Source organism: Lycium barbarum, chromosome 11 (assembly GCF_019175385.1).
Source record: "Lycium barbarum isolate Lr01 chromosome 11, ASM1917538v2, whole genome shotgun sequence".
NCBI lineage: Eukaryota > Viridiplantae > Streptophyta > Magnoliopsida > Solanales > Solanaceae > Lycium > Lycium barbarum.
The window spans coordinates 116,164,879-116,236,967 of record NC_083347.1 but is presented as its reverse complement, the minus strand read 5'-3'; the positions used below and the strand labels follow the sequence as shown (position 1 = coordinate 116,236,967).

Sequence of the window (72,089 nt, the reverse complement as noted above, 5' to 3'; positions counted from 1 at the left end):
TATCTTTCTCTTGGCCCAACCTCCCTGAGCGCACTAAAACGTGCAACCGCGGATAGAGATCTGAGCTGAAGCTTAAAAAAAAAAAAAGGATTCGACCGTCCCAGAAAAACAAAGGCTAAGAACGACCTCCAAAGCAAGAAGTAACCCAAACTCAAAAAAAAAAAAAAAAAAAACTAAGTCGTTCGGGATCTCGGACAATACAACCCGTTATTTCTTTTATTTTTCACACTCAGGCATACAACTCGGAATTAGTATCAAGACCTCGGGCATACAACCCAGGTCAATTCTCTTAATCCCCACAGAGTCTCAGGCATACAATCCTAAACTCAAAAAAAAAAGGCTTTAACTTGCAAAAGAGGTCGCACAAGTACAAAAGAAAGGGACAATAAAACAAAGTAGATCAGCGTCAGAGCACACAAATACTAAGCACAGACATAGTGCAACGCTTAGGGAAGGATTAGTCACTCCTTATCCAAATAATATCCTACCCTTTTCCCAAACCTACATTACAACCCCATAACAAGCCCTACGTGATCCTATGCTAAGGTTTCTCTCATTAGTGGTTACTTACATGACGGCCAAGCTTATGGTATCACAATTGTAAGCATTGAACATCTTTCTCAGTTTGAGTGTACTTCTCTAGACGTCCCAATGTTCGAAAATACTAAATACGTGTGAAAAGGGACTTTCTTTCTGGTGAGGGCACTTGAAACATTGAGGATAGGTATAGTTCAAAGTCTTTGTTTGAAACAAAATGAACCGATCTTGTCGATCCTTAGGTATGTCTGAGGTACCACTTGAAGCTGTAGGAATTATCAATAAGTCGATCTTGGTTTGTTGGACGATAAATAATGGTTAATTCTTATGCACAATACTAATTGTTGGTACCAACTGAAGTCGAGGCATGTTATATCAATCATTGTTATTATTATTATTGTTATAGTTTTAAAAAAAAAATTGCTGGATTTTGCTTTCGTGATTTTGTTATTTTTCTTAGTTTTTTATTTTTTATTGTTGCACAGTAAATATAGTTTAATGTTGTTGTATTGTTACTAACTCTATGAGGTATCCACATCTGGTCTTACCATGAAAGATCCTCATATTTCTCCGCTGAAGCATGAAATTGGGAGAACATTTTTGAGTAGCTTAAAAAAAAAAATTTAAAAAAAAACCCGCAAGTGCACATCGCATTTCGCGGGAAGTATGCAAATTTTTGTTTGTTTTCTAAACTGGGACAAAATTTTTGAGGGGGCCCTCAAAAATTCCACCAATGGCGCATTTCGAGAGAAAAGGCACGGGCTCGACCAGCCCCACAGTAGGACACTGCATTGGCTCGTCCAGCCCCACAGTAGGACACTGCATTGGCTCGTCCAGCCCCACAACAGGACACCGAGGGCGTCATAGTCTAAAGGCATCATTCTCATCGCCTAAAGGCACCATTTCATGGCCCAAGGACCTTACCTTCTGCACTGCATTCGCGCCGAAGCAAAGGCGTTATCTTCCACACCTGCTTTACATTATCACTCTCAAATGCCATGCAGAGGCAACATCATTGTTCGCAAAAGTACCGCATTTTAGGCTTGTCCGCCTTTAATTGGACATTTTAGGCTAGTCCGCCTTTAATTGGACATTTAGGCTCATCCGCCTTTAATTGGACATTTAGGCTTGTCCGTCTTTCATATGTTACATGGGCCATGCACCGCCCTTTGTAATTTCTGCATAAGGCTGAGCACCGCCTTTCATGTTGCATGGGCTGCGCACCGCCCATTTAAATTTCTGCATAAGGTTTCTCACTGCCTTTCATATGTTACACGGGCCATGCACCGCCCTTTGTAATTTCTGCATAAGGCTGAGCACCGCCTTTCATATGATGCATGGGATGCGCACCGCCCTTTGCATCGCTTTCATATGTTACATGGGCCATGCACCGCCCTTTGTAATTTCTGCATAAGGCTGAGCACCGCCTTTCATGTTGCATGGGCTGCGCACCGCCCATTTAAATTTCTGCATAAGGTTGCTCACCGCCTTTCATATGTTACATGGGCCATGCACTGCCCTTTGTAATTTCTGCATAAGGCTGAGCACCGCCTTTCATATGATGCATGGGCTGCGCACCGCCCTTTGCATCGCTTTCATATGTTACATGGGCCATGCACCGCCCTTTGTAATTTCTGCATAAGGCTGAGCACCGCCTTTCATATGATGCATGGGCTGCGCACCGCCCTTTGCATCGCTTTCATATGTTACATGGGCCATGCACCGCCCTTTGTAATTTCTGCATAAGGCTGAGCACCGCCTTTCATGTTGCATGGGCTGCGCACCGCCCATTTAAATTTCTGCATAAGGTTGCTCACCGCCTTTCATGTGTTACATGGGCCATGCACCGCCCTTTGTAATTTCTGCATAAGGCTGAGCACCGCCTTTCATACGATGCACGGGCTGCGCACCGCCCTTCGCATCGCTTTCATATGTTACATGGGCCATGCACCGCCCTTTGTAATTTCTGCATAAGGCTGAGCACCGCCTTTCATATGATGCACGGGCTGCGCACCGCCCTTCGCATCGCTTTCATATGTTACATGGGCCATGCACCGCCCTTTGTAATTTCTACATAAGGCTGAGCACCGCCTTTCATATGATGCACATACTGCGTACCGCCCTTCGCATCGTTTTCATATGTTACATGGGCCATGCACCGCCCTTTGTAATTTCTGCATAAGGCTGAGCACCGCCTTTCATATGATGCACGGGCTGCGCACCGCCCTTCGCATCGCTTTCATATGTTACATGGGTCATGCACCGCCCTTTGTAATTTCTGCATAAGGCTGAGCACCGCCTTTCATATGATGCACGGGCTGCGCACCGCCCTTCGCATCGCTTTCATATGTTACATGGGTCATGCACCGCCCTTTGTAATTTCTGCATAAGGCTGAGCACCGCATTTCATATGATGCATGGGCTGCGCACCGCCCTTTGCATCCCTTTCATATGTTACATGGGCCATGCACCGTCCTTTGTAATTTGCACCGCCTTTCATATATTACATGGGCCATGCACCGCCCTTTGTAATTTCTGCATAAGGCTGAGCACCGCCTTTCATGTTGCATGGGCTATGCACCGCCCTTTTAAGTTTCTGCATAAGGATGAGCACCGCCTTTCAGATATTACATGGGCCATGCACCGCCCTTTGTAATCTCTGTATAAAGCTGAGACCGCTTTCATATGCTGCCTGGGCTGCGCATCGCCCTTTTAATTTTCTGCATAAGTCTGAGCACCGCCTTTCATATGTTGCATGGGCTGTGCACCGCCCTTTTGTAATTTTTGCATGGGTTGCGCACCGCCCTTTCGTAATTTCAGCATAAGGCTGAGCACCACCTTTCATATGTTGCACGGGCCGCGCACCGCCTTTTGAAAATTTCTGCATAAGACATCGCGCCGCATCTGCCTTGTTTTATTATTGTTTTCTTAATGCCCCTGCGTATGCTCGCAACCGCATTGCACCGCACCTGTATTTCTTTATTGTTTTCAAATGCCCCTGAATATGCTCGCAGCCGCATTGTACTGCACCTGCATTGTTTTATTGTTTTCAAATGCCTCTGCGTATGCTCGCAGACGCATTGCACCGTACCTGCATTTGTTTGTTTTAACTGCCTTGCGTATGCTCGGAGATGCACTGCACATACATTGCATCATTGCTTTGCGAATGATCACAAACACTGCACATGCATTGCATTATCACTTTCAGATACCCTTCAAACGCATTGCATCATGTCGGCTTTTTAAAAAAAAAAAAAAAAAAAAAAGGGCGTTACATAACACGACCGTTCTTCATCCTACACTTGCTAGGACCATTCTAACAACACTGGGGCAAAATTTTGATTGGACGATCAAATTTTGCCACAACATCCATTAGTTATCACCTTTCGAACTACATTGACCTGATTCTCGTGATTGACGAGATATGTAGGAAGCTCTATGCAGAGTTCGGTCACATCAGGGCGAGAATCATTCTTTCCCCAGCAAGTACACAATCTTGCACCTTCCCAGTATCTCGTAGCTCGATACTGGGGAAATTTTGGAAGAGACGACGTGGGTATGCGAACATTTTTTTTCCGGCCCTGAACAATCCTTCCCGTTTTATCATTTTTCTTTTCATTGCAACCCTACCTACAGACTGAGAGTATTGTCAAAGCTCTACCAACGTCTGGCCTCTTTCTCCGTACATATCCTTTTAAGAATTCTTTGTCGAGCCAAAATAGGCTACATGTCAACGTCTTCGTCCGAAAACTCTTTCATCGTCTCCAGTCGAAGAGGGACAAGTTGTTGACACCTAATTTTGGCTCGACGTGCTTAAAATTAACGTTTTGGGGGGCCCTGATTCGTTAAACAGCATGAAATACATTTTTTTTTTACACATTTTTACATTTTTTCAACAATTTATTGATGATTATCCTTATTTTAGGAATTTTCTCAATTTACTGTCATTTTTTCAAGAATCATTATTTTTGCACATGTACAGCATAATACTACCATTTTTTGTGCAATTAATAATTGTTTCTTAATTTTATAGCAATACATTTTTCATATCTTGCACATTAATATTTATATTTTTATACTTACGTTATTATTTATATATGTATTAATTAATTATATTTTTAGTGCAGCATGACAGTGCAGAGAAAATTGGAGCAATTAATTTTTAAACGCAGAACAAAATTCAATCAAATCAAGGTCTCGTCATTTTTTGTTAAAAGTGAACATTTTGAGGTAATGGGTTAGGTTTTGATTAGTTAAAATAAATAAGGGGACAAGGGGGTATGGCTCCACATTTGTTTTGGACTTTATGTTATAAAATAAGGGGAGGGATTTAATTTTATTGGGATTCCACATGTTTTCTCCTTTTTAACTTTTCTCCTATTTTTTTTTCCCTCTCATTTTTTTTTTCTCCAGATTTTATTCCTTTCCTTTTTTCTCTGCAGGCCCTACATGTCTCCTACCCTTTTTGACTATTTCTCCCCATCTTTCCCCTCAAATTCTCTCCCCTCATTATTACACAGGCACACACTTACAGATTTCATCTTTTTTTTTTTCTTTAAACCCAAACACTTTTTCTCCCCTCACTCCTCCACAAAACCGCTGCCGCCCACCACCACGCCGGAGCTCCGAGCTCCGGCGAACCCCAACTTCACCTCCAACCATAGCCATAAACCACCAGCAGCCCGTTCCTCCCTTTCCCATTTCCCGTCATTGCTCCGACGAGCTAAGACCAACCACAGCGTCACCCTCCTCCTCTTTTTTTTTTTTTCTTTCTCCTTCACACCGGAGCAGCCAACGAGCAACCACGCCTCCCTTCACCATTTTTCTACTTTTCTCCTACGTTTTCTAACCACCACACGTCGCCGGCGAGCAACCATTACCAGCGAACCAGCAACCAGTCCACAACGCCACTGCTCACACCATCTCCCTTTTCCCGCTAGCGTTTACTATTTCTTGTGTTCTCAGATTTCTCCGACGAACAGCCAGCAACCAAACACCACCATTTTATCTCCTTCTCTTCTTCCTATTCTTCCTCTTCTTCCTAACATCATTCTCCCCACAACTTACAAACTCTTTGGCCACCGTCCCCAGTGCCACGCACAAAACACTGTTCCCCCTTTACTAAACCACTTTTAGTTTATTTTTATTCTACACCTATTCCATGTGTTTGCTTAATTAAACTTCTAATTACTGGTAAGATTTGGTTAGTTGTTATCACTTTGGTTTTGGGATATTCGAAAGTTGTGGTCCCATGGAATTTGGAGTTATTTTGTAGGTGACTAAGTAGGTGACAAACTAATTAGTGGATATAAGACTTTTGCATACTAATTTACTGCAAATTGGTTCTTTGCTCTGTTAGGTTATTGAAATCATCTCGAGCAACATGAACTTGTGTTTATATTGTTGTACATTTGTACTTTTTCACTGATATATATTTTTGGCCGATGAAGAAATTTCCGTCGATTTCCAAGGCCTTCCATGTACAAAGACGGGTTTTTATTTTAAGTTTATTCATTATTTCTTTAATTCATTCGATAGTTATTTATTTTCTTACTAACATTTTTATTAAGTCTCATGCAGGTATCCGGAGTTACTTTTTGAAGATGACACTCAAAAGAAGTTCAAATAGCTTTCTTAAATTCTCTGTTTATATTTTTTTTTTTACATTTTTAAATTATACAAGCATAAAATATAGTGAAACTCTACTTTTTAGGGTGCAGGTTGGTGGTATTTATTCATGATCTGCTTATATGATTTAAATTTTATGTGTTTTAGACAAATTAACATTAGATAGTTCTTATTTTTCGTAGCTAATATTCTTATAGTTATCACGTTTCGCTAGAGTTTTAATTCAATAGCTTAGCACACTTAAGTAAATAAATAGGGTGATTTGCCTCAATATTTAGGCTTTAGAATATACTCTCATAATTAATTAATTAGGCGTACATACTTAACTAGTTAAATTAGTTAACTCACTTCGAGTGTAAAATAATTACATGCCCATTTTTTTATACCTTTGTCACATACCCAAGCTGCTAAGTTGCACATAATTTTTTTTTTAATAATTATTATATCACATATGTATGAAATACGTATTGCATGATTATTTATGTGAATATTCATATTATTCTTTAGTCTAAATTCTATCAATTTTTGTAAATAATAAACCCCTTTTACACATCCCTCGTATAGTTAAATTGGTCCAGTCGGGAACCACGTTTGTGGATTCTGAAGGATGCCTAACCCCTTCCCTTCGGAATAATTTGAACCCTTACCTAGAATCTCACTTATTTTCGTAGATCATGTTAAGCTGCATATATTAATAATTTATAGGTACCCTAGTATACCTTAAATGTTAGGTGGCGACTCTTTACATAATTAACTATTTCAGAGCTCCATAAGTTGTGTTTTGTTTAGCCTTTGGTAAAAATGAGATGCAACAGTCACTTTATTCAATTGTCGATAATCAATGCACATTCTCAAGGAGCCATCCTTCTTCCGGACGAACAATACGGGTGCTCCCCACGGGGATGAACTAGGCCTAATGAAGCCTTTATCAAGCAAGTCCCTCAATTGCTCCTTCAATTCTTTCAATTCCGCGGGTGCCATTCTATATGGGGGAATAGATATGAGTTTAGTGTCTGGCAACACGTCAATAGCAAAATCAATCTCCCGCTCGGGAGGAAGGCCTGGAAGCTCTTCCGGGAACACATCCGGAAATTCATTCACTACCGGAACTGACTGAAGAGTCGGCGACTTAGCTTCTACATCTTGAACTCGTACTAGGTGATAAATGCACCCTTTCGTGATCATGTTCCTTGCCTTTAAATAGGAAATAAACCTACCTCTTGGTGACGCCGTATTTCCTTTCCATTCTAAGACTGATTCTCCCGGAAATTGGAAGCGAACCATTTTCATTCTACAATCAACATTGGCGTAGCAAGAAGCCAACCAATCCATGCCCATAATGACATCAAAATCTACCATCTTTAGTTCATGCAAGTCAGCTATAGTACGATGGTCACATATCACGACTACACAATCTCTATACACTCGGCTAGCTATCACCGATTCGCCAATGGGCGTAGACACCTCAAAAGGCCTGATAGACTCCGGCTCAATTATAAATCGACCCGCAATATATGGAGTAACATATGATAATGTGGAGCCCGGATCAATCAAAGCATATACATCATGAGAGAATACCGATAATATACCTGTGACCACGTCAGGAGAAGACTCAAGATCTTGGCGTCCAGCCAAAGCATAAATACGGTGCTGAGAACCGCTAGTACTGGGAGCTCTCCCTCTGCCTCTACCATGGCCAGCTGGCGCATGTGAACCTGGCCCCGTAGGGCGTACAGATGCCGAAGGTCCGGCTACCGACCCTGATGGATGGGTCCTACCTATACCATGTACTGAGGGGCAATCACGCATAATATGGCCTGGACGACCACATGAATAGCAATCATCTGAACCAAATCGGCGTCGACCCCAATGCATCTTCCCACACTGGGAACACGGTGGTACGGGTAGCCTTGACTGGCCTGAATCACCTCTAAACTGGGACCCCGAATAACTCTAACTCGGCCCGGGATGAGTAGATCTATCAAGGCTCTGGCCTGAAAACCGTGGAGGTGCATTGGTCATAGAATAGCCCGAATGTCTAGGGAACTGTTGCCTGTGTCCGCCTCTGGACTTACTTATTGGGCCCGAAGATCTGGCCCTCTTGCTATGTCCCCTATCCTGTTCACGTTCACTTCTCCGCTGCTGTAGGTTTTCCTCTAAGTTTTGAGCATGTGACTGAATGCGTGCAATATCCATGCCATCCTGAAGAGACGCAGTTAAGCACTTATACATCAAGTGTGGCCCTAGGCCTTTCACAAACCGATACACCCGATCACCCATATCTGCTACCATGGCCGAAGCATACCTGGCCAAGGAGTTAAAGCGGAGACTATACTCTGTAGCACTCATGTTACCTTGCCTCAAATTCAAGAATTTATCGGCCCTAGCTCGCCGAACTTCTGGAGGCATGTAGTGACGGAGAAAAGCATCAACAAACTCTTGCCATACCGGCGGAGGTGCATTGGCTCCCCGCGAAGCCATCCAAACCGTATACCACTGGATTGAGACATCCCTCAATCTATATGACGCTAGCTCCACCGATTCGGTGTCTGAAGCATGTATCAATCGAAGCGTCCTCAACATACCGTCAATGAAGTCTTGAGGATCCTCCTCCGGTTTCGACCCAAAGAATTTTGGGGGTTTCAAAGCAATGAAGTCACGGGCCCTTGCACTAACGGTCCTATCACCATGCCCTGAACTCTGCCTCTGAGTCTGGGCCGCAACCAACTGGGTCAACAAATTAATGGCCTCTTTGACATCTTGACCCGAAGCGTTTGGTGGAGGAACTGGAGGTGCTGGAGCTGGGGCTGAGGCTCCCACGTGCTCCTCGGTAATAGGCACTGTCTGGGAGGACTGAGATTGAGCCGCACTCTGGGACTCATCGTCCTCTACTACCGGTGGCGGTGCTCTTTCAGCCCGCTTTTCTGCCACCGTCTTGCCCTTTTGGGCTGCTGTAGCCTTTTTCTTTTTAGGCATCTCTGAAATACACAACACACGATTTAGGAACAAGAATTTCTTACATCATAGCTCTATCGCACGATTCTTATGAAGAAAGAAGGTCATATATTCCTAAAATGTCCGCAGCTTCTTATTTATAAGTGTGGCGCGCAACACACCCATAACCAAGACTCTACTAGACACGGCTCGTAGACACATCCTAGGACTGAACTGCTCTGATACCACTTTTGTCACGACTCGGCTAGGGGGCCGCGACGAGCACCCGGTGCTACCCCACCCGAGCACCCCCTTATCGTACATAACATAACATCTGGGTGAACCATAAGTCAATTCGTGCTTTTTCTTTTATCGTTAATCATATTGATCCCATTAGACGACCATCATCATTTAACATATCATAGGTATCTATGCCACATCATAAGTACAAGGCCGACGAGGCCAACAAAATATATACAAAACATGGGCCGACATGGCCGAACATCTCTACCCACATACACATGACTACGAGCCTCTAAGAGTATGACATATCGTATGAGCGGGACAGGACCCCGCTATGCCCATAATTATGTACACAAAAGAATGAGTACCCAAAAGCTATGACTCCGAAGGAAATGGAGCTCTGCTATGCAATCTCTGGATAAGCAGCTATGGATCAAGTCTGTCTCCCTGTGCACCTGCGGGCATGACGCAGCGTCCACAAACAAAAGGACGTCAGTACGAAGAATGTACTGAGTATGTAAAGCATGATCAACATCGATATATAAGCATAATGAACAACATATGAAATAGCATAGGAGGGGAGACAATAATATCATCGTCATAGTACTTACCTGTCTTTCGTAGGACTTTCCATTTTTCATACGTACTAGTACACCTATGTCATCATCCGTATTCCATAATAGTACTCGTACCATACTCGTGCTCATATTCGTATACATGTTCTTATTCGTATTCTTATACATAGTCTTATCACATTCATATTCATATTATATACATAGTCATTTCATATACATAGCATTTACATAGCATACCCGACCTCATAGGATCGGTGTTTCATACATACTTGGCCAACCAAGGCTCAAGATCATACATACCTGGCCCTACCAAGGCGTCAGGGTTATCCGTACCATCTGCAGAGGTGTGCGCACGTTTCGTAATCGTATACATACTTTATACATATTCATATACATATATATATATATATCCTTACCCGGCATCATAAGCTCGGGGGTTTTATCATAGCCCTTCATAGGCACACATATACATATACAATAGCTCGTAAGCATCTCTAATCTCATTTTACTCTCATCATCATTACTATCCTCATCATTATCGTTACATCTACATTATAGACTTACTCGTCATACGAGGAACATAGTGTAATCATAGTACATATCAAGGGTCGTGAGCTTATGAGCTCGGAATGTCAACCATGTGAAGACAACATACTCATATAGAGGAATTAGGAATTTGGCCAAGAACCATGCCTTAGGAAAGAAGGGTTAGCCTCACATACCTTTTCGTCGGACGATTCTACACTTGCACGTTTCCTTCCAATGCTAGCGTTTATACCTTTATTAATATCATAACAATGACCATTAGTCATTCACATTATCCACATTATCTAGATTCCTCAATTTGCCTCTAATTCACCCACATTCATGGTCATACCACCCAACTTCGTTCATTCGTCTAAAGTGTCTAGTTCATGATCTTAGTACCATTTATAATACATTCATATCGTAACACAACAACATTCATAACTCAATTCAAACTATTTCTCAAAATGTCACTATTCATCATTCATGACCTAGTTGACCACATTTTCTACAATCCATGTATTTTAATTCTCCAATACCTTAAACATCTTGTAAAAATCATGAATCTTACCTTAGAAGTTGTAGGAACAAGCTTTGGTTGATAATACTCCTCTTTGAGCAAAACCCTAGTTTTTCTCCATTTGGAATTCTTGACTTGGATGATCCTTGATGATTCCCTTATCCTTGATTCACTTGTCTTAATGTTATTGATGACTTATAATCCTTGAAAACTCATATAATAAATGTAGAGAGAAGTTTTAGAGAGAAGTGGTGTAATGTGGAAATGAAATAAAACAAGTCTTGGTCCTCATATTTAATGAATTGAAAAATCTGTGCTGGGTGAACAGTGGTCGTCCATGGAGGTTTACGGTCCGTATTCCACTTTACGGACCGTCCCTCGTGGTCGTCTTTAACCATGTCAAGGACCAGAAACTTAAGGCTGCATGCATGGTGATTTACGACCATGGTTTACGGGCCGTAAATCACTTTACGGTCCGTCCTCCTGGTCGTATTTTACCATTTCTCCACTGGGCAGAAAGTCGAAGCCTTGCATGGCAGTTTATGACTGCCAGTTTAGGGATCGTATTGCACTTTACGGTCCGTATTTTGCAATATACGACCACTGGGCAGTTGCAATTCTGCAACTTCCCGTATTTCTTAGACTTCTCATTTTAATCACCCCCGTCCATGCACATGCATTGCTGACCTTGTATCTCATCTTAACTTAGCCAACTTCCTCGTCTCACATCGGATACTTTCGAAATCTCGCCTAAGGTCATCAACGACGTTTCTTGCTCATGGACATCATGCACTCATATTCATCACTAGTTCATTCTCTTGCGTACCAACGGAAAATTTTCCGAGGTGTAACAAAATGGGATTTTACTTTTTGGTTTAGTCTAAAATTCAACTAAAGAAAAGCTTTTTGAGTTAATCTGAGTATACTTAAGATAGGCATTCAATAAGACTGTGAATTGAGTTTGGTTCAAACCCCTTGCATTAGTTGATTTAATTTGCCACAATATGTCCTGTGTATTGTTTTAAGCATTGAATCTATGATAAAAACAGGACTTTATGTTGTCTTTTTCATCTGTGTTGAACCTGCACAAGCATTCACCTATTTTGTTTTTGTACAAATAATTTTCTCATGATATAGTTGTCTAGATTTCGCCTGATTTAAAGACTTGAAAATCTGTCCAGTTTATTTTGACACATAGTGTGGTGAAACCTGACTGGATTTTTAATTAAAGACAACCTAGAATTGGGGCTTCAATATTGGAGTAATTGACTTTTTATTGTGTTTGTGTCTGGTGAATGAATTTGAATCCAATTAGTATCTAGTTGTAGCATGATCCAAGCTAGTATTTGGAAAGTTTGGGGCTCACCTGTGTGTTATCTATTTTTTATTTAAACCCAATAAGGCTTTGTCTTGACCAATTTACATATGACTTGAGTAAAGGGACTGTTTTGGGTCATCTATCTTTGTTCTTTGTATCTCATAAGACATTCTGTGTTGACTGTCTAGTTTCAAATAATTTGAATGACTATAGATGATTGAGTATTGCTATTTCTGTTACTTGCATTCAATTTAGATAAAGCAAAATGCTGATATATGCACATATACCTCCATTTTGTACTCACAATACATTAGTAGGGAGGTTTAGTTAGCCATTAAGGATTAAGCTTAAGTTCTCCCCGGTGTCTGCCATGTCTGGGGTTTGTGAAATCCCTTGAATCTTGTGCAACATCGGGAATACGAGGATAAAAAAATTCCATTATCTGCTACTCCACATCCCTATAGGTGTATATGCATGTATATATGGACAGTATATGCAAGTATATCCTTATAATGTTGTCCTGTTTTAAACAAGTTAGGCCTGCCTTACAAGGTTTTGTCCACATTTCAAAATTTTGATTCAGTTATGTATGTAGTTATGTCTATGTTCTGCCCATTTTATTTATTTGCGCATTAATATACTTGCTTAAATTTTTTATATTGATTTTGTACCTTTTGTGTTGTGTGTGCAAAAAAATCCCCTTGCATCTTCTTGGGTCACCTCACCTCCAGCCAAATTCAGATTTAGTCCAGCTTGAAATCGAAAGGGAAGCAAATATTGTGTTGAAGGCCCAGCTATGGGTGAAAATAGCCTAACGGGTCTTTGGTAGCCCATTAGTAAAAGACTTCCTTTTCCCTATCTCATTTATTATTTGTTTATTTCATGTACAAAATGTAATTAAACCCCGTCATTAGTGAAACCCTTATGAATGTGGAATTAGGACAAACACTTAGGGCCTGTTTGGAAAGCCACCCAGGTAATTGGAATTGAGTGTAATTGAGTGTAATTACACAGTTTGGCATGTTTGTTTGATTAGGTAATTATACAGTTATGTGAGAATTGAGTGTAATTGAGAGGGTGTAATTACACTCTCCAATTCTCAAGGGGGGCTGAGAATCAGGGTTACTTTTTAGTTTATTTCTTTTTAATTTTATTTTAATTTCTTTTCATTTTTAATTTATTTTTTATTTCTATTATTTAGTTTTTTTAACTTTTTAAATTTCTTTTATTTTCTAATTTATTTTTTATTTCTATTATTTAATTTTTTCTTATTTTTACTTTTTAATTATTTTTATTTTAAAAAAAATATTTTTCTTTTATTGTATTTATATTTCATTTCCTTTATTCTCATTCTCAACCTTTACTTCTTGTGGTTTCATATAATTGCTCATATTTTTTTTATTTTATTCATTTAGCATAACCGTGTTAATATTCTAATTTTTTAAACTACATCTCTTAATATTAGAAAGAATGAGTCATTAACAAACTTGGCATATAGTGAATGACGTTATTAAAGTAGAATTTCGTTGGGAATGAATTTATAGACTTATATTTTCCCTTTCTTTTGAATTATAGGAGTATTTACTTATGTTACGTTGAAACTTACTTATGTAACGTTGAAATTTGACATAAGAGTATTATGTTAAAAAAATTTCGTTGGGATTTTGAATTTAGGTTATATGTTTGACTTTAAAAATATTTTCTTTAATATTATTAACTTGTTATTTCATATTGCATGTTGTTTATTTTTCTCGTACAGTTGATAGAATTATTGTTAAACATTTGGATAATGTTGTGGCATTATATTTATAAATATTCTTATTTTTTTTGTCAAACATCCAATCCCATGATGTTCTCACAAAAAAGGTATGCTTTTAAGTTTTATAATCAATTAAAAGTAAAATATTATTAATTTGAAATTGTATATCAATTTATTTTTACAATATTAGTTAAAAATATATGATTATTAATTAACATATTTTCAAGAAACAATGTATTATTAAATAACTAATTTAATATCATTTATATATGCACATATTTTTTAAATATTAATTTTAAATTTTTATGATTAAATTTATTTTTAAATTAAACTAACTATGTTATTACACATGTGCATCCAAACAGCACGCTTGTAATTACATTATGACAAACAAACAGATCGTTGTAATTACAATGCTGTGTAATTACTAGGGTAGTAATTACACCAATTCCAATTACCAGGTGGCTTTCCAAACAGGCTCTTAGCTAAATAGGGTAATTAAGCTAAATAGGCACAAATCCCTTTTAAATTATAGCTTATGATAAACTGACTTAAAATGAGTTTCTTTGGATTTAAACAAAGTAATTTTCAAGACAAAAAGTAAATTGGATTTCAAAGCTAAAGTCGTGCTAACTTGTAACACTGAGCCGTGTTAAAGTTCCTAAATTTTACGAGGCTAATTACATTTTTTGATTACATTTTTTCCCAAATGGTATAAAATTGAAAGGGTTAAGAGGATTTGGAATTAGTGTGATTTGGGCTGGAAATGACATTTTTTATGAAAAATTTGGGGCCAGAATGTAGTTGTATTACATCAATTTTGGGCCTGGAAGTCCACTTGAGAATGAGATTAAAATGTGACATTTTTTGAAATTGTACCACTTCGATTGGGACTAAGAAAATTAGATACATTTCTTGACCATAGCACTTAGACTTAAACTTAAGCTTAATATGAAAATAAGGACATCTTTTGGGATTCACTCGTTTCATATTTTGGGCCAAGTGTGTGACACTTTTTGGGCTAAAACGTCTGGATCGAAGGAATATTTGATATTGGGCCTGGATTTGAGGTATTGATGGATTTGGGATTTGGAATATAAAATGGACTCATGAGCTTCACTAACATGGACTTACAAATAAAAAATATACCTATATATATATATATATATATAGACACACACATATATATACATTATACATATATATATGTATTTATGTATAAAAACCTATTTTCATATATATAAAACCCGTAAGTACTAAAATCATTTCGTTAGGACTAGAATAATAGCGACTCTACTCGAGAGCGATCCCGAGTGTATCGTAGTCCGGCAATAAAGTGAGTTGAACATTTATGTGGATTTTTAACCAAAAAACCCTTTTTATAAAGGGATTTTTTGTTGAATGTTTCCTTGAACCCATGATATGAATGAAATGAAATGACATTTTTTTTTGCGGAAAATTAAACACTCTCAAACAAATAAGTACATTAATCATACATGAAGCTCGTAGGTCAACCGTATTCTACGGATGTTTAATACTAGGGTGCGTAAAACCTTCCCTAGGGGATCACCAGAACCCTTACCTCGAACTTTGATCCAAAAGGTTTTTACTTATTTTGGAAAAATCTATATCGGTTTTCTTAGTTTTCCATAATAAACTAGGTGGTGACTCTAAAAAAAATGCTAAAATCTAATTAGGGCACCAACAACCTCGTACTAACTTTTATGCCTCACCCGCGTAAAAGCGAACCGTAACATGCGTTTGGCTGTTAACTTAAATTATCTTTTCAACGAGGATCATACCAACGATAATTCATTACATATACCTTATTTTACACCCGCTTATCATCCCTCCCCCTAATGTTAGGAAATTTAACATTTACCTCTCAGCCTTATTTGGGGACCCATCTTTGTGTGTTGTGATGGAGTAATTAAATCATATACCGTACATTCAAATTTTCAGATGAGGGATTATTTGGTTCTTGACCTTGAACCAATTATGACAGGGGAAGTTATTTATTATAACTTGTTGGCCTGATGCATACAATCGCTGCTACATATTAAACAACACATCTCATACCAAATATCTATTTGGAAGTTTTGTTCTCATAACTAATTGTTTAGCTATAATTGGAGGCATACAATTTCTGCTAAACCAACTTGAATATAAACTAGCATTATTAACATAATTTCATATTTGGAACTGTTGACACCAAATTTTGCCCGTCCTTTATTCCAATTAATAAATCGATATCTTACTTTCACCCTTACTTTATTATAATTTCTACTACTATATTAATATTATTAAGTATTAATATGTCATACATCGCTACTTATTTATTGATCATAAGAGATAACTCAAGTAATATTTTACTCTATTGATACTTTACTTACATTTTATACACTAATGATAAGATTACTAGATTAACGCTAATTATGGAATTTTGTTGTTATTATTATTTTCATTACTACATAAGATATTTGATCTAATTTAGAAGCCCAAAATATTAAGTTAGTCCGTAATTAACCTTAAGAAACGTTTGGGCTAAAGCCTAAATCGGCCAACCCAATTCAACACAAAAGGGGCAGCCCACACCCCTTAAACAATTCCAACGGACTGGCCCATTATCCCTTCTACTCTACCCGCTCCGGCCCACACCCGCCATTACCCGACCCGGCCCAGTGCTCACTTCTCACCAGCCCTAACAAAATACACGCCTCCCTCTCTCTCTCTTCTCTCTCTTTCAACCACACAGCCGCACCCCTTTCCCCTTCTCTCTTCTTTCTCTTTCCCTCTGCTCCCTCTCTCGTCGTTTTCCCCCATTTTTAGCAAAGGACAGTTTCTCTTTCACCATCACAGATATTTGCCACCCCATTTTCGTGTAAACACCTCTTCTCTCCTCCTCAACGGGCTAGTCATCATATATGGCCAAAAAACTCTTCTGAAATTTCTGAAAAGGGGAAGCAGCTTTAAAGATTCGACTTCGATTCCAAACGGATCTTGTGTTTGGAGCCAAAAATCTGGAGTTCAAAAACGAAACCCTAATTTTTACCTATAAATATGATCTTAAGTCCACAGCCGAGAGGGGTTTTTTTTTAGCAATTCGAATTCTCTGAAAATACCAAAAACAAAACAGTCTCATTTTGTTACTTGACATCACCTTTAAGATACAATTTTTTTTTACTCTCTTTCACTTTATTACTATTTTGGAATCTGAGCATACGCAAGCTCGGAGATATTAACAATATAATAATTCGCGACCATCCGCACCCCAGTTCATTGCACCCGCGAGAGGTAAACACAATTCCCTTATTCGTTCTGGCTTTCGTTGAGATTATGGCAAAATGAATGTATAAAAAATGATATCTGAAATATGATTGCTGTTTCGTTTTAGTTTGGTTCATTTGGAATCTGGTTTCTTATTATATTTGAACTATGTTGTCGAAGTGTATATCCTTTCCCTCTGATTCAACTTCTATATTTTCAATAAACATATTTTTTTTAGTCACGGGCTGCAATTGATTTCATTTAGTCTTGGTGGGCATTTGAAGAGCTCGTTTGATATGTTTCTAACCTGTTTCCAGTGGCTGCTGCTTCGCCTAGATTTCCTTAAGTTAACTATAACATAAAACGATATGGTTATGCTATTTGTTTGAGGGACTTGTATTCACCGAGTGCTATTGTTATGTACGGAGGGTATTTTGGGAATTTCTGTTGATGAATATGTGAATCAAAGTGTGTCAAGTATATCACTAACATAAGTATAGATTTTGTAATCTATGTATGCAGTTTGGGTTAAGTCTCTTTCGGCTATTTATTGTAGGACCCCTTATGTGCTAAGCTTCGGTTATGTTTCGGCCAGTCCGAATTGGTTTTAAGTGGTTTATTTGACTTGGGCTTTCTTTGTATCATTTGAATTGGTTTAAGTCCTTCCCCTTTCTTCCCGTCTCTATTTCGTTTTCCTCTTGTATACACAATATATATAAAAACCACTTGTTTGTTTTGGATGGTGAAGTTACTTTGTTAAGTTAGCATGTCAAGGATCGTTTCTTGCTTGCTAGTTATGTGATACCTTATATTTGTTTCTGCTATTTGCTTTCTCTTTTATTTGAAGAACAAATCTTGTGAATCTTCATTCCACTAATCCTTTCCTTTTGTTTTTTTTTTTGCATGATATCGCATACGAGTCCTTCGGACTCGTCTCCTTCCGCATTTGGCGTTGGGCTAAAAGCCCAACATGACCTCCTCCCTATCAGTTCTGTCCGCAGCAACAACACAAATAGAAAACAAAAATCTGGGCCAAAGCCCAATAAACAACAGCAGCAGATCCGCAGCAGTCCAAGAAAGTGGGCTGAGCCCACTTAAATCATTTTGTTTCTTTATTATATTTTCTCTGTGCATTTAATTTGTAATTACATGACTAACACTTTACTTGTTTTATTTGCTTAGATTAGGTGAACCTTAGCGGAATTAGTGGGGTTGATTTTAGTAAAATGGGTAGGGAGAACCAATAATTAATTTCATAGTTTCATTTTCTTCTTTCATATTAAATTATTTATAGTACCTATAATACTTATCTATATTAAAGCAATTGATTTTCAAGGACGTGAAGCCATAAACACATATTTTGAATTAAGATCATGTTTTTCATTCTTACTGTATTAGAAATTTCAAAAACATCACTAATACGCAAAAATATAAATTTAAGTATATTCTATAAACATTCTCTTAAGTTTCATACAATTGTACATATTTTTTTAGCTAAATAAAAGTGATAAAAAGAGAAAGAAATTTATGTCCTTCTCATCATATTTGAAAAATAAGTCTAGGTTTTTCTACATCGCAATATTCATACAATATAATTTTTATCTAAAGTTCACGTTTGTTGAATCTCCTCTACAAGTGTTATTTTAAACAATACCATTATACTTTCGATTAAAGCCTTAACAACATTTATAAGTCGTATTTTTAAAATGGCATTAGAAGTACTCTTTTATACAAATTATTATTTTCTACAAGTTCTATTTTAAATAGTATTCTTAAACCTTCCCATAATTTATAGTCTCAATATAATTCATATTTGGCCAATGTCATTGAAACGTATTTTGAGACTTACTACAACACCAATATTATGAGCAATTTCATTCCTCTGGATAGTAACAAAGTCGCTTTTCCAGAGCTCTCAATTAATTATGTACTACCGCATATTTCATAATACCATCCATATGGTGAACATCTCCTTTTAGGGAGTAATTGTCATTATGGTCATGGTCAAAACCTTTATATGCAAGATTTATTTCTTGCTATTACCCTTCGGCAATTCATGATAAGACATACCACAATATTTGTGACCTACTAAAAGTATGTGGCCAATAACCGTTTATGCCAAAATACAAATTTTTTATTTCTCTCAAACTCCCTTAGAGATGAGTTGTGTTATTTAATCATTCATATGTTAGCATGCCCTTATGCATAATTTTTATCATATCTTGACACATTCACATTCAAGAATGGTCACTTATAATGCTTCTCATAAGTCACATTCTCTTCAATCAATGGACTAAAATCATATATGTACATGCTTCATAAATTTTATTATAAGCCCATTGTTTTGATCATATTCATATTTCATAGACCACCTCGATTTACCACCTCGACATCACTTTGAAATTGTATTCCTTTCTTTTGATGGAGGATTTATAAAATTTTATCAAATTAGGTCGCACGACAACCGCGTGCCCATTGACCTTTCATACCATATTGATGATAAAAATTACCTTCACCTTTATAAAAGGATCATTTTGAGATCCCATAATGTTCTTCCTTTTATATTACCACAATGATGATTAACATTAATTATTTTGTCATTTTCCACTCCCACGTTCGTTCGTTTAACCGCTTGTTCTCATTTAGAATTATTATGCACTGCTACCGCATTCCCCTCACGGAATGGAGCATATCAAGTGGGACAGGCTTCAAGATTTTTCATCAAAAGCTTCCTTGAGTCATCATTATATCAATAATATGGTGCATTGGGATTTGAACCCAAGTCTTACTCATATAGGTCATATTGCGATGGGATTTGAACCCAACATCTTATCATCAGAATACACCGGGACTTTAACCCGATGTCGTACCCTTTGGGTGCGATGAGATTTGCATCCACCGTATTATCCTCAACCAATGACATTATAGGCCAAAGTATCCTCGGACTCACCTCGAGCCTTTGAAAATATTACTACTATATAATCCTTCATTACGGTAATTGTAATAAAATCAGATAACCACAACTTCAAACATAACAAAATTGATGTAGTAAAATATACTGAACATAACAAAAATTATAAGTCTTCAACATTGTAGTCTTCTATAACTGCACCCAAAAAAATGACTAAAGCAGAAGAATAATTAAATCATATACAAATAGCATAAGTAGTATTTTCTTGCCTGTAGGAGAAATTGCTTCTGAATAATGCACCAAAATACATGACAACAGGGTACGGAATATGTTTCAACTCACTGTTTGTTCCATAAATAAAAGCAGGCTGGTTAATAAAGCATACGAATTGCTAAGGTTTTTGTCTTTTCGTAATTTCACCACAGGATGAGTAATCTCAAATAATTAGACACAAATATCTTATAGTTTAGTGTGATTAAGGAAAAACTGTTCACTAATCAAGTTTCAAAATACTTATCACATTTGAAAACGATAATTTTAATTTATAAACAAAAGAAAGCCTTTGATTTTCCTTTTTATCTAAATGTAAGACTCTAATTTCCTCCACAAATAACTAATCCTTTTTCCTTAAGAACAGTTTAGATTGCGGCCCTTTCTAAATTATAAAGATGTTATAAAATAGTAAAACTAAAGTTCATAGAGATAATTATTATTATATCATCTAGCAGCGTGATCATTCAAGATGAGCAACAATATTTTGCCCCAAGTCAGTAAGAGGCGGCAACAATTAAGTTGTCGCTAGGTGTCACATTTCGACATTAAATAATTTTGTAGACGTAAGGCCAATATTAACCGGTTAGAGACTCGTGCAGATAATGTGATCCAGCTAAAAGAGTAATGATATGAAACAAGAAGGTAGACAAGAAATGTAGAGAGCAAGAGAGAACTTTATTCATCCTTCCAAGTATTGTTCAAGTATATAACTATTACATACAATCCAACTATATATGAGAATACATTAAGAACACTAAAGGGTGTGTCATAAACATGGGTAGTAACTATTTGGAGGTTATAGAAATAAATTGTGGGAGTAGTGGTCATGAAATAATGGGAGTTACTTCCACAAAGAGCTACGAACATGAAGTAGTGGGAGTTATATGTAGAGGAGTAATAGACATCCACACATTAATATTTTCATAATATTTGTTTCTTTTTTTTCTCAAGCTCAGTAGGTGCACATTTAACAAAACTTAAAGCATTTAAAGTGTAAATTATAGATATATGTGTAACAGAGATTTAAAGCATTTAAAGAATCTCATACTTTTTTAGACACGATTTAACTTTAATTTTTTAATTTTATCTTAATAAAATTAATTTATTATCATATAAATGTCAAAGATTTACTTTAGACAACATGTGTATAATCTTTCTTAAACTCATGGCCAATCCAACACCGTGCACGGTCCCAATGGTGCATTCTATGCATTTTTTTTTAGTAAGTTTTTTCAACTATTACCTTGAAGCTATAAAACCCCATGGGCAATTTGCTGGATTGCCCTTAGTTGGGGGTGGTCTTTAATTTTTGTCCCTCAAATTGATGGTCTTTAACTTTTGTCCTTCGCTAAAAATTCCTTGATTTCAGGTTCGAAACCCCGTTCAATTAAAAAAATTAAAAAAAAATTGCAAGGTAGAGTTTGGATTCGTAAGACAGAGTTTTGCAAAATTCTACTTTAAGACAGAGTTTTGAAGCAAATTCCTGCCTTGCGAATCCAAACACCTGTCTTGCGATTTTTTTTATTTTTTTATTTTACTGAGCTGGGGTTGGAACCCACAACTTTGGGGTATCAGGCGAAGGGCAAAACATAAAGACCACCAATTTGAAGGACAAAAATTAAACACCACCCCAAATAAAGCGCAATCCGCCCAAAAAAAAAAAACCGTGTTGTGCATGGGCCCGATCACTGGTGAAAATATTAAAATGGATGATTAACTTTTTTTTGGATTTTAGAGATATATAAGTTTTGAATATGTGATTTTTAAAGTAAAACTTACACAAATAACTACGTTTTAACAGCTTCTAACAAGCTATAGCTATAAGTTGAAGATTTACAATTCGTAGCTGCTTTTGGTTGTATGTCAGTTGTATCTCGCGTTTTTGAAATACAGTGAAATATATCGAAATACAGTGAAATACAGCGTGGCTGTTGAATAAAAAAAAAGGCTATATTTATGGCAATAAAAATCTTTTTCAAATTATATGGTAATTTATATTAATGGTTCCATGATTCATGCAAACCTCATGAGGTTCCACTACAGCTAACGTCTCTCTTTCAAAATCACTTCATTCAAAAGTTTTTTGCTGGCTTTTGTTGTATTCGGTTGTATTTCGTGTTTTTGAAATACACCAAAATACAAAGTTTGGCAGAGTAAAAATAGGCTGTATTTATGGAACATATTCTCTTCTTTCATTTTAAATGGTAAGTCAAATTAAATCAACTATGTAACACGCAACGGCTGAAGTTCCATAACAACCCACGTTTCTCTCTCCAAATTGCTCCATTCCAAACTTTTAGAAATACTTCCAAATACAGAAAAATATACATTCGAATACAATGAAATATGGTTGATTGTTTAAGAAATATAAAATTGCAGTATGCGTATATATAATGGAATACAATGAAATGTATCAGAAACTGTGTCGTAAATTAGAAATACATTGAAATATAGCGAAATATACTGAAACAGTACACTGAAATATACTGAAAACAGTATATTTAAATATAGCAAAATATACTGAAATATACTGAAACACCACAACCACAAACTCTACCGAACCACCACAACAATTGGAAAAACCCTCCTCCTTCCTCCGTCGCCTTTCTTCCGATCCACCATCCTGCTTCACTCCAAAAACCCTACCGAACCACTACAACAACTGGAAAAAATCTCCTCCTTCCTCCACCGCCTTTCTTCGATCCACCACTGTCCTCCTCCACTCCAAAAACAATATTGAACCACCACCAAAAACCATTAATACATGAAGCATACAGAGTTCAGATCTAAAGAGCTAGAACCTTAAGGTTTTTTTCGAGTTTGGAGATGGAGATGGTAGTAATAGTGATGGTGGTAGTGGCGGCTCCGATGAAATTTATGTCCTGAGAATATAAAATACGCAAAATTAATCTGATTTGATATCCAAAATGTTCATAAACCGAACACACCTGGAGACATTTACACACTTTGTGCAATGATGAGATGCCCAATCAGCTTTTCTCAAGAGAAAATCATTCGCGGTTTAATTTATTAATATTTCTACACTTACATCTACCAAAGTTGTTTATGGCTGCATCGATTAATCGTTGGCAATCTTCAACTTTGGAAACATCAGCATGTACAGGAATAACATTTGGTGATCCAAGCCAATAGGCCATGTCTGCTACTTGCTCAAGACTCTGCCGCCTTCTTGGGTTTCATCGGAGATGGAGACGGTAGTAATAGTGGTGGCGGCTCCGATGACACAGCGGCGTGAGTGGTGTAGATAGAGAAAGGAGGGAGGGTACGTGAGGGGAAAGAGAAGAGAGGCTGGAAATAGAGAAAGGAAGGGAAAGAGGCGACAGTAAGGGGAAGGTGACAGAGGAGAGAGAATTTTTTTTAGGGTTTGAAGAAGATGATAAATCTTAAATGTGTAGTGAGGGAGAATAGAGAGGTACATGTATTTCAAAAGTTATTGGACCAGTTATGAAATGTAATTTTGAAAAAATAAAGCTACAAAAATTAAATAAAAAATAAGGTAGTTATTATTCATAAATAAGTCTTAGAGGTAGCTATGGCAAGTAAATTTTCCATTTAAATCTTTTAGCGGAAGTTTGCAAGTTATAGGTCCTCCTACATATACTAACATACTTCAAATTAATTTGGTATTCTTTGAAAAACAGATACTCGCACAAACATTTCAACATTATCAGATATATTGTTTCTAAAATCCAGATGGACTACAACACTTGATAATTAATTTTAGTATATTTCTTACAATGTTGATATTTAGAAAATAAAGCCATCTAATACCTTTCTTATGGAATGTATACGGATTTGCTCTCCAATAGATTGAAGTATTGGTTTATGGTTGCGAATAGGATAACTTAGAGAGAGAATCTCTCACTTCTCTCTAGGATCTCAACTCTTCCGATCACTAACATTCTCAGGTGACTATCTCGACATGGATCCTCAAGATCCACCTCCCTTACAATCCAAAGATCAATCTCAATTTATCACCCCAATTCGAACACCAGTGCTCTCCCAAACCCAGTTGATTCCCTTTCCCCAACTCCTAATCCCCCTCTCCCTGGGAATTCTGATTCTAATGGGAGTCCGGATCAGATTAAGAAAGAAAACATAGAGGAGAAATCAGAGGAAAATACCCAGATCAAACCGTGCACCTCTTCATTAGTTCCCCCACCTATCAAAATATCCTCCAACTTCGATAAGCTCTCAAATGCAAAACCCTCATTTCCGACCTCTGCTTACAAAGAAATCCCCAAAGCTAACACACAAAATCAGAATCCCATCAACCATCAAAAAGAAAAAATGATCTCAGGCAGCAAATCTAATTACTCCAAACCAACCTTCTCTGCTACTGTTCAAGAAAGTCTGCATAACAATCAAGTAGAGCAGCAGCCGGTTGAAATCAAACAAGGTACTCATCTGGGCAAACCTGCCGTTTATTTCAATACCGAAGATTATTTTATTAATCTTGCCAAAGAGTGCAAATTAACTCTAGTGGGTAAATTCATTAAAGGAAATCCGCCTATGGAGGATATTAGGAAAAGCTTTGTAAGTCAATTTCAACTGCGACGCACTCCGAAAATAGCTTACTTTGATCCAGAGCATGTGTATATAGACTTCTACAATGAAGTGGATTACACTCACATTCAATCCAAAACATATGTTTATATTGATTAATGCTCCATCAAAGTTCTCAAATGGTCCCCAGATTTTACCCCTAAAAAGGAAACCTCTATTGTTCTGGTATGGGTGCTTATTCATAAGCTCCCATGGCATTTGTTCAAATGGGACATTCTTGCTAGGATTATTAAGTCTGCTGGGACGGCGGTTGCTCCTGACCAGGCCACCTATTCTAAATCCAGAGGAAATGTCGCCAAAATCAAGGTCGAAATTGATTTGCTTAAACCAAGATTGGATCAAATTTGGTTAGGCTTCAATAGGTTGGAAGGTGGTGAAGATGGTGTGTGGCTTGATATTGAATATGAGGGAGTACCATCTTATTGTAACTACTGCTGTATACAAGGGCACCTGGAATCTCAATGTAGAAATAAGGCCAGCGATGACAGAATCAAGGCTCAAAAGAAAGAAGCTGAGGAGAAAGAAAAGAAAAAAAAAGGTTGCTCAAGACAGCAACACACAAGATCAAGATGGTTTCACTAAAGTTACGAGGAAAAACAAGAAGCAGTCCAAAAATAAACACAATATGGAAACCAGTAGCAGCAAACAACAGGAAACTAAAAACAAAGAGGACATATCGCAACTCAGCCAACAACTAGAAACAAACAATGACATGGAAGATTGACATGAAAAAGACAAAATGGAAAAGGAACCAGCTCAACAGAATAAACAAGAAAAAGAGGGGCAACATTCGAAGGAGCAGAAAAAAAGACAAGCTCAGAAAAACAAGAAGAAGAAGGCCAAAAAAAAGATTGAATATGATCAGAAGGTAGACCAAACCTCAAAACAAGATGAAATCCTTACAAATTCACCAGATGTAGTTGCTCGACCCCAGAAAAACCAACAGACCCACACCAACCAAAAGAACATAATTTCCAAAACCAATCCTCAACCAATACAAAAACAAACCAACAACCAAAACCAGCCTACACAAATACAAAATACTTACACCAAACAAACAATCTCCCATCCCAACCCGAACAATTCTAAGCAAACCCAATAACACAGAACAGAGAAGTATCAGTCTGATGATTCTGACCCTGATGCCTCCACCGAAGAAGAGCAGGACACTGAAGAAGAAGAGAGTAGTGAAGAAGATGATTACGAAAGTGTCCAAAGTTCAGATTCTGGGGAGGAAACATATGATAAACCAACAGTTAACTTCAACTCAGCATCAAACATAGAAGTGGAACAAGCTTTCGGAGAAATAACAGAACACATGAATCTTTCTCCAAGAGGTCCCCAATCCAACATAGGTGGCATTTACTCAAGAGGCGGTAGAGGTGGAGGCAGGAAAAGCCAACCTCAAACTACCAGAACTCAAAGATCCAAAACCCAAACATTCTCAATGATTAAGTCTATCATTTGGAATATTAGAGGCATCCGGACTATGGGTGCTTTTGACAGACTCAAACAAATCAAGATGGCTTACAAACTCGATTTTGTTGCTGTGTTTGAACCCTTTTGTAGAAATACCATGATTAAGAAGTTCAAAAGAAGATTGGGGTATCAATTCTGTTACTCTAACTGCAACAACCAAATCTGGATTTTCTGTGATCACAACTATGAATGTAGCATTTTGGAAGACAAGGAGCAACATGTTACATGTAGCATCAAATATCAAGAAGATACTATTCTTTTAACTGTGGTCTATGCTAAGTGTGATGAGCAACTCAGAGAAACTTTGTGGGATGACCTTAGACTAATTGCTAACAATTCAAACTCTCCTTGGATGGTGGTAGGTGACTTCAATTTTATTCTTGCCCCAGAAGAAAAGAAAGGAGGTACAATTCATAGAATGAGCAAAAGTATGCCTTTGCTCAATTGTATGATGGACTGTTCACTCGAAGATGCTGGATATATTGGATCTACTTATACTTGGTGTAACGGAAGAGGACCAAGGCATAGGGTCTGGGAAACACTTGATAGAGCCTTAACCAACTAACTGTGGAACCACAAATTCCCCTACACCACCGTCACTCATCTAGTCAGAACTGGCTCTGACCATGCCCCTCTAATGTTGGAAATCTCACATTCTCAGGCTAACTACAAGAAATACTTCAAGTTCTTAAACTTGTGGACAGAAGAGCCTGATTTTTTGGATATTGTAAAGGATGCATGGGCTATTGAAACTGTTGGAACTCCTATGTGGAAGTTTCACTTGAAACTTAAGAATACTTGCAAAAAGCTCTCTGAATGGTCCAGAAATACTCTAGGTAATATCTTTGAAACCACCAAAAAGATGGAAGCTAGGATTGCTCAACTGGAAGAAGTCTGCTTAAGAGATAATTCTGAGGAAAATAGGATGGCTTATAATAATAATGCTAATGCATTACTGATCCAACATGTGAAGAAGGAAGAAGCCTTTTGGAGGCAAAAAGCTGGACTTAAATGGATTACTGATGGAGATGCTAATACCAAGTTCTTTCACTCCGTCATCAACACTAAGAGAAGAAAGATGCACATGAACAAGATCAAGAAAGATAATGATACCTGGATTGAAGGGGAGGATAATATTGCCTCAGAAGCTGTCAAATTCTTTGAAGATCAATTTACCTTTCAAGATGTGGATGATGGCCCCGATGTTCTGAATTGTCTTCCATGAGTTATTAATGATGAGGATAACAATATGCTAAATGATAGACCTACACTTGAAGAGCTGAAGAACGTTGTTTTCTCTCTTAGCACAGACACTGCCCCTGGACCGGACGGTATCTCGGGAAAGTTTTACGAACACTGTTGGGATATCATAGCTCCTGATTTACTTAACATGGTTACTAGTTGTTTTGTAGGTAATCAGCTCCCCAGATCATTCACACATAGTTGTCTGATTTTGATTCCCAAAACCAACAATCCACAAAAGTTCACTGAATACAGACCAATCAGCCTGAGCAATTTCAGCTGCAAAATAATCTCCAAACTTCTCAACACCAGACTCTCTAAGGTAATGCATAAGGTAATCTCTCAAAGCCAAGCAGGTTGCCTGAAAAATAGATCAATCACTGATAATATAATGCTCACTCAGGAGCTTGTTCATAATATCAAAAAGCCTAATGTAAATTGCAATGTTATCATGAAATTGGATATGACAAAAGCTTTTGATAGAATGTCTTGGAAATTTCTTGGTACTGTCATGAGAAAATTTGGTTTTTCTGAAGAGTGGATTGGCATGATTTGGAAACTTCTTTCAAATAATTGGTACTCTATCAATATTAATGGCAATAGACATGGTTTCTTCCATTCAGGTAGAGGCATAAAACAAGGTGATCCCCTTTCCCCATCCCTTTTTATTATAGGTGCTGAACTTCTTACTCGACTAATGGATCAATTAAAAAATGAAAGCTTTATTCACTACTCTGTTGATAAGAAATGCCCGGTCATTACGCACCTCAGTTATGTAGATGATACTATTTTGTTTTCTTCTGGTGACTATCTTTCTCTGATGGCCATGATGAACAAGCTCCAAATTTATGAAAAATGTTCTGGACAACTAGTAAACAAGAGTAAATCTTGTTTTCTAGTAACTCCAAAAACCAACTACTCCACCATTCAAGACATCAAAGGTATTACTGGCTTCTCTCACTCTAACTTTCCTTTTAATTATCTCAGTAGTCCTATTTATACAGGCAGGAAAAAAGTTGTTTATTTTGGAGGTCATATCTCCAAAGTTGCTGCTAGAATTCAATCCTGGCATGGTAAGCTTCTTTCGTTTGGGGGTAGAGCAGTATTGATCAAATTAGTGCTGCACTCTCTCCCAGTACACCTGCTCTCTGTAGTGGAACCTCCCAAAACCATCATTTCTCTTATTGAGAAATACATTGCTAATTTTTTCTGGGGTGACAATGCTGGTAAGAATAAATATCACTGGAAAGCTTGGAAGGATCTTTGCTTTCCTAAAGAAGAAGGTGGGGTTGGTTTCAGATCCATTCAAGATATGTGCTTGACTACTAGTGCTAAGGTTTGGTGGAACTTCAGAACTAGACCTTCTCTTCTCAGGGATTTCATGGAAGTTAAATACTGTCCAAGGGCACATCCCGTCTCTAAGAAATGGGCCCCTGGACAGTCCCATATCTGGAAAAGAATGGTCGAAATTAGAAGATATTGTAAGCACAACATCAACTGGAAAGTGGGTAAAGGAAATCTTTCCTTTTGGTGGGACAACTGGACTGGAAAGGGCCCTTTAGCCCAGCTCATCCATCAAGGTTACAAATCCAAAAAGATCAAAGTTTCAGACTACATCATCGATGGAGAATGAAACACTGACAAGCTCCTCAATGGACATCAAGAATATTAAGATTTACAATGATGGCATTGACTTTCCTACTTGGACTCCTGATCATAACGAGATCTTCACTTGTAAATCTGTTTGGAAATCACTGAGATTGAATAGGGCTAATACTATGACTGCTTCTAACTGTTGGCATCCTAAGCTACCCTTCAAGGTTTCATTTTTTATGTCTAGGATGTTAGCAAATAAAATCCCAACCGATACTGCTCTTCACAGATTCAATATTTGTGGTCCTTCCAGATGTTATTGTTGCAACACTCACAAGATTGAGAACACTAATCATCTTTTCAGAGATAGTGAGCTAGCCAATGATATATGGAATTTTTTTGGTGCTAGCTGTGGTATTATCTCCACTGCCAGAGATATTAGGGTGACTGTTATGAACTGGTGGCTTCAGAGGTCTAAAAACAAAGTCCATGCTATGCTCCTCAAATGCCTCCCAACTATTATTTGTTAGGAAATATGGAAAGCAAGGTGTACTTACAGATATGAAGGCATCAAATACACTAGATAAGGATCATTGATCAAATTACTTACCTTGCCAGAGTGATAATTAATCTTCAGTTTACTTCACTGAATCTTGAGGGCCCCTGGCATAACTACTGCCATATAATTGAAAATCTTAAGCCTAAAATAAATATTAAATGTATAAAATGGATCAAACCCGACTCACCTTTTCTTAAATTAAATATAGATGGATGCAGCAAAGGCAACCCGGGCAGCTCAGGAGGAGGAGGAATACTTAGAGATGAGATCGGACATTTCCTGATGGCTTTCTCTGCCTACTATGGACAGTGCAGCAACAATATTGCTGAGACAAAAGCTATCTTGATGGGGCTGAAGTGGTGCATCGACAGGGGTTACCAAAACATCAACATCGAATCAGACTCTAAACTGATTATTGGCATGATCAATGGTGACATTCGCATTGCTTGGCAAGTCAAAGATCTCATTCAACAGATCGACATGATCAAAAATCAAGGCAATATTAATTTCAAACACTGCTTTCGCGAAGCTAACACAATTGCAGACTACTTAGCTAACCACGGAGAAGAGACCAAACAAGAACAATTCTTCATAGATGATTTAACCCTCCCCACAAGAGCTAAATCACTATTGAAGAATGATTTTGAAGGAAGACCCTCTTTCCGGATCAAAGCTAGAACAAATCAATATGAAATCCCTCATGATTAGTATGGAGCTTATTTTTTGTATAGCTTATATAGCTAACTTTCCTCCCCAAGATTGTAAGGATAAACCTTCTTTACACTATAATTGTAAAGAAATCCCCCCTAACCTTAACTTAGCTGGCAAATTTTTGTACAGGGATGAAATCTTCATCCTACTTGTAACACAAAAGAGGCTTGGTCACTACACCACCTCTCTGTACATGCGCTTGATGGAATGAAAGGATGGGGTCATGCCATAGCCCCCCCCCCCCCACCCCCACCAACTGATGGTGGTTTTTGGCAAGAAAAAAAAAAGAATAGGATAAAGTGAAGAAGGCTTTTGCACTGTTGTTATTATTCACATGTGTACATTTGCTGATCTCTGTTAATTTTAAATGTAATATGTTAGTCTTAAATGTTTAGGAGTCATTTGGACATGATTTCATCTCATGAGATGAAATCATGTTTGGACATGCAATTTAAATTTCTTAAGTTGCAGTTTTTTTATAAACATAAAAACCCCACAAGTTGTGAAAATCATTAAAAAAAATTCAATTCTTATACAATCTTACCAAATGAGTAAATCATAGTTCATAATAAAATTAATATGCTACTAGAAGACCTTTCTAAAAAATACAACATCAATTGATCAAACTTTAGTTCAATAAAAGGGAAAATTAACATAAATAGTAATGTAACTACTCTTTAATATATTCCTTCCACATGGTGAACATGATTGGTAAATATATTTTACCAAATTGCAGATTAATATTTAATAAAAATGGTTATAAACATGATTGGTAAATCTATCTACCAATTTATGAGTCTTTTTTTTTTTTACAAAATATAAACTTATTGGTCAAATTTTACATTTATATTTTTTGAAATCATGATTTCAAATCCCAAATCATATTTTTTTGGACGATTTGAGATTTTATTTCATGAGATAAAATTAGAGATGAAATCACATATCTAAATACTAATTTCATCTAATAATTTTATCTCATGAGATGAAATCACATGTCCAAACACCTACCGATAAAAAACGAAGCAGCAAAGAACAGTAAATACTTGCCTCAATGGCCCCATTTGAAAGCTTTCTGTGTATGAGATAATCAAAGAGAGAGAAAAAGTGTACTTAATAAATAGTAGGGGTACTTCTTATCTTCTTAGTGAAAAGCAATATGTGGAGAGAGAAAACGTAGGCGGCCCCAAAAAAAACTTCCATTTTCATGCCACGTCGCACGGAAAAAGAAGTTACGCTTTTGAATGGTGATGAATGATGATATAAGGCAAAGGACAGTTTAGTCAAAGCAGCATAAAATTTATGGAAAAGGCTTAAATATGCCATTGAATTATAAAAAATAATTTATTTATGCAATTAATTAATAATTTAACTCATTTATGTCATCAAACTATTAGAAATGATTCATTTATGCCACTCATTAATAGTTTGGCTCATTTATGTCATTGTCGTTATCACTAGCGGAGCCACATGCATGGGTGTCAACTGACACTCCTTCACCAAAAAATTACACTGTGTAAATACGTAAAAATAATTTTTTTATGTATATACTATGTGTTGAACCTCTTAATTTAGTTGTATATTTACAATACCAAATATGACACGTAGCCTCCAATTAGAGATTTACATCGCTTAATTAAATAAGCCCAATTTTAAATCTCAAATTAATAAAAAATCTGATCCATACACCCAATCCACCCACAACCATCTAGTTGGAGGTCACGTATCATATCTGATATTGTAAAACCAACGTTAATGAAAAATGACATGAATGAGTTATTTTGATAACGGCGATGACATAAATGAACCAAACTATTGATGAGTGGCATAAATGAGTTATTTCTGATAGTTCGATGGCATAAATGAGTCAAACTATTGACGAGTGACATAAATAAGCCGTTTTCGATAGTTCAATCACATATTTGAGCCTTTTTCGTAAAATTTATACTACATCAACTACCGTGAGTTTCTTCTTCAGCCAATCATGTTATTCATTGTAATCTAACTGACCAAATTACCTTCTAATCCTAAACAGGCATGTTGACCTGCTGCCTGCTTATCCTCTCTTATAAGTTGGTAGAATTCAGCCATCCTTTTGATAACCAGAGCAATCTGCAAACTAGAACACCATACATTAACTAAACACTTTAAAAAGAATTGATCAAAAGAACCATCATAAACCAAAGGCCAAATACATACGTAGCTCTTTAAACTTGTCTCTTTTTTCCATTTAAACGCTTTAACTTGAGCTAATACGTATTGAACACCTAAACTTCTCCAAAAGTGTATCAATTATACACATTTTGTTGACATGGCAAAGTGAGTGTTTTTCACACTATTTGAGCGCGTGTAGTATCTAACAAATGGTTTAATCATTTTTTTTCTTTCTCTTTCTGTTTTTCCATTTTTATCCTTTCCTCTGGTTTTGCTTGATGTCGTCAACCACGCCGGAAATTTTCATGGCAACGGCAGGTTTCTAGACTAGTTGTCGGATATGGTATACAAGAATGAATTCCGGCCACTGAAATCTAAATGGAGCTTCAAAAGAAAACCACAACTGGACGGAAAGAATGATCTAAAATGGAGAAGTTATGGAGATCAAAGGAACTATCAGTAGAGAGAGAAGCATAGAGACAGAGGAGAGATTCTTTTTTCTTTATAATTTGGAATCAAAATCCACGTGTCACTATCTTATTGATTTTTGGCCACATCAGACGTGTGTATTTTATAGTTAGTCTGTCTTAGCATAATGTGTCCAAATGATACACTTTTGGAGGAGTTTAGGACTTTAGGTGCTCAATAGGTATTAATCTAAATTTAAGGGGTCATTTGGTGCATGGTATAAGTTAGGATATCCCAACACTAATTTTTTATATCATGTTTGGTAGGAAGTATAAATTTATTCTGGGATAAATTTATACCTTATACCAAACAAAGCACAAAATGCATCCTGAGATAAAAGATGGGATATCCCATCTTATCCTACTTATACTAGGATTATTTTATCCCATCTTCTGAATGGGATAATATAATCCCAACTCTTGAGCTAAATTAGTCCCGAAATTACAATCTCATGATAATTTTAACTATCTACCAAATGATCACTAAGTGTCTAAATAAAAAATAAAAATAAAAAGACAAGTTCAAGGCCTGCATATGCATATGTATTTGGCCCTAAAACAAATAAAGGGATTTGACTTTTACTTCTAGTTGTACGGTTGATCTATGTGGAGGAAGTAATTTAAGGGGGAATATTTTTTTTCGCCATTTAAGTTGCAATATTCAAGCTGCTTGTATTGTCCAATTGATATACTTTTGAAGGAGTTTAGGTGCTCAATAAGTACTAGTTGTTTAGGCTGCTCCCATTGCGCTCGCCCCTATTATAATAATCGATTTTGTTTTCTTTTCCTCTAGCATCTATAATATTTCAATTCGCCAAATTGTCGCTTGTCTGCCTATAAATTCATTAGTGGTATGAAATTCAACAGCAGTCTAAAAGGCTACCCTATTCAGGAATCGCAAGATCTATGCTTATTTTCAACTCCCCAAATTTCACAAGTTTAGTCTGTTTTACCTAAACTTTATACATAAATCAAACATGTCACATAAATTAAAGCATAGAGGAGAACAAAATTGTAATAGTAGAACATACACTATAAACCGTCATCCTTTTGACAGCCAGAACAACTAAACGTCACACATCCACCATCTACCAACCATTTAGGTGGCACCATCGAGACCAGCTATAAGAAATTTCGTGTCACGTCAAACAAATATGAGCACAAAATACATTTAATAAACTCTTCAAAAATCAAGCAAATAAAGGGGTTTGACTTGTAATGCTAGCAGTGCTAGTTGATCTATGTGGAGGAACAGGAGGTCTACTATTATTTCCAAGAAAGCCTCCATTTCTCCTCGCATTTGTGAAACATGTTTTCTTTGAGTGGAGTCTTGAAGAACTATTGCTTCTTATAACATGGAATTGCAGTTGATCTGATTTGAAACCTTCGAAACTCCATACACTACTAAAAAATTATTATTTTTCCCGCTGAAAAATTTTCAATGGCTATTTCCTACTAAATGTCAGTGGAAAAAAAATTAAATAGTAAAAAATTTACACGGAAAAATTTAAAAGTTACTCGGTGATTCAATAAGAACTTGTTTCTCATCATATATTTTCTCAGTGAGATTGTTCAGTAGAAATAAAATGAAAAAATCATATTTTATTGCATAAATTTTTCACTAAATATCGGTGGGACAAATTTCTTTTTCTAGCCGTGATAGCTCTGGCATGATTTGAGCTTCTTGTTGTATGGGTTCTCTGGTTTGGCAATATCCTCTAAGCTCCTCACATTTGATAGAGAAGTGAATGATTTGGGACTTTCCATTGAAATTAATGCTTGATAAGCCTTTCCTATTAACCAAATGAACAATTTGTATAATTTAAGGAAAGTTTTTTCCGCCATTTGGGCGCTGCTTTTGCCTAGCAACACGACACTTGTGCATCATTCGAGCTGGCTGCTAGGCACAACACGACACTTGTATTGTTCTCCCACAATCTCCTAATTCCCTAATTCCCAAATCATATTTTTTTGGACGATTTGAGATTTTATTTCATGAGATAAAATTAGAGATGAAATCACATATCTAAATACTAATTTCATCTAATAATTTTATCTCATGAGATGAAATCACATGTCCAAACACCTACCGATAAAAAACGAAGCAGCAAAGAACAGTAAATACTTGCCTCAATGGCCCCATTTGAAAGCTTTCTGTGTATGAGATAATCAAAGAGAGAGAAAAAGTGTACTTAATAAATAGTAGGGGTACTTCTTATCTTCTTAGTGAAAAGCAATATGTGGAGAGAGAAAACGTAGGCGGCCCCAAAAAAAACTTCCATTTTCATGCCACGTCGCACGGAAAAAGAAGTTACGCTTTTGAATGGTGATGAATGATGATATAAGGCAAAGGACAGTTTAGTCAAAGCAGCATAAAATTTATGGAAAAGGCTTAAATATGCCATTGAATTATAAAAAATAATTTATTTATGCAATTAATTAATAATTTAACTCATTTATGTCATCAAACTATTAGAAATGATTCATTTATGCCACTCATTAATAGTTTGGCTCATTTATGTCATTGTCGTTATCACTAGCGGAGCCACATGCATGGGTGTCAACTGACACTCCTTCACCAAAAAATTACACTGTGTAAATACGTAAAAATAATTTTTTTATGTATATACTATGTGTTGAACCTCTTAATTTAGTTGTATATTTACAATACCAAATATGACACGTAGCCTCCAATTAGAGATTTACATCGCTTAATTAAATAAGCCCAATTTTAAATCTCAAATTAATAAAAAATCTGATCCATACACCCAATCCACCCACAACCATCTAGTTGGAGGTCACGTATCATATCTGATATTGTAAAACCAACGTTAATGAAAAATGACATGAATGAGTTATTTTGATAACGGCGATGACATAAATGAACCAAACTATTGATGAGTGGCATAAATGAGTTATTTCTGATAGTTCGATGGCATAAATGAGTCAAACTATTGACGAGTGACATAAATAAGCCGTTTTCGATAGTTCAATCACATATTTGAGCCTTTTTCGTAAAATTTATACTACATCAACTACCGTGAGTTTCTTCTTCAGCCAATCATGTTATTCATTGTAATCTAACTGACCAAATTACCTTCTAATCCTAAACAGGCATGTTGACCTGCTGCCTGCTTATCCTCTCTTATAAGTTGGTAGAATTCAGCCATCCTTTTGATAACCAGAGCAATCTGCAAACTAGAACACCATACATTAACTAAACACTTTAAAAAGAATTGATCAAAAGAACCATCATAAACCAAAGGCCAAATACATACGTAGCTCTTTAAACTTGTCTCTTTTTTCCATTTAAACGCTTTAACTTGAGCTAATACGTATTGAACACCTAAACTTCTCCAAAAGTGTATCAATTATACACATTTTGTTGACATGGCAAAGTGAGTGTTTTTCACACTATTTGAGCGCGTGTAGTATCTAACAAATGGTTTAATCATTTTTTTTCTTTCTCTTTCTGTTTTTCCATTTTTATCCTTTCCTCTGGTTTTGCTTGATGTCGTCAACCACGCCGGAAATTTTCATGGCAACGGCAGGTTTCTAGACTAGTTGTCGGATATGGTATACAAGAATGAATTCCGGCCACTGAAATCTAAATGGAGCTTCAAAAGAAAACCACAACTGGACGGAAAGAATGATCTAAAATGGAGAAGTTATGGAGATCAAAGGAACTATCAGTAGAGAGAGAAGCATAGAGACAGAGGAGAGATTCTTTTTTCTTTATAATTTGGAATCAAAATCCACGTGTCACTATCTTATTGATTTTTGGCCACATCAGACGTGTGTATTTTATAGTTAGTCTGTCTTAGCATAATGTGTCCAAATGATACACTTTTGGAGGAGTTTAGGACTTTAGGTGCTCAATAGGTATTAATCTAAATTTAAGGGGTCATTTGGTGCATGGTATAAGTTAGGATATCCCAACACTAATTTTTTATATCATGTTTGGTAGGAAGTATAAATTTATTCTGGGATAAATTTATACCTTATACCAAACAAAGCACAAAATGCATCCTGAGATAAAAGATGGGATATCCCATCTTATCCTACTTATACTAGGATTATTTTATCCCATCTTCTGAATGGGATAATATAATCCCAACTCTTGAGCTAAATTAGTCCCGAAATTACAATCTCATGATAATTTTAACTATCTACCAAATGATCACTAAGTGTCTAAATAAAAAATAAAAATAAAAAGACAAGTTCAAGGCCTGCATATGCATATGTATTTGGCCCTAAAACAAATAAAGGGATTTGACTTTTACTTCTAGTTGTACGGTTGATCTATGTGGAGGAAGTAATTTAAGGGGGAATATTTTTTTTCGCCATTTAAGTTGCAATATTCAAGCTGCTTGTATTGTCCAATTGATATACTTTTGAAGGAGTTTAGGTGCTCAATAAGTACTAGTTGTTTAGGCTGCTCCCATTGCGCTCGCCCCTATTATAATAATCGATTTTGTTTTCTTTTCCTCTAGCATCTATAATATTTCAATTCGCCAAATTGTCGCTTGTCTGCCTATAAATTCATTAGTGGTATGAAATTCAACAGCAGTCTAAAAGGCTACCCTATTCAGGAATCGCAAGATCTATGCTTATTTTCAACTCCCCAAATTTCACAAGTTTAGTCTGTTTTACCTAAACTTTATACATAAATCAAACATGTCACATAAATTAAAGCATAGAGGAGAACAAAATTGTAATAGTAGAACATACACTATAAACCGTCATCCTTTTGACAGCCAGAACAACTAAACGTCACACATCCACCATCTACCAACCATTTAGGTGGCACCATCGAGACCAGCTATAAGAAATTTCGTGTCACGTCAAACAAATATGAGCACAAAATACATTTAATAAACTCTTCAAAAATCAAGCAAATAAAGGGGTTTGACTTGTAATGCTAGCAGTGCTAGTTGATCTATGTGGAGGAACAGGAGGTCTACTATTATTTCCAAGAAAGCCTCCATTTCTCCTCGCATTTGTGAAACATGTTTTCTTTGAGTGGAGTCTTGAAGAACTATTGCTTCTTATAACATGGAATTGCAGTTGATCTGATTTGAAACCTTCGAAACTCCATACACTACTAAAAAATTATTATTTTTCCCGCTGAAAAATTTTCAATGGCTATTTCCTACTAAATGTCAGTGGAAAAAAAATTAAATAGTAAAAAATTTACACGGAAAAATTTAAAAGTTACTCGGTGATTCAATAAGAACTTGTTTCTCATCATATATTTTCTCAGTGAGATTGTTCAGTAGAAATAAAATGAAAAAATCATATTTTATTGCATAAATTTTTCACTAAATATCGGTGGGACAAATTTCTTTTTCTAGCCGTGATAGCTCTGGCATGATTTGAGCTTCTTGTTGTATGGGTTCTCTGGTTTGGCAATATCCTCTAAGCTCCTCACATTTGATAGAGAAGTGAATGATTTGGGACTTTCCATTGAAATTAATGCTTGATAAGCCTTTCCTATTAACCAAATGAACAATTTGTATAATTTAAGGAAAGTTTTTTCCGCCATTTGGGCGCTGCTTTTGCCTAGCAACACGACACTTGTGCATCATTCGAGCTGGCTGCTAGGCACAACACGACACTTGTATTGTTCTCCCACAATCTCCTAATTCCCTAATTCCCAAATCATATTTTTTTGGACGATTTGAGATTTTATTTCATGAGATAAAATTAGAGATGAAATCACATATCTAAATACTAATTTCATCTAATAATTTTATCTCATGAGATGAAATCACATGTCCAAACACCTACCGATAAAAAACGAAGCAGCAAAGAACAGTAAATACTTGCCTCAATGGCCCCATTTGAAAGCTTTCTGTGTATGAGATAATCAAAGAGAGAGAAAAAGTGTACTTAATAAATAGTAGGGGTACTTCTTATCTTCTTAGTGAAAAGCAATATGTGGAGAGAGAAAACGTAGGCGGCCCCAAAAAAAACTTCCATTTTCATGCCACGTCGCACGGAAAAAGAAGTTACGCTTTTGAATGGTGATGAATGATGATATAAGGCAAAGGACAGTTTAGTCAAAGCAGCATAAAATTTATGGAAAAGGCTTAAATATGCCATTGAATTATAAAAAATAATTTATTTATGCAATTAATTAATAATTTAACTCATTTATGTCATCAAACTATTAGAAATGATTCATTTATGCCACTCATTAATAGTTTGGCTCATTTATGTCATTGTCGTTATCACTAGCGGAGCCACATGCATGGGTGTCAACTGACACTCCTTCACCAAAAAATTACACTGTGTAAATACGTAAAAATAATTTTTTTATGTATATACTATGTGTTGAACCTCTTAATTTAGTTGTATATTTACAATACCAAATATGACACGTAGCCTCCAATTAGAGATTTACATCGCTTAATTAAATAAGCCCAATTTTAAATCTCAAATTAATAAAAAATCTGATCCATACACCCAATCCACCCACAACCATCTAGTTGGAGGTCACGTATCATATCTGATATTGTAAAACCAACGTTAATGAAAAATGACATGAATGAGTTATTTTGATAACGGCGATGACATAAATGAACCAAACTATTGATGAGTGGCATAAATGAGTTATTTCTGATAGTTCGATGGCATAAATGAGTCAAACTATTGACGAGTGACATAAATAAGCCGTTTTCGATAGTTCAATCACATATTTGAGCCTTTTTCGTAAAATTTATACTACATCAACTACCGTGAGTTTCTTCTTCAGCCAATCATGTTATTCATTGTAATCTAACTGACCAAATTACCTTCTAATCCTAAACAGGCATGTTGACCTGCTGCCTGCTTATCCTCTCTTATAAGTTGGTAGAATTCAGCCATCCTTTTGATAACCAGAGCAATCTGCAAACTAGAACACCATACATTAACTAAACACTTTAAAAAGAATTGATCAAAAGAACCATCATAAACCAAAGGCCAAATACATACGTAGCTCTTTAAACTTGTCTCTTTTTTCCATTTAAACGCTTTAACTTGAGCTAATACGTATTGAACACCTAAACTTCTCCAAAAGTGTATCAATTATACACATTTTGTTGACATGGCAAAGTGAGTGTTTTTCACACTATTTGAGCGCGTGTAGTATCTAACAAATGGTTTAATCATTTTTTTTCTTTCTCTTTCTGTTTTTCCATTTTTATCCTTTCCTCTGGTTTTGCTTGATGTCGTCAACCACGCCGGAAATTTTCATGGCAACGGCAGGTTTCTAGACTAGTTGTCGGATATGGTATACAAGAATGAATTCCGGCCACTGAAATCTAAATGGAGCTTCAAAAGAAAACCACAACTGGACGGAAAGAATGATCTAAAATGGAGAAGTTATGGAGATCAAAGGAACTATCAGTAGAGAGAGAAGCATAGAGACAGAGGAGAGATTCTTTTTTCTTTATAATTTGGAATCAAAATCCACGTGTCACTATCTTATTGATTTTTGGCCACATCAGACGTGTGTATTTTATAGTTAGTCTGTCTTAGCATAATGTGTCCAAATGATACACTTTTGGAGGAGTTTAGGACTTTAGGTGCTCAATAGGTATTAATCTAAATTTAAGGGGTCATTTGGTGCATGGTATAAGTTAGGATATCCCAACACTAATTTTTTATATCATGTTTGGTAGGAAGTATAAATTTATTCTGGGATAAATTTATACCTTATACCAAACAAAGCACAAAATGCATCCTGAGATAAAAGATGGGATATCCCATCTTATCCTACTTATACTAGGATTATTTTATCCCATCTTCTGAATGGGATAATATAATCCCAACTCTTGAGCTAAATTAGTCCCGAAATTACAATCTCATGATAATTTTAACTATCTACCAAATGATCACTAAGTGTCTAAATAAAAAATAAAAATAAAAAGACAAGTTCAAGGCCTGCATATGCATATGTATTTGGCCCTAAAACAAATAAAGGGATTTGACTTTTACTTCTAGTTGTACGGTTGATCTATGTGGAGGAAGTAATTTAAGGGGGAATATTTTTTTTCGCCATTTAAGTTGCAATATTCAAGCTGCTTGTATTGTCCAATTGATATACTTTTGAAGGAGTTTAGGTGCTCAATAAGTACTAGTTGTTTAGGCTGCTCCCATTGCGCTCGCCCCTATTATAATAATCGATTTTGTTTTCTTTTCCTCTAGCATCTATAATATTTCAATTCGCCAAATTGTCGCTTGTCTGCCTATAAATTCATTAGTGGTATGAAATTCAACAGCAGTCTAAAAGGCTACCCTATTCAGGAATCGCAAGATCTATGCTTATTTTCAACTCCCCAAATTTCACAAGTTTAGTCTGTTTTACCTAAACTTTATACATAAATCAAACATGTCACATAAATTAAAGCATAGAGGAGAACAAAATTGTAATAGTAGAACATACACTATAAACCGTCATCCTTTTGACAGCCAGAACAACTAAACGTCACACATCCACCATCTACCAACCATTTAGGTGGCACCATCGAGACCAGCTATAAGAAATTTCGTGTCACGTCAAACAAATATGAGCACAAAATACATTTAATAAACTCTTCAAAAATCAAGCAAATAAAGGGGTTTGACTTGTAATGCTAGCAGTGCTAGTTGATCTATGTGGAGGAACAGGAGGTCTACTATTATTTCCAAGAAAGCCTCCATTTCTCCTCGCATTTGTGAAACATGTTTTCTTTGAGTGGAGTCTTGAAGAACTATTGCTTCTTATAACATGGAATTGCAGTTGATCTGATTTGAAACCTTCGAAACTCCATACACTACTAAAAAATTATTATTTTTCCCGCTGAAAAATTTTCAATGGCTATTTCCTACTAAATGTCAGTGGAAAAAAAATTAAATAGTAAAAAATTTACACGGAAAAATTTAAAAGTTACTCGGTGATTCAATAAGAACTTGTTTCTCATCATATATTTTCTCAGTGAGATTGTTCAGTAGAAATAAAATGAAAAAATCATATTTTATTGCATAAATTTTTCACTAAATATCGGTGGGACAAATTTCTTTTTCTAGCCGTGATAGCTCTGGCATGATTTGAGCTTCTTGTTGTATGGGTTCTCTGGTTTGGCAATATCCTCTAAGCTCCTCACATTTGATAGAGAAGTGAATGATTTGGGACTTTCCATTGAAATTAATGCTTGATAAGCCTTTCCTATTAACCAAATGAACAATTTGTATAATTTAAGGAAAGTTTTTTCCGCCATTTGGGCGCTGCTTTTGCCTAGCAACACGACACTTGTGCATCATTCGAGCTGGCTGCTAGGCACAACACGACACTTGTATTGTTCTCCCACAATCTCCTAATTCCCTAATCCCTTTTTTAGGGTTTAAACTACTCCCATTTCGCTGCTGCTACTGCCGGAGTCACTTCTGATTTCTTTTCCTCTAACTACTAAGATATTTCAGCTCTCAAGGTTATCTTTTGCCTTCCCATGAATTCAATAATAGTTCGAAAGGTTGCCCTAATAAAATATCTCCAAATCCATACTTATTTTCAACTCCCCAAGTTTCAAAATCTTAGTCTCTTTTACTTTGAACTTTATACTCAATCAAACATGTCACATAAATTAAAACATAGAATATAACAACATTGTAGTGGTAGCATATATATAGTAGAATCATTCTATCTTTTTGATAACCAGAACAACAACAAACGTCACACATTCACCGCCTACCTACCGTTTAGGTGGCACCAGCAAGATTCAGCTGAGGTAAAGAACTCCATGTCACAAAAACAAAGAACACAAAATGCACTTAGTAAACTCTCTTTAAAAAAAATTGATCATAAGAACCATCAAGCAAATAAAGGGGTTTGACTTGTAAAGCTGGCAGTGCTAGTTGATCTATGTGGAGGAACAGGAGGTCTACTACTATTATTTCCAAGAAAGCTTCCATTTCTCCTTGCCCTTGGCGATGAACATGAGCCTCTCTTTGAGCTGAGTCTTGAAGAACTGCTGCTTCTTATAACATGGGATTGCAAGTGATCTGATTTGAAACCTTCCAAGAAAACTCCATAGCTTTTGCATGATTTGAGCTTCTTGTTGTATGGGTTCTCAGGTTTAGCCATATCCTCTAAGCTCCTCACATTTGATAGAGAGGTGAATGATTGTGACTTCCCATTGTAATGCTTTGACAAGCCTCTCCTATTAACCAAATGAACAATTAGCATCTCTATAGAATACACTTCCTACTTCATTTTATAATAAAATATGATTTTGTTTGACTAAACATAAAATTTAATGGAAGAAAACTCTTTACAGATATCAAAAGTACCATTAAGTTGTGGCATTAAAAAAGTCAAGTCGGTTTTGTTCGGTTTTGGGATGATAAGAGCATGTCAATAAATTAAAAGAAAAATTAAAAAAAAATCTAATATTAAAGAATTTCCAAATGTTCAAAAAAGTTATCATTTCACTACAAAGAAAAAACAAGAATTAGCACAACTTATGTCGCTAAATAGCCAAACATGTCGCTAATTCTATTTAACAACTGATTAACACCGAATTATCAAAAATTCCTGAATCATTGGGCGACAGATTAGCGACGAATTTCTTAACTAATTCCGATTTTTCAGTATTCCTTCGAAATTAAAATAATAATAATAATAAGCGAGACAGAGTAAGTCAGATTTAAGCTATATGTAATAATGTATCATTAAATCTTAGAGCGCCAGTGTACTTTAAGGTATTTACTTTGTTTCTTTCTATGTTACCAAATGACATTTACTATTGACAGTTTACCCATTGTTTTAGGTGATCCGCTAAATCAGCTCAAATATATATACTCTTATGATTTCCCAAAAAGCTATAATATGATCTGAGACTATATTTGCACCCAAATGTACATTTACATGATGAAATATATAGACAGTTAAAATGGTAGTGACATAAGTTAAAACTATAAAATACATGAGAAAAATTACTTAAAGAGCAAAGAAAGGACAATTAAAACCAAGTACTTACTTGAAGGGAAGTTCTTGAAGAAGAGATGACATATTTTGCAAAGCTCCAATTTTGTGCTCATTGCTTGAACTACCAGAAGAAGAATTAGGAGAAGTTGGATCAGATGATTCATCTTCTGATGAAGAGAAATTACTAAAAACTCCTCCTTCAGAAAAATCAGACAAAGAATCTTGATTTTCTTCATCCATGATCCCATGGTTGTTTTGTTGGTCCAAAGAAACTAAACCCATTTTCATACTCATAATCTAAACAAACAAAATCCACCATACAGTTCTTGAAAATATTAATTTCACCAAGTTCTCAAAAAATGGCTTCAAATGCAATATTTTTCTCTCTCTCTTTTGGTTGAGGAATTGACAAGTAAACACCTTAAAATAAAGGTTACAAAGATAGGAATGTTGTGTGGGGAAGTACGGGAAATAAAGAGGGGAGATAGAGGATAGGGAGGAAAGGACTATATAATATGTATTCCTTAAATATACTCATTTTGTCTCAATTTATTTGACATTTTTCGCAATTCGTGAGTTAAATTTTTTAATTTTGATCATACAGTTGAACATAAAAATTATAAAGTTTTCGAAATAAATTTACATAACAACTCATGTGACTCTCGAAAAACAAAAAATATCAAATAAATTGAGACGGATGGAATACAGAGTATTATCTGATAGGGAACAATGAAAAAAAGATTCGGCGTTATCCAGTTTCTATCTTTGTGCCACCTGACATAATTGATCCACTTGTCCCATAATAACAGTACTATAAATGGAAAGAAAATGGATTTGGAGAAACTAGCTTTCTTCTTCAATCACCTTCATTGTAAGAGCGTGGACACCACTTGCGTTATTTATATATTTTCATTAAGTTATTCGTTACATATTTCCATATTAAAGCAATTATTACTTCTGTCTCAAAAATATTATCTTACTTTTCTTATTAATTTTTACCAAAAAGATTGACACATATTCATATTTAGAAATAATTTAGCTTTATGAAATGATTTAAAATCACATAAATATTTAAGATTTATTTTGGACTACACATTTTAAATATTTTTCTTTATATTTTAAAGTATATGTTAAGTCAAACTAAGACAATTTTTTTAGAACAGAGGGAGTACTAAATATAAAAAGTATCTTTTCTTAATTAGTTTTAAAAGACGTAAATTGAAGTAGAAGGAGTTACTAGTGTTTTTTTGTTGTTTTTTTACCAATGATTTTTTCATATCAAGGCTTGTATACGAGATATTTGGTTAAGAGAAGAGCAGTCTCATCCACTGCACCACATTCTTTAGTGATGAAGGAGTTACCAGTTCAACACAGATGAGCATGAAACAAACTCTATCCTAATTTAAAAGTTGTATTTTATTTTTCTAATCTGTCCAAAAAAAATATATGTAAAATTTGTATTATATTTTTCTAGTCTGTCCAAAAAGAATATATGACCTTCTTATGTAGAAATAATTTAATTTTAAACTTCTTATTTTATTGCTAATGAGAAAATGTATAGCCACTCAAATTTTCGTGACTTATGTTAGATCACAAATTCTAAAAGTCAATTTTTCTTTTTAAAGCTCTAGTCCAATCAAGCACTGCCAAATAAATTGTGATGGAGGAATTATTAAAAAAAGGGCACTATAAAATAAAATTTTTGCATGTTGAAAATATATTAACTTATATGTTAATTACTTTTTAGTTGTTCAAGTTGAAACTTTGTTTTGGAATTTAAAACTAGTTTAAGTCATACTGTTCATGAAAAAAAAAAACTATGTGAGCACTCAGAAGAATTGATGAGTAAACATCTTTAAAATGAGGACTTGTAATGAAAATAAGACAAATCACCTTGAAGGAAGAACAATACAGTTAATTAGGTTGCGGGTTGTATTGACGGCAAGAAGACACTCTTACTTCGTGTAATGTTTTATGTGTAATAGAGGGAATGTGGCGATTGACCTCAATATTAATGATGGTTTTCATGATTCAACCAATGAATGAAGCTATGATTATCTAATTGGTTAATTTAAACTTAGATCTTGTTGATAGAAGTTTATTCTCATCTTGTAATTTCTTTTTCCTCCCTTTCTCCCTATGCTATAACAACAACATACCCAGTATAATCTTACAAGTGGGGTCTGGAGAGGGTAGAGTGTGGAGTCTGGAGAGGGTAGAGTGTGGAGTCTGGAGAGGGTAGAGTGTATACATACTTTACCCTACCTTGAGAGGTAAAAAGGTTATTTCCGAAAGACTCTCGCTCAAGATAAGGCATGACAAAAAGGTTAGATAAGGATTAAAGAAAGTAAAAAAGTCATAGTAAAATAGTATAGATAAGTACTATGCAGGAAATTAACAATAAATGCAGCAAACTAATACGATAATCAAAGTACCAGAGATAGCATGTAGTAAAGAGAAATCGAAGGACAAAGATAATACTACGCCTACTAGTACGAAAGGACACACGAGACTCGCTCTACTACCTTATAACCTTCTACCCTAATCTGCATCCTCCACAACCCCATAACTAACATCATGTGTCCCTTCCCCGCTACGCTACGTCTAATAAAAGAATTGAAAAATAAATTAGAAAATACCGTTAAAAATAGTGGGATAAAATTCGGGAAACTTGTTTCTTGTGTTATGCACCTTTGGTGAGGGCGAGTGGCTCTTGAACTCCTAAATAAGTAAAAAGTGTGGATAAGTCATAAGGCTCAACTTGGTTACCGCTACTTGTTTTTCTTTTCCCAAAGTCTTTTTTCTTTTTGTTTCCTACGGCGCTCATTGTATTTCATGTTTCTTTTTGCTTATTATTTTCGACCGTCGCTTTAAAAGAAATTCTAATTTCTCTGTTCTTTTGCTTTTCCAAAAGAGATATTTCTCGAAACTTTTGACGTGGATTTTCCTTTTTATCTCCCTCTCTTATGCTTTGAACATTTTCAAAGTTTTACATATTCTTGATTTCTAATAAATGCATTTGGACATTTAATATTCGAGGACATTGAAATAGTATTACAGGTCAATTTTTGTCCAATAATTCTAATTTAAAATAGACAAATTTAAAATTTTGAAATTTATTTGCATATATATTAAGTGAAATAATGATTTTATTCATAAAATTTTAATTTTTAAGTAAAAATTATGTTCATACACAACACTATTAAATACTATTTTTTTTTTCAGAATGTATTTGAAAAATATTATTTAATTATCAGTTAATATGATTTTCTTGGTTCATTTTTTAAGTTGAGTATTTCAAGTTTGAAAGTGATTCAAAATGGTCAAAATCAATTCTATAAGTGAATTTCTTCACTCACATTTTTTTTTTTTTCAAGTGTACGTTAAGATATAATTTCAACATTTAAATATCATTTTTAAGCTTTAATTGTTTTTAAAAAAATATTCACTACAATTTATGTTCAAACGCTTGCTCGAGGACTTAATTCAAGTGGATAAGGGGATGATACCTTTGCTTCAACCTCACTTATTATTTATTTGTGTGAGGTACAAAAACATTAATTATGGTGGACCGAAAATTCGTACGCACATTGGAGAGTTTTTTAATAGTGATATATCATAAGTAGTTACTACTATTAGGAATTAGCGGCAATCAGCACGAATTCCACTTCATTATTAATTAAAGTTGTACCTAAATCTATATCCTCCACCACTTCTTCTTCCAATAGTTATCCATCCACATAAGAGAGAGGAAGACGTTTATTAAGGGGAAAAAAAGTTCACACTCATCGATTTACCTTTACTTGCAACCGATGCACACATTAATGAAGTATTTTCTTCTCAATTTGATGTAGTTTTCTTATTTACTACAAATAAACTTAGTTGTATATTAAAGCATAACCGATTTGCAAGAGTCGAAGAATGGAATAGCATCAGTTACGACCTAATTAGAAAAAAAAAATGAAAAAAAAAAGACATCCAAGCAAACCTTATGCAGGGTTGGCTCAATAGCTTTTGTGATCTAAAACGAAACTTTAATAAGAGGCTTTACATTTAAAGTTTATTTTTATTACTTTTTAAGATTCAACGTAATTAACTTATTTTATTCTTATATTTTTTGAGTTTAGAATAATCATGTTATATTTTCAGTTGACATATTAAATTCATAAATAACAAAAATGATATATACATTTATGAAGAAAAAATTAAAAAGTGAAAACTTTGGATTAAAAGTAGATAAAATAAAGTTAAAAAATAGCCTAGATGAATTTCATATAAATTTTTAGAAATCATAGACAAGCTCGCATTGGATTATTGGCACTGTATGATCTTTTTTGAAATCGCAAGTTCTATCACTGTTAACCATTGTGCTAATTTCGTCTTTAAAAGTAGTGATTAATTTACGCAAAGATCTCTTATTGAGGTCACTATTTAGATTTTGTTCCTATTCTTTAAATGTTATGCAAATATATCCCCGGGTAATACCCTTTAGGACATGTTATGTTCAAATCGTATGTTTGTCCACATATACCTCAATTTTGCAAACAAAACATTAACTAAATCGTCTAATGTTTTGTAATAACTTACAAAATTTAAAATCGTAATCTAACATTTTCTCATAAATATTTTAATATGCTCAAAAGAAATCTTTAGACCGCGGTTTAAAAGACACTTAAATTGCAAGAAAAATCGAAAGAAAACCATTTACTAAACAACCTCCTAGAAAGTGACAAACCGAAAATTAATTGGATGAATTTCTTTTAGACAAATTTAACTCACCAAATCAATGGGACATAATTTAAAAAGTGGCCTAAAAAGATCAAGTGTGCAACAACCAAATGGAAATCACTTTAAAATCACAAATAATTATAATTTTCATCTATAACAACAATCATTAAAAATAAAAATAGCTATATAAATGATGTAATGTAATTCTGGGGCCTAAACTTCTCCGGGGCCTAAAGCGGCCGCTTCACTTGCTTGGCCCTGGAGCCGGCCTTGACCTTATGTAATAATGAAATAGTGAACTTGACTAAATTGTTTATTTAGTCATGATCCACTATTTAATCCATCTTAATCTAACCTATCTCAATTTAAATAACGTTTCGACAGAATTACATAATGAATAGTCTGTTGCTTCAACTCATTTTGATCGGTTCAAATTGAGCTCAAACCCGTCTATTAATAGAATAATTTTCATCCCATTTAAACAAAGTGTACCACATGTTTATTCATGACTAGCAGCATGTTTGGATTGACTTATTTTAAGGGTTTTTAAGCCAAAATAGCCTTTAAACACTTTTATAGTGTTTGGATAAGATTAAAAAAACGTGCTTTTAAATACTTGTTTTTAAGTCAAACTAACAAAAATAAGTCAAAAATCATAAGTTATAAGTCCATCCAAACAAGGTCTCTATATTCTGGCCGGCCCACGCTGCTTCTATGAACAAGTCATCTTCTTTAAATTAGCTTCTATTTCATCAAAGGTTTATATATATAAGATAAACGTTGTGGCTGATACTCTGAAAGAATTCCAAAATGAGAATTCCAAATCTATAGCAAGAAAACCACAATGTGAAGTTCGTAATAACGAAAACCGAGTTCTAAACAACAGTGAAAACATTAAAATTTAATGGGCCTTGTATCAGAGGCGGATGGGTTCAATTGAACCCCAAATTTTCGATGCGGGGTATAAATTTATATATAAAAATTTACTAAAATTATACTAAATAGTAAATATGAACTCATAATTTTAGAAATATATAGTGCTAAAAATAATCTAAGATTTTGTATCCCTAAAATTTAAATTTTAGATCCGCCTCTGTCTCGTATGGGTAGAGAATCTTTAAAACCACTAAATAAAAATTACTACGTCCAGATCAGTGGAAACAACGTGGTACTTATTAGTTCAATCTTCGACTAAAGATTAGTATATAAATAATGCTGCACATGAGTTTAGCTTTCACCAAGTGGACGTGCCGGAGTGGTTATCGGGCATGACTAGAAATCATGTGGGCTTTGCCCGCGCAGGTTCGAATCCTGCCGTCCACGTTTTGACCTTTCATTTTTCAACATCGTCCTCGTTGGTCTATTTGGGACTTTGAATCTTTGATCTTGATAGACTCAGAAAAACATCTCTGACCAACCCCACCCCCTCCAAACTTGGTGCGTTTTGTTCAAATTTCTTTTAAATTATATTTGGTCCCAATTAATTTCTGTACTTGATTTTTTATAATCGTTACTCCGTTAAATAATAGTTGGTCTTAATTATCTCTTGTACTTAACTTTTCTATAATTCAAGTGATTTTAATTGACGCTTGACGCGTAAGTGTAATAATAGCCACATCTTATCAATTTAATGAGTAAAAAAAAAAACTAAAATATCATTTCCTTTTATATCTTTCCAACAACTATTTTCTTATCTTCTTCCATATATATTTTTTATTCCTTCATTAAAATACAACGGCCAATTTTTCCTTCTTTTTCCATTTTCCTTTTGAGAGGGTAACAATTATATAAAGGGCAAGTACATGGGGGTAAATTTGACCAATTATTGTTCGAGGGGATAACAATTATCGAAAAGACAAGTACAGGGAATAATTAGGACCAAGTATGGTTTAGGAGATCTGAATAGAACGCGCGAAATTTAAAAAGAGTCTGTAGGTATTGTACCTTAAATATTTGTTTATGTCGTTGGTGCTTAAAACTTCTCATTCAATAAAGAGTCTTTTTGATCCAAATATATTAAATAACTTATTCGTGGTGATATCACAAAATAACTTACCATAATGTTAGGGATTATGAGCCTGTTTGAATTGACTTATAAGTTGCTAAAAATAGCTTATAAGCTGTTTTCAGTTTTTTTAAGTGTTTGACTGGCCAGCTTAAAGCCATTTTATGCTTAAAATAAGCCTAAAAAAATAATTGCATCCATTTGACTTAACTTATTTAAAGCAGCTTATAAACTGCTTTTTTTTTTCCAGCTTATAAGCTGCTTTTTTTAAGCCCATCCAAACGGGCTCTATATATTGTCTTAGGAACTTTTTGGAAGTCTAAAATAGAATTTAATAAATAGAATTTAATAAAGACAGTCTTTTAGTCCCATCCCATTTGCCACGTTGCAATTTTTATCTGCTTTTGTTACCATGAAAAGTATTTAGAGATTAGTAAATTTGGTTGTTCAAGTAAATTGATATATGGATTTTTTTCCCTCTAGGACTAAAGTTTAAAGAAGAAAAAATAAAAAGACTAGTGTTGCGCCTTTTATATTGGGCATTTTTCATGCTATGGGTTATATTACTGTATTCAAATAGCAAAGTAGGTTAGTCATATACTAAAGCATAAAGCTCTGAGCTTCAATCAGGTAAAAGCTAGAATATTTGAAAATTAAGTAATCTTAAGCAAGTATATATTTTCTGGCATTTGATAAGGCCACGGAAAAATACAAATTACTTCATGTTTTTAACTACAACTACAAAGGTTCCAATTATTTTTTCTAGGAATTGTGTTTTCCTCAATTGGCTACTTTATCGGACTACTTCATTCGACGGTTCTAAGGACTACTTTGACTTTAGGGAAGAAAAGTTTGGGATTCTTGCCACTACAAAAAATCACTATTTCCCAATGAAAAATGCTCATTAGTTATTCCCACTAAATATCAGTGAATTTTTTTTGAATAATAGTATTTTTACACAGAAAAATTAGAAAGTATCCCAGCATTTCAATTGTGACTTGTTTCCTGATTTACTGAAAATGTGGTGAAAAAATTATATTTTATAACATAAATTTCCCACTAAATATCAGTATGAAAAACACTTGTTTCTAGTAGTGTGCACCCCAAAAGACAAAAATATAAAGCCAACTACATTGAGGGAAAGACTGGCTTGGCATTCACCCTTTGGCGACAAATATAAAAGTGCCATTTGATATCCGATGAGGCTAACAAGGTTTTTATGAAATTTAACTCTGATGATCCAAATTACGGAGATGCCACCTTGACGCTTGAAGCAGAAAAGCGTGATGAGAGATAGCCTGTTTTAGCAATTACAACGAGCTTCATTAGTGCCCCGACTTCTTTGAGTTCCCAAATTATACTTGGTTAACACTGTTGGGCATTAATGTGTAATGACATTAATGTGTTATGAATGGAAAATGAAAATTTTGAATTGTTCCTTTATTGCTTTATGGAAGAAGCATTTCTACCACATTGGTAGTGGAAAAAAAAGTTCTTGTGCTTATATAGAGAAGTACATCTTTTAGCTCATAAAGAGTTGAAAACAGGATTTACTGTTGAGCTGTTGTCGTGGCTTGACTCCGAATTTGTGATTTGATTGATTGATAATTTTTGTGGACTAAATGTATTTAGTTTTAATTATTTAATTAATTAACAAATCCAAATTCTGACCCGATTAGTGACCCGAATCTGCGCGTCTAACCCATTTTCTTTCCCGGATTATTTTTAATTTCGTTTGTCCTCAGATTTTTTTCCTTACGAAATTTCCGAATTCGTCAATCTTCTTCTTCTTCTGCACTTCATAAAATTTTAGTTTGATTTTACAGCCTTCGAGTGGTTCGCTGTCACCAAAGTTTGCAGTACCGCTGCTACGGCGAGTAAATCATTCTATCCTGGAAGAATATATTCCATACAACCCCGGGTACATTGAGGGGAATAATTTCCTTAAGGGCACATTGTGCATTCAGTGGGCTCGATTTCATTCCTAAAAACTATATTTTCAGATACTGTCTTCTGATTTTTCCAGTTTCTGTTTTTAGATACTGGTTTTCTGTTTTTAGTTTCAGAAATTAATTTCTAAGTTACTGTTTCAAAGTACTTTTGCTATACAAATTACTAACAAACACACGTTAGCAGTCTTGTAGAGAACACTATTCCATTAATGTTTATATATCCAGGTTCAATTTGAAAATCGAACGAGAGAATTAGCCGAGATTTTGTTTAGTTTCAAATTTTAGTCACATTATTACACCTGCTTGAGTGGGGAAGATTTTTTTATTTCTGAAATTAGGGTTCTAAATTAGAGAAGAAAGCATTGATTTAAAGGGGAGGCGAGTTTTAGCCACTTGGACTGCCTAAGCGGACAACCATGTGGGCAATTTTTTTTTCCACGTCTGATTGTCCAGTCAGCATTTGTGGCAGTCCATTAACGAGAGGGGGATTTGTAGTCCCTTGGAGTGACGGTTAGGGCACTTTTGGTGCCGAAAACAAACGAGGGTATATGTGGTCTATTTGGATAGTTCAAGGGTAATTTTGGCACTACCAAAACGCAATTGTAGTAGTGTATGAGCCCGTTTGGATTGGCTTATAAGTTGCTTATAAATTGTTTTCAGCTTTTTTGAGTGTTTGGCTGGCCAGCTTAAAGTCATTTTGTGCTTAAAATAAGCTCAAAAAAATAATTTGGGATAGGCTCGATATCATACTTATACATTTCCTTATATGCTACAGTAGTTTGCATTTCTGGATTAAGTTCCAATAAGAAAACATTATTGAATTAGTAGTTCTGTTTAGAATGGAAAGAAAGGAACAGAAAGGGCAATTAGACCAAGAAATGCACTAATCTTTTGGATTCCTCCTCATTTTTTCATGCTATTTTTTATAACATCAACAAAAGAAATCACATCGTCTTGTTTTAAGAGGGATGATATTACTCTTCCTTTTCACAAAAAAAAAAAAAAAAAAAAAGGCGCGATGGGAACATAATAAAAATAGATAAAAGGAGATCCCTGTCTTATGAGTAAAGAGGACAGAAAAAAGATATTCATTCAATCCTTAAAAATTTCAGAAACAGAAGATAAAAATTCTTTGAGTTCTACTGAGGCTTATCAGAACAGATCAATGAAAAACTATCAAACATTTTCTCAATTACATTTCTGTAAACACATATAGAATGGCCTTGAAGTGTTTCAAAAATGTAATTTGTCCATATCAAGAATTCCGACCTGCTGGCAACAATCTGAAGTATTATATAAAATGACAGGAACAAACCATAAGCTAAGGATTCATTGTTTTTTGTTACATTGAAACTGATCTTGTGGATTAATTGAAGGCCAACGGTAATAAGTGTCGATCTGATTTTCTGTCATCATTTCGGCAATGAAATTGTCGAATTCTTGGTCATGGTTACAACCATTCAACCCTGTGAAGAGATCATTCGGTGGAGCTAAAGAAGGAACTGCAGGGGGTTGAGGTAAGTAGGCTTCTTGAAGTTGTTCATTGAAGTCCATAGAGAACTCGTTTGAATTCACATGAGTGCTGGTCTGATTTTCTGTCATTATTTCGTCAGTGAAGTTGTTGAGTTTTGGCTCTTGGTTCCAACCATTCAACCCTGTGAAGAGATCATTCGATGGAACTAAAGAAGGAACCGCAGGTGGTTGAGGTAAGTATGCTTCTTGAAGTGGTTCATTGAAGCTCATAGGGAAGTCGTTTGAATTCCCAACATTGAAATGATGTCCATTGTCCGCAAAGTGATTACGCATATTGAAATGATGTCCATTGTCCGGAAAATCCAACATTTGGGACACAGAACTGAAGTTCCCAATTGTACTTTCAATATTTAAATGTTGTTTTTCTCCATGACTTATTGGAACTAGAGGAGATGGAGTTTGCGATATGATTTGACATTGGTTAGCGATAGAGGAAGTGGCTGGCTGAATATGTTGAGCTTGTCGTCTTTGGAGTCTGTATTTCTACACAAGTACAAAAATGATGAAAGAAATTAGGACAATTAGACCAAACGTCGAACTATTAATGTCACATCTAGAATATGGCATCTATTCTTTTCTATGATCAGATGCTAACTAAGATCTTAGATGAGTACGATATTGATATTATGGTTTGCCCGCGGTGCACAAGAGCTCTGCTTTCTTTAATTTTCTTTAATGACACAGTTCAATGATAGTAATTAAGAAAACAACAGATAATAGTACAATGGTGATTAGTAATGACAAAATTCAAAGCAAATTCAGATACCTGCAGATGGTTTGCGACCTGTCTCCAAGTCAAATTTGGCACATTCATCAGCTGCAGAATGAGTTTGGGACGGGCTAAATCGATAAAAGATGAGGATTTGGTAGTTAAATAAATTATATTCAAAAGAAAGCTTGCTTAAATACACATGGGTTTTTGCTGTGATAGTAACTAAGTCCTTTATACACATACCTTTTTCTCCTAAGTTGCGAAGGGCCTTCTCGAATTTATTTTCAAGATCTGGTGTCCATTCCATGCGGTGCCTTTTCTTCTTTTGTCCTTCCGTAGCAATTTGTGAAACCAAAGGATGATCCTTTTCTTCTTCTGGATCAGAACTTTTACGTTTTTTCTCCTCATCAGTACTTCTCATTCTCCTAGACCCTTCTGCCTCATCTTTTTCTAGTGATGAACCAACTTTTCGATCTTGAAAAGTCTCTGAAGGATTCACTACGTTTTTGCCTTTTCTGTCTTGGATTTTCTTATTAGCAGAAGGTGTACTGTCCATTACTTCAATTGGATTATGAGCCTTGTGTTCTGATTTTTGACTTGATTCTATTTGGTTTATATATACATGTTGCCAAACATTCTTGAGTTTCTTTGTTGAAATTGGCTTCGTCAGAATGAAATGTACCCCTCGGTCCTTTGCTTCTTCCACCATTTTCCTCTTCACAGTTGATGACATTACTAAATACAAATGAAATATGAGAAACAAATTTCAAATGAGGTATCCAAAAACAAAAACAAAAAATTGGCACTATTCAAGAGTCTCATAATTGAGAATTTGAGAAATTATGGTCTTACAAACAATAGGTATGTCTTTGATGAGTCGAGTGGACTTAATGAACTCAAAGCAGTCCATTTGTGGCATGTTGACATCCGCCATGACAAGGTCGAATTGATCGATCTGTTCCCGGAGAATGGACAGAGCTATAGTTTCTAGTTCACTAGTAGTTACTGTGTAAACAAAAAATCAATCTCAGATAATGTCACAAGGATGATATATACATGGTGTAATAATTGTAGTGTGACGTGAACTCGAATCAAAACCTCTGCTTCCTCTGCTACCATGTCGTTGCACTTTTTAAGAAATTCACATCTTTAACTATAATTATAGATTTGTCTTAACATCCCCTCCCCCAACCCCCATCCCCCTCCCAATAAAAAAGAAAAATAGCTAGATACATATGAGCGGATATATAATAGATGTTGAATCGCGTTGACTTCTCCATATATTTACTTCTTTATATATTGAATGCGTAAAAATTTTGGTTTCACCATAACATACATGAGAGAACTTTAAGGATATATATATATATATATATATATATATAAATTGGTGTAGATTCTTTAAAATGCAAGTCTTGAAAGATAAAAAGAAGTACCTTTGAAAGAAAATTCTTCAAGGGATGATGCTATGCTTAACAAAGAAGTTGTATCATTATCAACCAAGAGAATTCTTAGGCCACGAAAGGGTGAAGGAACATCTTTATTACAAGTTTTCTCAATACTAATGGAACTCTCAAAATCCATCACTTATCATATGAAGAATTTGAGAAAAAAGTTCAGGTTTTTGTGTTTTTTCTACCAATTTCTACTATATATATACATGATAAAATCTGGCTAAGTTACATTAGGGAACAAAATTAATATGCATTTTCCCCCTCAATTTATATACATTTTTTCCCACTTCTTACCTTCATATTTACGCTCTTTTTCCTATTTGCGCTCCTTAATTTAATAAATTCGTTAATTAAGGTCTTATTTGCGCGCGTTTGGGGCTCACACGTAATTATTTTTCTAAAAGCGTTTGGTAATTTGAATTACGCTCGCATTATTATATGGCTAAATATGGTCTTGAAAATTACCGTTGACGTAACATATTTTAACGTTGTACCACTACACGAGACAGGGAATAGCGAAATAATCATCGCGAAATAATCAAATGACTAATCGTTGGAATATCTAACCTTTTTGCCAAACAAGAACTAGTGCAAATACAGATATCTTAGGGAGCTAATGATAATTAAGCAAGATTTTGACAATCTAACTTTGTGTTCAAATTAATTTATAACAAAATATCAAATTAATATGCATTTCCCCCCTTTATTTATATATTTTTTCCCACTTCTTACCTTCATAATTCCGCTCTTTTTCCTATTTTCACTCCTGAATTTAATAAGGCCTTATTTGTGCACGTTTGGGGCTCACACGAGATTTTTTTTCTAAAAGCGTTTGGTAATTTGAGTCACGCTTCGCGTTATTATATGGCTAAATATGGTCTTGAAACTTACCGTTGTGTAACATATTTTAACGTTGTATTACTAGACGAGACGACGAATCACGAAATTATCAAATGACTAATCATTGGAAAATCTAACCTTTTTAGCCAAACAAGAACTAGTGCAAATACATTGTATCTTAGGTTGCTAATGATAATTAAGCAAGATTTTGACAATCTAACTTTGTGTTCAAATTTATAATAAACTATCAAATTAATATTGATTCCCCCCCCCCCCCCCCCCCCTTAATTTATATAATTTTTTTCCACTTCTTACCTTCATAATTCCGCTCCTTTTCCTATTTACACTCCTTAATTTAATAAGGTCTTATTTGTGCGCGTTTGGGGCTCACACGTGATTATTTTTCTAAAAGTGTTTGGTATTTGAATCACGTTCGCATTATTTTTTTGGCTAAATATGATCTTGAAACTTACCGTTGTGTAACGTATTTTAACGTTGTACTACTAGACGAGACGAGGAATCGCGAAATTATCAAGTGAGGAATCGCGAAATTATCAAGTGACTAATCATTGGGAAAGTCTAACCCTTTTCGCCTTAACAAGAACTAGTGCAAGTACATGGTATCTTAGGGAGCTAATGATAATTAAGCAAGATTTTGACAATCTAACTTTGTGTTCAAATTAATTTATAATAAACTATCAAATTAATATCCCCCTTAATTTATATATTTTTTTTGTCACTTCTTAATTTCATAATTCCGCTTGTTTTCCTATTTGCACTCCTTAATTTAATAAGGTCTTATTTGTGTGCGTTTGGGGCTCACACGTGATTATTTTTCTAAAAGTGCTTGGTAATTTGAATCACACTCGCATTATTATATGGCTAAATAAGGTCTTGAAACTTACCGTTGACATAAAACATTTTACCATTGTACTACTACACGAGACGAGGAATCGCGAAATTATCAAATGACTAATCATTGGAAATATAACCTTTTTAGCCAAACAAGAACTAGCGCAAATGCGTAAAATATCTTAGGGAGCTAATGATGATTAAGCAAGATTTTGACAATCTACCTGTGTGTTCAAATTAATTTATAATAAAATATCAAGGCTCAAAAAAATCTCGATTAATTCTCTCGTTTGATTCCTTTTCAAAATAAAAGTTAACGGGATAATGTTCTCAACAAACTGCTAACGCGTCTTAATTCAAGATGATCGGATAAAACCAAAGTAGCTGGGGGCACTAATAAGGCCGGCTCGTTGTTAAAGCAATGCAAATATATTATGAATGAAACATCACTTATAAATTCAGAAAATCTTATGTAAAGAACAAGGCCATTGAAAAATCACTCATAAATTTACTCATCTATTAGAAAGGATGGCAAAACTTTCATCTCCCCCTGTGGTGACATTTTATCAGTAAATCCAGTAAGTCTATGTAAAAGAAAAAGGCCATTGCAATAATTTTCGCAGATAATGATCGTTGTTCTGTCTGAATAACGATGAGGCGCGACTTGTGGAATCCTCATCGTTTATTTTTCTAAATAATTGATTGTGAAGCGATATCTCTGTTCTACACATATACATTTTCAAGAAAAGGTATATGTTAATGTCAATCGCATCACATCTATCATCATAAACATATATTCGATCTAATGGTACATCAATGTAGAATAAAAACTGGTCGAAACTAAAGTTTAATAACAATGCATAATCCATAAATTGGTAGACACATATTTAGCAATGTTTACTTCAAATCAAACTAGAAAACTAAACATAACCTTGACTAATTCTCTTGTTCGATTTTCAAACTGAACCTTGATATATAAATGTTAATGGAATAATATTCTCAACAAAACTGCTAACATGTGTTAACAGAAAATGATCGGGGAACACCAAAGAAGCTGGAGCACTAATAAGGCTCTTTCGTGCTAAAATTATATCGGCTCTGTGTCACTCTTTTTTGGTTTAAGCAAGGCAACATTCTCCAAATTTGGATCATCAGAATTAAATTTCATAGAAACCTCATCATCATCCGATATCAAATAGTGCTTTTTATATGTGTCACTGATGGAGGACGGAAACAAGACATCTTTTCCCACAATGTAGTTGGCATTATATTCATCTCTTCTAGGGGTGAAAGAACCACAAACTTCTCCTCTCTGAAATCGAAGTAGTCGATATGACTATTGATTGAACGTATTTGTAGACATCGAAATCATAATTGAATTAATTCATACAAAAGTTGGATTAAATTCTAAGTTATTGACATGTTGACCACGTCAAAATTTGGTTAATAAAGTCGGAATAATTATTAAGTCAAAATTACATGACTTGAATGAAATTCAAATTACATTTGGATCAGTCCATTAAATTGGGCCTCTACAAGACGATCCCAACTCACGTCTTTTTAGCCCAAGGTCCGCTAGAATTACTTGGAGACTAAAATACCCCAAACTCTAGTTCATACATATATAAAGGTAAAATTTTCACAAATAGCTACCTTTTAGCTGCTTCTAACAAGCTATAACTACAAGTTCATTATTTACAATTCGTAGCTGGTTTTTCCTATATTTAGGTCCTGGACGCGTCGCATAAATATAGCCAAAATATAGACTAAATACACGGAACTGTTGAACAAATAATGCCTCTATTTAAGGAAAAAAAATCTTTTTCAAACTAAACAGAAATCTGTTTTTAATGTTCCATAAATCACGCAAATCTTATTCTCTTCCATATCTAATCACATATCTCATTCAACATCTAATCATTCACATAAAATTTGAATTCAAAAACTCTCTTCATATTTTCCCCCAAAATATAACTAAAAAAAAATCTCTTTTTAATGTTCCATAAATCATGCAAATCTTGATTTGTTCATCAACTGAATTACACGTTTCACCGTGTAATTGCAACTTTTTTATTTTTCTGAACTTTTTAGTTGTTTTTCATATATATATTTTGGCTATATTTTTAATTGTATTTTGATTATTATGTTCAATATTACTTATTCTGGTTTCTGTTGACTATATTTAAGAAATATTTTTCATATATTTTGACTATATTTAGAAAAATTTCAGAAAAAAAAAAAGTTGCAGTGAAAACGTTGCTACCTCAATTATGACTATATTTTGGCTATATTTTTTAATTATATTTTGATTAATATGTTCAATATTACTTATTCTGGTTTCTGTTGACTATATTTCAGATATATTTTTCATATATTTTTCAAAATTTCAGAAAAATAAAAAATAAATAAAAAAGTTGCAGTGAAAACGTTATTACCTCAATTATGAACTCAACTTGAATTAAATATTTCAATAAATGAATTCAAATATATATTCGTCGTTTAAAACGCAAAAATAATAGGGAATCTTACATATTTTAGGAAATAGAGTTGAATTTTGGGGGTAAAAGGTTGAAATTAATGAGCAGTTAATACAATGTAAAAAAAAGGAAGTGAAAGAAATCAGAAACTGATTTGAAAAGCACGAAATTAGGGGAGATGGGGAGTTAGAAACGTGTATATTTAGGAAAAGGGGGGACAGAGAAAGTGTGCAGCTAAAAATAGGGGTGTGGGGAGTGGTAAGTTAATTGATAGAAAAGTGGGTAGCTATAAGTTGTAAAAATATAATATGATAACTACTAAACTTAATTATTAAAAAGTATAGTTATGTTCCACAAATATGTAACATAGTAAGCTATGTCAAGTAAAAATTACTATATAAAGGGGTCACACATCCCCTTTTTAAGACATTTTGAAAGTGACATAGAATCTTGACTAGAGGCAGAGGAGAGCAACGACGTCTACATAAGTCTTCTCCAAAGTTCTTCAACAAGGAGAGTTCGAGAGACTTTTTTCCTCAAGAACAATCCAAAGTGCTGGTCAAAGTTTTTCGAAGATTCAACGCATTGATATAAGTCCATCCTTCATTCGAGAAAGACACTATATTGGAGCTTGAATCAAGACGAACAACACGGAGATTAGAATCAAGGGATACATCCAGAGTTGTACTCATAAAATATCAATAAAATGATTTTTTCTCATATTTGTTTTATGATTGCAGTTATTTATCTTCTGCTAGCAAAATTTGTCACGTACAGTGTCCTCCAATAAAGTAGTCCATTGAGGAAATATAATCAAAAGAATTAATAAAGACATTTTAGGGATAAAACCTAGTTCTTTCCAAGTATTGGTTCCTAGAGTTAGAATATTGACCGGTTGGTCGATTTTGTCTGCCAAAACCATGAAGCAGTTTGTATTTTTTCCGTGACCGGATCAAATCCAAGAAACAATTTATGAAATGTCCCATAGAGAATGGCAAAGCTTTGATCGTCCCTGTGGATATATTGTATAAGTAAACCCGATAACTGTTATAACCATTTGCTAAACAAATATAAAAACAAACAAGGCCATTGTAATGATTTGAGTCGATCGGGATTCCTCCCCTGTTTAAATAACAAAGAGGCCCGACTTGTAAATAAAATCGTGGGGAGAAAATTGTGTCGTGAAGGTGATAAGCGCTTAGAAAGAAGAACACGCAGTCCAAGCAAGAGGCAGGTGGCTAAGGCACGGGCATGAGAAAGAGCAAATGCGGGACCTGACAAAGTCAGGATCGTGTCGTATCAAAGTGTTCCAAACTTTACAAACACACCTGACTCGCACGAGAGGCTTGGCGGTGAGACATATCAGTATCTCTAACACTATGCCATCTCCAAGTTGACCCCTAAGACGATGCTTCTTCTTCATCCATCCATGGCGCGTTTTCTGAATGCTTTTTATTGCTAATTGCCTAATAATAGTAGGATTCTATAATAAAAAAAGGAAAATATATAGCTGCGTTCGAATTTCAACAGCCATTTTCATGAGTTTTGGAGTTTTGAAGCTCGTGCATGAGATCCGAAAAGGTGGAGTTTCAACCCCAAATTTAAGATATAGGCAATTTTCAGCAATTTTATTTAAGTCTTTAAAAGCTTAGACAAATTATCTAGCGTGAAAATATTAGAATTACACATTAGTAATCGCCAGAGCAATTAATAACTCAGGCCTTATTACATACGACGTATACGGATAATAAAGATTTTATTTATTATATATTAACAATAAAAATAACATACTCAGTATAATTTCACAAAGTGAGGTATGATGAGGGTGGGGTGTACACTCAAGAACAATCATTACATATTAACAAGGATGGATAAGTCTTTAGTTCCAGTACAAATTAATGATCCATCAGTACGGAATAATTTGCAGCCTTCATCTGCTGTGCAACAATTTTCACATACTCCACTAATTTGCTCATCTCCTAAGGAGGGACAAGTCATGTAGGCCACATTATCATCACAAAATTGGAGACATGACTTTGCATTTGCATAGTCCACCTCAATTCCCAAGAGAAATATTCCTATAAATACATCCAAATCAACACAAAGCAAGGACATAAAATTACATTTTTGGCTTAAAATGATGATGTGTGCAACAAATTAGCACCAGGAGTGTTAAAATTAACTAACAAAAACATGACCCGCTCAACCAGCATATTTATTAGCTCAGCTCATTTTGACTCTCTCAGTTTAGCATGTTTGGAAGTTGGGTTGAGTTGGGCTAAACATGTAGCCAAAATTGACTCATGAGAAATCTTGTCGCGCTACTTCTTTAATTACTAGGTGGGTGGGTTGGCCTATGATCCATCGTTTAGCCATCTTGACCCCACTCCTATCTCAGCACAACTAAGTGTTCATTTGAAAATTCAACCCATTTGACCCGATCAAATTCAGCCCTACCCGCCAATTGACCCACCCATTTATTAAGTCAACTCATTTTGACTCGTCAAATTCTGTCCATCAAAAGGTTGTGCTGATTTGAGCCAAATATATAGCACAAATTGACCCATGAGAAAATTTGCCAAAGTTTTTTTTTTTTTTTTTTGATGTTATTATATATTGCCATAAAAGAAATTATTAGATCATGCAACAAATTATTAAACAGTAAACAAAGAAATTGAAACTAGGTAAGAGTTTGACGGGTTGGTCATTAACCCATTATTTAGCTCATCGTAACCCAGCTCATCTTAACGGATACTTTGCCCCTACTTTGTGCTGGTCTTTAATTTTTGCCCCTTAAGACAAACAATTTTTTCAAGAAGCATAAGTTTATACTTCCGCATCATAATATCCCACAAGTTATGCCTGTGCCCTTAAAGAATTTATGCCCAGCTAGGTATAAGTTCGATTTTGTGGGCAAAAATAAAAAAAACCAACCTATTTGAAAGGTAAAAATTACAGACCAGCCCATTTGAAGGGAATATTGTGTAATTTATTCCATCTTAACCCAAGTAATTTTTCAGCAAGTGATTAACCCGTCCACTTATTAACTCGGTCCAGTTTGACCCTTCAAATTCAACTCAAACCGCTCATTTAAAACCCCTAAATATAAGATTACATTTTTGGCTTGAAAGCTTGTTATGGACCAAAATATATCAGAGAAGTCTTACCAGACAATAGGAGGAGAGAAAGGATACCAGCTTTGTAAAAGGCCATTATATGTTGCTTTGAATGCGCTGCTTTGAGGATGTTATATTCCTCTCTTAGTATAAGCTATTTATAGAGCAACTAAAAGATACTAAAATACAACTAGGAATTAATGGCATTTCTCATACAAAATTTGGATAACTTACACAGTTGTCAAAATGGACCAGATTGTGAATTAATCAAAGCTAACTCAATGCAGCCTTCACATTGCATTGCTTCTCTGTATTGACGTTGTTTGTATGGATATTTTTAACTATTAAATATGCTGAAAAATCGATTTCAAAGAAAACTTGAGTGTTATTGGGAAATGTAATTATAGGGGATGACTGTTATAGAAAACTTTGATTGTACTTCAATTTTAAAAATTTATATTTATCCCAAGGATTATCCCATACCTAACTGTCTGAATTTTTGGAATACCTTTCTTTTAAGTAAATTTTTATTCAAGACATGAGTCATGAGTCATGACTCATGAGGGATACATAGAAAAACATAGATGTGCACAAGTTTATCTTTAATTCAATTAAAATTAATAAAAGAGATGACAAGACAAAAAACCTGGATTCAAAAGTCAATGCCATCAGGCTCATCCTATACATTGAACAAGTTAATTTAGAATTGCACTTGTACTTAATTAATACGGAACGATTATATATACATCCATGATCCAGTAGTGCAGGACCATGACCATAGGTAGAATTGCTCTTTTGTTTTATATAAAGAGAAATTAATCTAATTATCCGTCCACCCAATCGCTAAAACTAAAAACTACTTGGCGGATACATAATATATGTATACTCATGAATAATATGTATAAAACCGTATATAATCAATGTAATAAAACTATGTATACCGACTAGGAAAAGCAAACAATAATCCGACCGATTATTTGTGTAAAATTCCCTTTCTTTTTAACTTCTCACGATATGTTTTTTTTTTTTTTTTTGCACAAATATATCTTCTTTGCAATCACTTCAGACATACGTGACTGAAGTTGCGAATATTTGTGTTTAGAAAACTTTGGACATTTTTATCTTCAGTGTGGCTTTGTCAAGGCCGAACATCGGATATTTTTGCCTGAAGTTTGGTATGGCTTGCCAAGGCCAACTTCAGACTTTTTTGACTAAAGTTTGACATGACTTGCCAAGGCTAAATGTCAGGCATTTTTGCCTGAAGTTTGGCATGGCTTGCCAAGATCAACTTCAGACATTTTTTAATTAAGTTGTGGCGTTGACAAGGCCAAACTTGAGAGAAGTTTTCAAAGGAAAGGAAAAGGCAATTGACCAAACTGATATTCAGAAACTCAAATACCTACGATGGTAATTAAGGAGATTGTAAGGTTTCATCCCCTTGCTCTACTGTTAGCTCCAAGAGAATCCAGGGAAGAGTCTGAGATTAATGACTATACATGTTATACCTAAAAGCACAGGGATTTTTTCATTTTTGGCCCATTAGCCGAAATTAATTACAGGCGCTAGTCAAAATGTACAAAACTTAGATGTTGATTATGTATGTTAGACGTATATTTTTGTATAAAATAGGTATATTATATGTAAACTTATATAAAATAGGTATATTATACGTATACATATACATCTGTCAGCTATTATTTTTTAGAGCGGGATTTTACTGGAGTTCATTTCGAATGTTTTCTATTGACTTTTTGTGGTAGTTATTGCAAACTCACTCAATTTTTCGAGAATTGGTTCCATCTTAGTGAGAAGCCTCAAGCCATGTCTCTCTCCCTTCTACCAGTAATAGATTTGATTGTGACTAGGATTGCTAATTGTTTAATAATAGTAGGATTCTATAATAAAAGAGGGAAAAAAAATTCACCGAAACAAAATATTGTCATCAGTAATTTACAACGTCATTTTAAGTTCAACTAAATATGTATCCTTTGATAAGGAAAATGAGAAAATGACTAAAATGGTGTCCTTAAGTTTCGGGTAGGTTTAAAGTAGTCTCTTGAGTATTTTCACGATACACACATGCACACACGCATGCGCGCACACACACATATATATAATATATTTGTTTGTTTATATATTATCACATTACGAGTAAAATGAAATTTTTTAGGTCTTTTAACGGTCTAAAGAAGAATGCAACATAAAATTGAAACATATGAAGTACTTTTTATTGACATCTTTAAAAGCTAGGATGAAAAACATTACAATTACACATCATACGCCAGAGTAATAACTCAGGCCTTATTATACACAAATACGAATAACAAAGATTTTAATCATTACATTTTGACAATTAAAGATGGATTATATTAATCTTTAGTTCCAGTGCAAATTAATGATCCATCTGTACGGAATAATTTACAGCCTTCATCTGCTGTGCAACAATTTTCACATACTCCACTAATTTGCTCATCTCCTGAAGAAGGACAAGTCATGTAGGCAACATTCCTGTCACAAACTTGGAGACATGACTTAGCATTTGCATATTCCACTTCAATTCCCAAGAGAAATATACCTATAAAAACACCCAAATCAACATAAAGCAAGGATGGAAAGATATATTTTTGGCTTGAAAGCATGATGTGTGCAGCAAATTAAAGTTAATGGGTCTCAAAATTAGCTCATGAAAAAAATGTAATTCGCGTGCATGACCCGCCATTTATTTGCTTAACCCGTTTTGACCTGTCTTATTCAGTGGATGAAGTGCACATACACTTGATTTTGGTACCACCATTTAAGCGATACTCGTAGTGCATAAAAATTGCAAAGCTACTCACTTCAGGACAATTTTAGACATGCGATATCCGAAGTTCAGGCACATAGGGCAGGATTTAGTCATCTTTGCATGAACTTCAGCCATTTTGCCAGAATTCAGGTACTTTTCTTGAAGTTCATCCACATACAGCTGAATTGTAGACATTTTGCCTAAACTTCAGGTAGAAATGTTTGGATTTAAGCCATATGAAACTTCAAACTTTTAATTTGTTAACCCTAACTTAAAACAACGCATATTTGAAGTACCAAGAGGACATACGTGCAAAAAAAAAAAAAAATAGATACAGGTTAAATTGGTGTCCTAAAAAACTAAACTTTTATTAGTTTAGTTTGTAAAGTAATCAAATTATAAGAAAACAATAAGAGAAAAATTAGATAATAGTTGGGCGGCTTTGGGGTATGAATTATGATAGATCATCTTGATTCAGCCTATGCTAGCCAAGTAACTGACTTGCCTATTTAATAACTCAGTCCATCTGACCCACCCAAGTTCAATCGAACCCGCTCATTTAACTCTTGTGATTAAACTATACATCAAAGAAGCCTTACCCGACAATAAGAGGAGAGAAAGGATACCAACTTTGTAAAAGGCCATTGTATATATGTTTCTTTCAATATTGCGCTGCTTTGATGAATGAGGATATTAGCCTCTCTTAATATAAGCTATTTATAGAGCAAATAAAAGATACTAAAATACAACTAGGAATTAATAACTTTTCTCATAACAAATTTGGATAACTTACATAGTTGTCAAAATAGACCAGATTGTGAATTAATCAAAGCTAACTCAATGCAGCTTCCACATAGGATTGTATGACCTAACTAATTGAGTTTTTGGTATACGGTCAAACCTCTCTATGGGTGATGTCGTTTTTATGTGTTATTTCGACTATTATAACGAATATGCTGAAATATCTATTTTAAGAAAATAAAAAAAAAACTTGAGCGTTAAACTGAAATATTATCATAGAAAATGATTATTATAGAGAGGTCTTACTGTACTTTTATTTTAAAAAACATTATGTTTATCCTAAAGGTTATCCCATACCTAAATGTTTGAATTTTAGGAATAACTTTCTTTTACGTAAATTTTTATTCAGGTCATGAGAATACATAGAAAAATGAACAAAACTTTGACAAAATATAGATTTGCACATGTTCATCTAATTAAAATAATAAAAGAGACCAAAACTTGGATTTCAAAAGTCAATGCCATCAGGCTCATCCTGTACAGATTGAACAAGTTATTTGTACTTCATAAGCAAAGGGTATATATGTTCAAGATGTAGTAGTGCAGGACCATGACCGCAAGACGATTTACCTAGAGGACTAGGATGAATTCCCACTTAATACATGTTTTTGTTCTTTTCTTTTAGTGGTGCAACCGTGTTCTAGAAATCTTAGATTTGCCTCTGAACTCCTGTCAGAACTAATGAAAAATCTCAATATAATGAAGAAAGCAGGTGATGAAGTGAGAGAAGTTATTCAAAAGAAAGGTAAAGGCAACTGACCAAACTGATATTAAGAAACTCAAATACCTAAAAATGGTAGTTAAGGAGACTGTAAGGTTTCATCCCCTAGCTCTACTATTAGCTCCAAGAGAATCCATGGAAGAGTGTGAGATTAATGGCTATATATGTTATACCCAAAAGCACAGGGAACTTTGTCGGCTGAAATTAATTACGGGCTCTAATCAAAATGTACAAAACCCATACACTAATTATGTATATTTTATGTATATTAATGTATACAATATGTATATTTGTGTATAAAATATGTATATTTGTACTTAATATATATCACACACACATTTTCCAGCTAGAATATTATTTTATTGAATAATCCAAAAAGGTAATTATCCCTTTAATATGAAAGTCACCTTGATTTTTTACTGGAGTTCATTTCAAATGTTTTCTATTGATTTTTTGTAGTAGTAATTGCAAACTCAATCAAATTTTTGAGAATTAGTTCCATCTTCGTGCAGCTGAGAAGCCTCAAGCTACGTCCCTTTCCCTTCTACCAGTAATATATTTGATTGCTACTAGGACTGCTTATTGTTTGATAATAGTAGGATTCAATAATAAAAAGAGGGAAAATAATTTCACCCAAAAATTATTATCAGTGGGCATTTTAAGTTCAACTAAAAGATGTATCCTTTGATAAGAAAAATGAGAAAATGACAAAAATGGTGCCTCAAGTTTTGGGTAGGTTTAAAGTAATCTCTTGAGTATATTCGTGAGCAGTTTTGGTCCTTTAAATTTCTCAAATGTGAGCTCTTTTAGTCTCCGTCAAATATTTAACAAACTCTGATTATCCTCTACTATACGAAAAGGCGACAAGAGGGAGCTGCTTAGATGGTAAGCACCCTCCACCTCCAACCCTAAAATTGTGGGTTCGAGTCACCATGGGAGCAAAAGGGGAGCTCTTGGGGGAGGGGCATTAATTAAAAATGATTGAGTGACAAAATTCTTGTAAAAGTGTGTGTGTGTGTATATATATATATACACACACACTGATATTATATATTAAGAGTGATTTAAAAAAAAAACTATACGAAAGGCGCCCTTGGGGCTTTCTATTAGTGGACATTATGCGCTTGTTACACAACAACCCCTTAGAGGAAGAGCCAAACAAGAGGGACAACGGGTAGAAGAAATGGAGGTTTGGGCTCTAGAAGGGTTTGGGGTTGCTCATATTTGACAAGAGATGCTTACTTATAAATCGTATCATATTAGAGCTCACCAGGAAGTACTTGGTACTACGATCATTGGGGGAACAAAACCTACCCAAATTTTGTAGTCAAAGATAATTTTCACTCTCGAGTTGTCTACTTTGTTGTTTATATATATATACATACCTAAATTGGTGCCTTGATACAATCACTCGACTTGGATTTGGTTGTCAAGTGAATATATATATGGATTTCTTTTCTTAACTTTAATGTGGAGTCCTTATCGATTAATTTTCTCATAATTGATTGTGAAGTGATATCTCCGTTGTTTAACGCAGTCAGGATCGCCAGTTAAGTTGTACCGAAGTTGAATTTCTTTTGCAAGTTTACCCACTATGTGACTGAAGTTAGGCTTTCAGTACCCCAATTTCAATCATATATGTTTGAAGTTCGGCCCTCTCTAAATTTTGGCATGACAATCCTAAACTTTAGTCATTTTTGTCTGAAATTAAGCTTTGTAGTACCTCAACTTCAGTCACATATACTTGAAGTTTGGCTTTGTGTGAAGTTTAGACTGACAACTTCAATCATATACATCTGAAGTGTGGCTTTATAGTACCCCAACTTCAATCATATGTCTGAAGTTTCCATTTTACACTAATGAGGACACACATGCATCATATTCATATACAAGCCATAGATATTTGTGCGTTTATAAATTATCTCATTAAGAGTAAAATAAGAAGTTTAAAGTTAAGTTGTTATTAAATATATAAAAATGTGATTATCTTTTAACAGGCTAAAGGAAAAAGAATGCCACATAAAAGATAAGTATGAAGTATTTTTTATTGACATCCTCAAAAGCTCGGATGAAAAACATTACAATTGCACATTATAAATCGCCAGAGTAATAACTCAGGCCTTATTACACACAAATACGAATAACAAAGATTTTAAATATTACATTTTGACAATTAAGGATGGATTATATTAATCTTTAGTTCCAGTGCAAATTAACGATCCATCAGTACGGAATAATTTACAGCCTTCATCTGCTGTGCAACAATTTTCACATACTCCACTAATTTGCTCATCTCCTGAAGAAGGACAAGTCATGTAGGCAACATTCCTGTCACAAACTTGGAGACATGACTTGGCATTTGCATATTCCACCTCAATTCCCAACAGAAATATACCTATAAATAAAGCACCCAAATCAGCAAAAGCAAGGATATAAGTAGGACGTCGAAATTAGCTCATGAAATATGACTTGCTTGTCCGAGTTTGAGCGGGTTGATTACCTGTTATTTATTAGTTTAGTTTATTTTGACCGTCTCAATTTTCACTCGTTTGAAAGTTGCGCTGAGTAGGAAAACATATAGTCCAAACTAACCCATTAAAACTCTTACTAAACTATTTTTAGAAAACTTCTTATCTGTTAATACGTTAATATATAGGCATAATTAAAAAAAAAAAAAAAAAAAGGTGCCTTAGTTTAATTTCATAATTAATCAAATCATATAGAAAAACAATAAAAAAAACAAAACTTTGATAATAGTTGAACAAATTGAGCCATGACTCATTATTTTGCTCATCTAGATCAAGCCCATCTTAACTCAAGTAATCTTTTGGTGGGTTAATGACAATGCACATTTAATGATTCAACCATTTGACCTCCTTCAAATTCAGCCAACACGCCCATTGTAACTTGTATCATTAAAATACACTAGAAATATTTGTGCCAATTGTCCCTTTACACGATAATTGTTTAGTAAGTGATCCTATTTTTATTTCTAATGCAACTTATGAACTTTTGAGACAGAAAATCTTATGAGATGTTAGCCGCTATGTAAGATTTTGTAAGTTGTTAAAAACGTTAGAGATAGTTGAATGTTTTGTCTGTAAGGTTGACTTATATATGAGCAAACATTAGATTGGTGTCTAATGTTATTTGAAAAGAATTTCCCAGAAAGTTAAATTTATGCAACCTTTAAAATTAGAGACAAAATCTAAATAACAACCTAAAAAACGATATTTGCATAATTCAGCCAAATATAACAAAGAAGCCTTACCAGACAATAGGAGGAGAGAAAGGATACCAACTTTGTAAAAGGCCATTGTATGTGTCTTTAATGTGCTGCTTAATTTGAGGATACTATCCTCTCTTAATAAGCTATTTATAGAGCAAATAAAAGATACTAAAATACAACTGGGAATTAATAACTTTTCTCATACCAAATTTGGATAACTTACATAGTTGTCAAAATGGACCAGGTTGTGAATTAATCAAAGCTAACTCAATGCAGCCTTCCCATGGGATTGTATGAGCTGACTGTTTGAAGTTGTGGTATATAGTCAAATATCTTTATAATCAGTGGCGGAGTCAGAATTTTCACTTAGGGGTTTAAAAATATGAAGAAGTAAATACGCGAAGAAGTCAAGGGGGTTCATCATCTACTATATACACATAAAAAATAATTTTAACCTTGTATATACAGTGTAATTTTTCGCCGAGGGGTTCGGATGAAACACCTGGAGCCTACCTAGCTCCGCCCTGTTTATAACCACGTAGTTTATTCGAATATAGCATTTAAAATTAGTTCCAAAAATAAATCTCGATCGAAATGTTATTGTAGAAGATGACTGTACTTTTATATTTTTAAAATTATGTTTATCCCAAAGATATA

General features: G+C 34.8%; 5 protein-coding genes and 1 non-coding gene across 6 annotated transcripts; 2 read left to right on the top strand and 4 right to left on the bottom strand.

The window, feature by feature from the left end:
• Window positions 1-24,801: 24,801 nt before the first annotated feature.
• On the top strand, window positions 24,802-27,781 carry LOC132620167 (uncharacterized). Its single transcript, XM_060334862.1, has 4 exons — window positions 24,802-24,910; window positions 25,208-25,615; window positions 26,190-27,085; window positions 27,218-27,781. The coding sequence occupies exons 1-4, from the start codon at window positions 24,802-24,804 to the stop codon at window positions 27,779-27,781; spliced, it is 1,977 nt and encodes a 658-aa protein (XP_060190845.1).
• A 15,119-nt stretch (window positions 27,782-42,900) lies between these two features.
• On the bottom strand, window positions 42,901-44,739 carry LOC132617802 (protein OXIDATIVE STRESS 3-like). Its single transcript, XM_060332878.1, has 2 exons — window positions 44,283-44,739; window positions 42,901-43,463 (listed from the first exon to the last, which is right to left on the bottom strand). Exons 1-2 carry the CDS (start codon window positions 44,522-44,524, stop codon window positions 43,115-43,117), a joined length of 591 nt encoding a protein of 196 aa, XP_060188861.1. The 5' UTR covers window positions 44,525-44,739; the 3' UTR covers window positions 42,901-43,114.
• Window positions 44,740-50,199: 5,460 nt separating this feature from the next.
• TRNAS-AGA (transfer RNA serine (anticodon AGA)) lies at window positions 50,200-50,281 on the top strand. Its single transcript has one exon. It is a non-coding gene; the product is annotated as a tRNA-Ser (tRNA).
• Window positions 50,282-54,056: 3,775 nt separating this feature from the next.
• LOC132618146 (transcription factor BOA-like) lies at window positions 54,057-56,094 on the bottom strand. The gene is made up of 3 exons (XM_060333209.1): window positions 55,404-56,094; window positions 55,215-55,288; window positions 54,057-54,931 (listed from the first exon to the last, which is right to left on the bottom strand). The coding sequence occupies exons 1-3, from the start codon at window positions 55,891-55,893 to the stop codon at window positions 54,245-54,247; spliced, it is 1,251 nt and encodes a 416-aa protein (XP_060189192.1). The 5' UTR covers window positions 55,894-56,094; the 3' UTR covers window positions 54,057-54,244.
• A 6,338-nt stretch (window positions 56,095-62,432) lies between these two features.
• On the bottom strand, window positions 62,433-64,066 carry LOC132618726 (proteinase inhibitor PSI-1.2-like). Its single transcript, XM_060333723.1, has 2 exons — window positions 63,948-64,066; window positions 62,433-62,858 (listed from the first exon to the last, which is right to left on the bottom strand). The coding sequence occupies exons 1-2, from the start codon at window positions 63,991-63,993 to the stop codon at window positions 62,632-62,634; spliced, it is 273 nt and encodes a 90-aa protein (XP_060189706.1). The 5' UTR covers window positions 63,994-64,066; the 3' UTR covers window positions 62,433-62,631.
• A 6,157-nt stretch (window positions 64,067-70,223) lies between these two features.
• LOC132618254 (proteinase inhibitor PSI-1.2-like) lies at window positions 70,224-71,570 on the bottom strand. The gene is made up of 2 exons (XM_060333318.1): window positions 71,475-71,570; window positions 70,224-70,598 (listed from the first exon to the last, which is right to left on the bottom strand). The coding sequence occupies exons 1-2, from the start codon at window positions 71,518-71,520 to the stop codon at window positions 70,393-70,395; spliced, it is 252 nt and encodes an 83-aa protein (XP_060189301.1). The 5' UTR covers window positions 71,521-71,570; the 3' UTR covers window positions 70,224-70,392.
• Window positions 71,571-72,089: the final 519 nt, after the last annotated feature.

Excerpts from the sequence above, each read along its gene's own strand:
- LOC132620167 (XM_060334862.1), top strand. The coding sequence starts at position 24,802 with ATGATCTCAGGCAGCAAATCTAATTACTCCAAACCAACCTTCTCTGCT. Across the intron at positions 25,616-26,189 it reads GAAAGAAAAGAAAAAAAAAG|AGAAGTATCAGTCTGATGAT; the intron begins GTTGCTCAAGAC and ends AACACAGAACAG. Across the intron at positions 27,086-27,217 it reads GAAGAGGACCAAGGCATAGG|GCTAACTACAAGAAATACTT; the intron begins GTCTGGGAAACA and ends TCACATTCTCAG.
- LOC132617802 (XM_060332878.1), bottom strand. The coding sequence starts at position 44,524 with ATGAGTATGAAAATGGGTTTAGTTTCTTTGGACCAACAAAACAACCAT. Across the intron at positions 43,464-44,282 it reads CTTCAAGAACTTCCCTTCAA|GAGAGGCTTGTCAAAGCATT; the intron begins GTAAGTACTTGG and ends TTTGGTTAATAG.
- LOC132618146 (XM_060333209.1), bottom strand. The coding sequence starts at position 55,893 with ATGTCATCAACTGTGAAGAGGAAAATGGTGGAAGAAGCAAAGGACCGA. Across the intron at positions 55,289-55,403 it reads TCGCAACTTAGGAGAAAAAG|CCCGTCCCAAACTCATTCTG; the intron begins GTATGTGTATAA and ends TTATCGATTTAG. Across the intron at positions 54,932-55,214 it reads AGGTCGCAAACCATCTGCAG|AAATACAGACTCCAAAGACG; the intron begins GTATCTGAATTT and ends GTACTTGTGTAG.
- LOC132618726 (XM_060333723.1), bottom strand. The coding sequence starts at position 63,993 with ATGGCCTTTTACAAAGCTGGTATCCTTTCTCTCCTCCTATTGTCTG. Across the intron at positions 62,859-63,947 it reads TTCTCTCCTCCTATTGTCTG|GAATATTTCTCTTGGGAATT; the intron begins GTAAGACTTCTC and ends ATGTATTTATAG.
- LOC132618254 (XM_060333318.1), bottom strand. The coding sequence starts at position 71,520 with ATGGCCTTTTACAAAGTTGGTATCCTTTCTCTCCTCCTATTGTCTG. Across the intron at positions 70,599-71,474 it reads TTCTCTCCTCCTATTGTCTG|GTATATTTCTGTTGGGAATT; the intron begins GTAAGGCTTCTT and ends CTTTATTTATAG.